Source organism: Epinephelus moara, chromosome 16 (assembly GCF_006386435.1).
Source record: "Epinephelus moara isolate mb chromosome 16, YSFRI_EMoa_1.0, whole genome shotgun sequence".
NCBI lineage: Eukaryota > Metazoa > Chordata > Actinopteri > Perciformes > Serranidae > Epinephelus > Epinephelus moara.
The window spans coordinates 28,748,239-28,819,254 of NC_065521.1; the positions used below are offsets into that span (position 1 = coordinate 28,748,239).

The following is a 71,016-nucleotide window of genomic DNA, read 5'->3' on the forward strand; positions in this document are numbered from 1 at the left end:
TCTGGAAGGGTGTTCCAGAGACGAGGGCCTGAGACACTGAACACAGCATCAAAATACTTTTTAGTTCTGCTCTGGGGGACATTTAGTAGACCAGTGGTGGAAGATCTTAGGGATCTAGAGGGAATGCATTTGCCCAACATGTCAGATAAATAGTCAGGAGCCAGTCCATTAAGAGATTTAAAAACTAAAAGCAGAATTTTAAAATGAACAGGAAGCCGATAAGAGCCTGTAAAACCGGAGTAATGTGTTCTGGATGTTGGTGAGCAGACGTGCTGCTGCATTTTGGATCATCTGCAGTTTGTTTAAAGATTTCTTTGAGAGGTCTGAGAACAAGGTGTTCCAGTAGTCAAGCCTGCTGGAGATAAAAACATGAACAAGTTTTTCTTTGTCTCGCACACGGGCAATGTTTCTCACTTGGGGTTCAAAACACAGGTCACAATCAAAGCCTCTTTACTTCACGCTTTTTGTTCACAGCCAGCTTTTGTAAATGAGTACTAAATTGAAATTGCTTTTCTTTTGAACCAATGATTAGAACCTCAGTTTTGTCCCTGTTGAGCTGCAAAAAAACACTTTGGGACACGTATTAATTTGGTCAATGCGGCATGACAGTTTTTCAATTGGACTTGTAGAAGAGAATGAGATATACAGCAGAGTATCATCAGCATAGGACTGGAAATCAATTTCATGCTCTCTGATGATATCTCCCAGAGGCAACATGTGCAGATTAAAAAGAGTGGATCCAAGATGTTTGGATGTTAGCACTGATTTCTTTGAAAGAAGCCACTGAGGCCGTGATATTTATCATCCATTCTGTACTTGGGGACAAGACACGATCTGTTGTTCTTATTTAAACTCTTTGAGGAAAATGCAGTTTATATTTTCACCTCCTCTTCCTGCTTCTCTCCCACTCGGTGCTGTACTCCATATGAATTCGCTGCATGTGTACATAAGTGTGATAAACTGATGACCAAATGCACCTGTAGTCTCAATTCATCTGTCACCACCAGATAATCAATACCACATAATTATATTTAGTCGGAGCACTGCTGTTGCATGACGGCCTAAACAAACATTTGATGAGACAAACGACACAGTTGGTTACAAGCAAACACACTCTCATATTTCTCTCAGATGGAACCATTTTCTATTTTTATATGAGGTAGTGAAAGCTATTCAACTTGCACCCAAAACTTTCTACAGATGTTAACAGAGGTGGATGTGTGTGCGTGTGTGTGTGTGTGTGTGTGTGTGTGTGTGTGTGTGTGTGTCTGCTCTAACCTTATCTGGACAGCATTCAGACACCGCAGTGCAACCACAAACTACCCTTTGATGTAATATATGGCACCATTAAAGGTCATCTAATGGTCAGATGTTTACGTTCTGAGGGAAAGTGACCACACAAGTCAGAAAACTTTAAAAGATGTAGAGGAGGATGCTCTCTATCACTCAGCTCTTACATTTATTACTGATGACCCATATGGCACCGGTCATTGTGTCAGAAGGTGGGCTGGCCCTCTCTCTGAACTACTACTTTACTATGAAGGACTACTTCAAAAAATGACTGCCTTATTTATTGTCACACCTGTGTCAAAGACTCAGGTGTGGCTTACATTATATGTTCCTGCAGTGAATACTAACCTTGGAAAAACAGGCTTCAGATATTTTAGCTCATTTGCCAAGGATGTTTTAGAATACATTTATTTATCATTAGTAATGCTGTTGTCCACATGTATGCATACTATTTACTTATTTATTATATTTTTATGTCATGACCATTGTCATTATTATCATTTATGAATTTGTTTAATTTTCACTCTGTACTCAGGTCTCATTTAATGTGACTGTCTATAGAATAAAATAAAATAAAATATTGCAAAATATTTTGTATAGCAGCAGTTAAAATTAGATACAAAATTAAAGTTAGGGACCTTTTTTGGACTTTAATTTAGATTGATGAGTGCCTGCTGTTTATATTTTAAGCACAGCCAACAATTTCCTCTGATATGTTAGATTTTTTTCATTGTGGACTGGGCCTCTCATTTCTTTATGGTCATACCTTTTTTTCCTTTTTCTTTTAAATCTGTTTAACTTATTTTTTATTTCTTACACCATGTGTAGTCTTGTGATCTTGTATTGATATGAAAGTTTTCTTGCACCCATGTAGCAACTCTTTCTTTAACACAATAAAAACCTAAAAAAAAATGACAAGTTCTTAATGTGATAGATAGAAAAGAAACAGTGTTTTAAAAAAAATTGAAATTCCAGTAACAACAAAATAGCAGAAAATCCCAGCAAATATCTTCCCCAAATATAAGACAAGTTAAACCTTTATTGATCCCAAGAGGGGAAATTTGGTTGTAAGGTAAAGTGAGAGATGTGGTAAATGGCAACAAAGTCAGTAAGTCTCTGTTAACGGTATCATGGGCGGACTGTGAGAAAGTGGGCCCCTGGGCACAGATGTGCAAAAGGCCCCACCACCTCTCCTACACAGGCGTCCGTGTGGCTGATTTGTGTTTCTTTGTGACTGTTTCGTGTCTCTTTGAGGCCATTTTGTGTCTCTCTTGGGGAACATTTCTGTCTTTTTTGTTTCTTTTTGTGGTCGTTTTGTGTCTTTGTAGTTTCTTTGCATCACTTTGTAGTCATTTTGTGTCTCTTGGGGGTATATTTATGTCTCTTTTTGGTCATGTTGTGGTGCACGGTGAATATGCTTTGGTCTTTCAACACTGGATTGTGTTGTTAATATACTAAATGGCTAACTAGCGTCAAGACGGTCTTCCTGTGTCCCCTTCTGCAGGTGTGAAGAGTTATTTCCTCTCATGGAGGCACAGAACGTACATGCTGGTTGACCATCGGCTGTAGTCTTTGAGATCTGTTCAAGTGCAACTTCTCTGGGAGACACGGCAATGTCAGGCAACACAGCAGGGAGTTTCAGCGCCGCTAGTAAGTCAGTTTGGTGTGTCTTGGTCTGTGTCCTTTGTAGTTCCTTTGAATGTCTTTGTTGTCATGATGTGTCTCTTTAAAAGTCAATTTGTGTCTTTATTTGGCTCGTGTCGTGCCTCTTTGTAGTCGATTTGTGTCTCTTTGTTGCTCCTTTGCATCTGTTTGTGGTCATTTTGAGTGTCTTCAGTTTGTGGTTGATGTGTTTTAATGTGAGTGACATTTCACAAGTGATGGCAAGGCCCCTCGGCCTGAGCCCGGTAGGCCTGTTCAGTGAACTGTACATGGACAGTGTACACCAGGCCGATAGCACCTAATGATTGTCTGTATTAATATAGAGATGTAACATAAATATAACAGACAATATGATGAAACAATTAGAAAAACAGGGTAATATAACACAATATTATATGAGAATTTATGATAGTATGGGATATGAAATATACTAACAGGTGTAAGATATGACTTCTCAGTATGTGAGAACGAGATCTGTTACTTACTAATTTACTGTCGTCAGATCTCTGTCAGGATCACTGTGGGTCAAGGACGGGGTTTGACAATGAAGTGGCGCCACCCACTGGTCACATGGTGAACTGATCTACAGAGAGACTGCTCTGGGACCAACCACAAGAGGGCGGTCTAAGACCAAGAATGATGATGTCATTGAGGTTTTCAGGTCAGTGATCAAAATCAGAAGTCAGACACATCATCATCTTGACCACACACAGCATGTTAGTGAGGGCTGCAAAGATCACACTCACTAGAGTCACTCTGCAGTTACACACCACAGATTGTTTAATCCTAAAGCACAAACACAAACACAGACAGGTGTGAACACTCAGACTGCCATGGGCTAAATTAAAGAGACTAGACACTGAGGAATGTGTGTGTGTGTGTGTGTATTCTGCCGAGCCCTGAAGCTGGAAAAGGTCAACAATGTTTTCTGTAATCCAGCACCATGTGACAGATCCACATCGACCTGTTGTGTTTGATGACCCAGCAATAAACCCTCAGGTTGGACAATACAATATTTACACTAACAATGGCGATGCACGGGAAAGAACCCCATTTGTCTCAGGACAAATACGCCGGCCTGTTTTCTTTCATTTGTTTGTCCTCTTTATACTTTTATGGCCTTTTTGGTAAACCTTACATGCAAATTAGGGAACCTTTTAATGCACATGAAACAGCTTTGACCTTTGACCTGTACAATGTGCATGTTTCTAATCCTCTGGTTAAACATCTTCACTGCTGAATTTGTGCTCTTTATGTGTTGTAAAAAGCAAACTGGGACACATTTTGCACAGACATGCATTGCGTGCTTTCTGCAACGTGACCTGCAGCTAAAGTGCAGCAGGCTGTTGGAGCGTCAGACAGGAGTGACTGATGGTTTCGCCTCCTATTCCGCCTCAGCTTGACACCTGAGCAACGAATATGTGACAATTATGTAAAGGTGGATCATTTAGGTCATAATGTGCAGACTTACAGTATCTCGGTTAAGCAATTACCTGCACCTGAAAGGTACAAGTGAGGGTTTTACCCTGAGAGCGCTCTTGCTTCATGGCAGATAGTGTGTTTTTTCTGTTAGGGGTCAATGTGAGTGTATGAGTGTGTGTGTGTGTGTGTGTGTGTGTGTGTGTGCTGCTCTTAATAACTTTCTACCCAACTCAAAAATGAGCATTGCCTCCAGAGTTTCTGTCAGTCTTTTCATTTCTTCATCCAACAGCAGGCTGAGAAAGTTTTACTCACATGTAGGCTGGGAAAATATATTTTACAAGAACAAAGTCTTGAGTGTTAAACCTTGTAATGGGCCAACCTCCCAGTGATTAATTTTTTCTTGAATAGCATACATAATGGATGTCAAAGGTAAGATCTGACAGACTTGATGTCTTACAGAGTTGACAAAACGTTACACATTTATTAATTTCAGTTGTAGCAGTTGTAGTGAGTAGCCATTTTGTTTGTCAGAGTTGACAGGAGTTCTCTTAATGCTAATCAAAGTACTGATTTGTAATCCATTATTGATTTAGAAGGGCTACAGAGTTGACACGCTATGGTTGGGACACACCTGATAGCAATATTATTTAGCAAATTTATCAAAAAGTAGAAAGCTTACCAGTGCTTGAGCAGCAGTCCCACCTTTTTGGAAATCAGGAAGTGAGACAGGAGACCTCGTGATATAACTAACTCCTGATTAAATGATGTTTTTGCAGAAATCATTCAGTTCATCATCAATCATTCATTCAATCAACATTTTCTCAAAAAATATTTCAAAACAAAGATGATTATATATAAGTACATTAACAATATGATCAGTATGTATTGTTATTTTCAGATTTTGAAGGCTTTTAACAGATTTTTCTGTTTAAGTTGAGAGTTCTTGACAAGGCTGTTTTCTGGCACGGGGCAAGATTAGGAGTTAAAAAAAATGAAAGCAGATTTAAATCATATTTATTTTTTATATATGAATCCCTGTAAAATAATGTTTCACCCCAGAAACTGAATTATTTTGTTGATATGTTATAATTTTGAGGGTTTTTTGTTTGGTTTGGTTTGGTTTTTGTTTTTTTGCTTGTATTTATTTTTTCGGTTTTGTGTTTTTGTTTGTTGTTTTGATTGTTTGTTTTTTTGTTGTTGTTTGGGGTTGTTNTTTGGGTTTTTCTTGTCTTGTTTTTTGTTTGTTCTTTGTTGTTTTGGTTTTTTTTGTTTGTGTGATTGTTTTTGTTTTGGGTTTTTTTGTTTGTTTGTTTTGGGGAGAGGGGTTGTTTTGTTTTGTTTTGTTTTGTTTTGTAGGACATGATTTGTCCCAATTACCAAGACTGGGTGAAAGCACATGTTGTTATATCATGTGAAAGCATCACATGACAAATGGCCAAAAAATCACATGCACCTATGTGTGAATATCTTACATGTGAAAGACTGTTTTGTGCGTGACACATTCACATATTTCACATGCAGTATTGTATTTTGCAATAAATTAACCGACAATAGCGCAAAAAGATGTTTCCCTCTCTGAAATGGCAGTCTGCCCAGCCGTATTACCGGAAATGGAAAATGCGCAGCCTATTTATATAGTGTGATCGGATTTATCGCCACCATTCATTCCAATGTTCAACTGAGACTCTACTAAAAAGTTAAAAGGAGTGGAGATGCCGGGGATTGAACCCGGGGCCTCATACATGCAAAGCATGCGCTCTACCACTGAGCTACATCCCCTACTGGCTTCATAGAGAATATGTAGTTTATATAAAGGTGCAGTTGGCAGTGTCGTACATTTTAAATATGTGACAGGAGATGAAAGTTGAGAAGGATATTTCTATTCTGACTCAGGCCGACTTATGTAACTTCAGGTCGCAATGTATGTTAGCCTGGTTTCAACCCTTGACCCAGTTCTACGTAACTTTACTGTATTTCCTCTGCGCGTGTGTGTGTGTGTGTGTGTGTGTGTGTGTGTGTGTGTGTGTGTGTGTGTGTGTGTGTGTGTGTGTGTACAGCACAAGGCTCTTGGCTGTTTTTAGTAGTAGTTGGTAAACACAAGAACTTGAACTGATGTCTGGGATATTGAATGGAAAAGTTGTATAATTTGTAGCTCAGTTTTCTCTGGTTTTATCATCGCCCTAGAGTCCATGCTATCTTTAGCCTGCAGGTCATGTTTTGGTTTCAGTTAGGGGACACATCTGAGCAAGCGGCTCCTCTTCTTCCCACGCTAACGTGGAAGCACAGGACAAACTGTTGGGGATGAGGACAAACGTCATGAAAGAGTGAACCTACAGCGAAGAATGAGATGAACTCATTCAGACACAAGTGGCCAAAATTCAGTGCTTCCTCATCACCCAAGGTAGCTTAATCCTTCAGGGAATTTAAAATAGCTCCCCTCGTTATGTTTCATAATATCCTCCAGGGGAGCGTGAATGAGGGGCTGTCGTCCCCCTCTGGAGAGCACAGCCTGTCCTCACTCATGCTGTGTTTATCAGCAAACCTTTGCCAAGGACACCACTTCCAGGCCCTGTTTGCTTAAGCCTTGTAGGGACAGACCCATGGGATGCACGCATGGCAAACGGGCTATAGGAGGGCTGAGGAAGGGAATAAGAAGGAAGGGGAGGCAGGGTGATGGACTAACACCTTCCCAGCTTCTTTTCTTCTTAACCAGGGAGAAACACTGGTTGATATCAGATCTGTTGTTGTTGATTTGGGCTGGTGAAACCCACCTTGTTGAGCCTGTGCTGAGTAAGGAATAGTGGACAAGTGTTAAGTATTAGAAGGGGGGTTATCTTGGGACTGTGGAGTGCTGGTGAGGTCAGGATGTACAGACAAGCTGTATGCAATATGAGATGCAGAAAGAAATTCTTTATCAGAGGCAACAGACCTCCAGACGTTACAGTGGTCAGTGCCAAATGGGAACGGCAAGGGTAAAAATAAGCTAGTGAAATAAAGCATATGAGGCGTTTTATAATGCAGACACGAATATCATCAGCAAACGTACTCAAAGTATTCACCTAAAAGTACTCTTCATGCAGAAAAATACTCTCTGTGAGTGATAATTAGACAATCCATTATTAAATTGTTGACAAATTCTCAATCTAAAAGGTATGTAGTAACTGTACCGATCTAACTAGAAAAGTGCACTTAGTAGAGTGCAGGTCATGCCCACTTTTGGCAACTCTTGTAATTCCAGCAGACGCAGTGCCATGAACTGGGTTGCAGCCATGGTAGACAAGCGCCAAGTGAAAATGTCCCTCCCAGCTCCCTTACAATCAAAAAAGGGTGGGGAGCTCGGACATCTGGAGGGAGTTCAGAATAGAGCCGCTGTCAGTTGAAGTAGTTCGGGCATCTGATCAGGATGCCTCCGGGGTGCCTCCCGCTGGAGGTGTTTCAGGCACGTCCCACTGGTAGGAGGCCCCGGGGCCTGGAGGGATTACAAATCTCATCTGGCCTGGGTACACCTTGGGGTCTCCCAGGAGGAGTTGGAAAGCGTTGCTGGGGAGAGGGACGTCTGGGGTGCTTTGCTCGGCCTGCTGCCCCCACGACCTGACTTTGGATAATTGTATGAAAATGGATGGGTGGATTACTGTTACTGCTAAAACGTGATATATTACATGTTACTTTTGTAACATGTTAACCCCAACACTGCTCTCACACACATTGCCTGCAGCATTAAAGGCTCGTCTTTGGCAACAGCTGCAAAATTTGACTATTGAACTTTTACAGATGGTATATTTTCCATATTCCCAGAGTCACCCACACAACAGTTACCAAAGTGCAGATTTGGGAGACGCTGACGTAAATGCAGATAGAGATCTCTTTACCATTGTTTTAAAGAAATAGTTTGAAATTTAGGAAAATTCTCTTATTCACTGTCTTGCTTAGAGTTAGATGATAGCATTGATAGCTTGCATTAACTGCTTATGGAGCAAGAACCACAACTCTGTTAGCTTAGCTTAGCATAAAGACTAGAAACAGTAAGAAACAGCTATCTTGGCTCTCTGTAAAGTTCAAAAGTACACCTACCAATTTTTCTAAAACTTATTAGCATGTTATATCCTGCTTGTTTAACCAGCACACAGGCCAAAATATATGTATGTGTACATGTATGGAACTATTTTTTGGCAGGTTTGACCTATGCTATCTGCTGGGGCTGCTGTCTTATCATCTGCCAGCAGCCAGTGGAGCAGGGGCTCAGACAGGCCTGAGGAGAGAGGCACCAAAAATAAAGACTGCAGAGCACATGAAAAGGAGGTCAGAGAGGTCATTTAGAAAGTTATGTAAAAAAAAAAAAAAAAATAGTTTGGACACAATTTTGAAGTTTGATTTTACAGGATTTGTATATGATTCATTATACTTCTGCTCACCTGCTGCCTCCTCGCTGATATGAACAGGACACAGAACCCAATCACCAGAATAAATATTAGCATTGTATGTTTCTGCAAACCACAATGTGTAACAGTTGCACATTATAATGTAGCTGATATGTTGACACTTTACATTTCAGTATTGCTGTGGTAAACGTTTGGTTATGTACAAAATGATAATGGTTGGTCATGGTTAGGAAAAGAAGTATTTTACTGATGGAAATGTGGTCTTTTCATAAATCTAGGCTGTCTGCGCTATAAAAAAAGACACATATTTTTAAAACTGGTAATTTATAAACAGAGAAAAGAGAGGAAAACGAAAGTGGCAAAATTTTGGCTCAAGAGGTATAAAACCTAGCACTACCAGAATGCACTGTGTCATACCGGACCAAAAAACGCTCCTGCTGGTGTGTGATGTGATGCAAGCTTGGCTGTTTTTCCTTTTGGTGGCTGGCTGGTAACCAACAATCTCAAATTACAGTTAAACAATAAGCTAAAATATGTTCCAGAAAACATTTTAGTTGAGAAATAGGCAATACAGGAACAGAATCTGAGTTTATATTTGATCGGCACTGCTTAGTTTCACTGTTAGATCTGAGTTTGGTCTGCTTTTTAGAAAGAGTGAGAGACAGGGTTGTCTCACTCTCTTGATCCGCTTCTGTACTCTTTGGGTATGTGGTACAAAAATGGAAGGGAAGGGAAGTTCACAGTTCACATACACAAACATCATTATGATACAAAGCTGGTTGAAACTCATCAAAGTGTCCCTATCCCTTGGCTGTCAATTTTGGCGCCACAATCACCACTAGAAATGCAGCAATGTGTTGCAGAAAAAGTCTTGAAAGTCTTGAACGGTGGTCTGTAGCTTGACAGCACTCAACTGACAGCAGTCAGCTCATGAAGGCTACATGTAATCAGAACTACCTGACTTTAGACACGTTGATGTGATACGTATGAAAGGTACGAATGTGACATAGCCGTGGTTTGCAGAAACATACAATGCCAACATTTTATTCTGCCAACTGGGCTGGGACACACCTTTACTATTTACTTTTCCATGTTTTCCCAGTTTCCCTTAATAAAATGCACTCCTTCAGAAAGTTATTCTTGTCTGACTTACATGTTGACACAGAAACTTCAGTCTGCATAATACTGAAAAAAAAACAAAAAAAAAACGTAAGGAGCCTCTGTGAACTTTCAGTGTTTCGCACTGCCTTCACACACACAGTGTCCCCTGGGGATCTGTTTTGTCCCCACTTGAGGAAGGGATGAGTTCCCAAATAAAATGAGTCCTCACAAACAAGTTACTCTACTGTCTGTTTCAAGCATCAACACACACACGCACCAAGCCGGACTTCTGAGTCAACTCATCCATCGCCACACCCTGGTCTTTAACCACAAACAAAACAGCAGTGTTTACAACGCAAGGTTAAAATATGTTTGAAGCCCTCTGCACTTACGCACATGCCTTAGTCAGCTGTGCCAGCAGGGGCAAGGACAGGCATGCTGTTAAACAAGAGCTGCATGTCACATTCATGAACATGAACACGCAGGGATAGAGAGGGAGAGGCATTGTTGTGACCTTTCACCTATTTCTCCAAGCAGCTTGGGAACCAGTGGGAATCCTGTGAAGCCAGGCAACTTCGGTGAAAGCTCTGGCAAGGATAAAGACAAGAAATAAAAAGGAAGACAATGGAAAATGATAACCTCCTCTCTTCTCTCTCTTTGTCCTTTAGCAGCGTATTCAAGCCTGGATTATTTGTGAATGACGTGGTTGTGATCTTATCCATTAAAGGCTAATTACTACACATATCTTGATTCACAGCTACTGACACGAACACAATACATGCTACAAGAACATGCCCAAACAAGTTCCCCCAGGCTTGTGACTTCTTCAGATTAGTTTGAGCGCACAAACATTAACACGGGCACAGATGCACAAACTGTTCTTGCTAAATGTTTGTGTTCACTGTGTTACTGGGGTTTGGATATCATCATCAATGCTGGCCGATTGTGTGTGCTTGTGTGTGTGTATGTGTGTATGTCAGTGAGAGAGTTGCCTAGCACCTGGTAACTGTATAGGCTGAAACCTTATCATCCTGCCTCTGGAGAGCTCATGATGTGCTGGACTCTTGCTATCATCTCTCACCGCTGTGATAGTAATGTGACAAAGTCCACGGCAGAAAAAGTTGCTTACTAAGGAGTCTGTGTGAGAAACATCTGGAGCTACAACCCTGTTAGGTGTGGTTCATTTGTTTTTAATTTGCGCTGATAACATGTAGTGACACAACCAGGCCTGATCACCCCCACGCACATTCATGTATTATAAAATATGACATACTGTAAACTGAGTACAATGCATAGTCCTGAAACAAAAGTAAAGTATGCCGCACAGCCAGAGTCTCTGTTGTCCCACTTACCCTTCTTTAAGGTTAGTGTACAGTAGACTTGTATTCTAAAATCGGCATATAGTAACAACCATGGATGGATTACTGAACGGACCTACCACAAAAATTGGCAAAAGAACCACAGAGAGATAGAAAATGACTACAAAGAGACACAGAAGAACCAAAAAATACACAACATAACCCCAAAGAAACACAAAATGAAAACAGAGAGACACAGAAGGACCAAAGAATACACAAACTGTCCACAAAGAGACACAAAATGACCTCAAAGAGAGACAAAACGATTACAAGGAAACACAAAACCTCAAGGAGACACAAAATGACAATAAAGAGAAACAACATGACCAGAAAAGACACAAAATGACCCCAAAGAAACACAAAACAACCCAACAAAGACACAAAATGACTAAAAAAGGCGCAAAATGACTTCAGAGAGGCACAGAATGACCATTAAATACACAAACTGACCCCAAAGACACACAAAATGACTTTGAAGAGACACAAATTGTTGACAAAGGGACACAAAACAGCCGAAAGAAGACACAAAATTACCTCAAGGAGACACAAAATGACTTTAAAGAGACATAAACTGTTGACAAAGAAACACAAAACAGCCACAAGGAGACACAAAATGACTACAAAAAATCACAAAATGACCAAAAAAAAGGCACAAATTGACTTTAAAGAGACACAAACTGTTGACGGGCACAAACTGGAGTAGGACAAAAAAATACACAACATACCTCCAAAGAGACACAAAATGACCACAGAGAGGCACAAAACAACCAAAAGAAGACACAAAATTACGTCAAGGAGACACAAAATGACTAAAAAAAGGCACAAAATGATTTTAGAGAGACACAGAACGACCAAAAAATACACAGACTGACCCCAAAGACACACAAAACAACCACAAGGAGATATAAAATGGCTACAATGAGGCAAAAAATGAACAAAAAAGACATAAAATGACTTTATAGAGACACAATCCGTTGACCAAGCAACACAAAACAGCCAAAGAAGATACAAAATAACTTAAAGCATACAGAGAACGACCAAAACAGACACAAAATGACCCCAAAGAAAGACAAACTGATCACAAAGAAACACAAAACAACCATGAGGGGATACAAAATGACCTCAAAGAGACACGAAACAACCAAAAGAAGACACAACATTACCCCAAAGATTCGTAAAATTACATCATAGAGGTACAAAATGACCAAAAAAGACACAGAATGACTACAAAGAGAAAATAAAAATGACTACAAAATGACTTTAGAGAGACACAGAACGACCAAAAGAGACACAAACTGACTCCAAAGAGACACAAAATGTTTACAAAGAAACACAAAACAAGCACAAGGACATATAAAATGACTACAAAGAGGCACACAATTACTATAGAGACAAACTGTTGACAAAGAGACACAAAACAGCAAAGAAGACACAAAATAAGCCCAAGCATATGAAGAAAGACCAAAAAAGTCACAAAATGACCCCAAAGAGACACAAACTGATTACAAAAAAACACACAACAACCATGAGGGGATACAAAATGACTATAAAGAGGCACAGAACAACCAAAAGACGACACAAAATTACCTCAAAGAGACACAAAATATTACAGAGAAACAAAATGATGAAAAAAAGACACAAACTGATCCCAAAGAGACACAAAATATTACAAAGAGTCACAAAATGACTGTAAAGAGGCACAAAACAACCAAAAGACGACACAAAATTACCTCAGAGATACACAAAATGTTTACGAAGAGACACTAAATGATTACAGACAAATGCACAACAACCTCAAGGAGACACAAAATGACTTTAGAGAGGCACAAAATGACTAAAAAAAGACACAAAATGACTTTAAAGAGACACAAACTGTTGACAAAGAGACACAAAACAGCCAAAAAATACACAAAATGACTTTAAAGAGACACAAAACAACCATGAGGGGATAAAAAATGTTTACAAAGAGTCACAAAATGACCTCAAAGAGACACGAAACAATCAAAAAAAGACACATTTCTTCAAAGAGACACAAAATGACATCCAAAGTCTATGTGTCTTGCTCCTGTTTTACTGTAAGAAGAGATGGTGGAGCCTTTTCCATATCTGTGCCCAGGGTTGCACTGTCTCATAATCCGCCAGTGGGCATGACAGTATCTTCTTAACAAGTATCTAACTGTTCCTTTGGGCAGGAGGAACAAACAGATTTTTCAGACTACAGTCATAAAGAGACACACTACATACAAATTCTGTCATTAACCAGGTCAAAGTACAGGATTACTCTCACACTTCACAGGGATCCAGTTGTAAAAATCAAATGAGATCAGATAAGTTTCAGTTGGCAGGGAGGACATCCAAAACTCTCGTACAGTAGCCTACAGAGCCTGCGTGACCTGTCCAGGTTTGTACAGACTTGTGTCGAGCCTCGGAGATCTTGAGTGTGCATAATACTCAATAAACTTTATAGGAAGACAACACAGGACAATCTCTCACCTGGAGACACACATACTTGCATAAACACACACAAAGTAATGTCAACAGTCACCAGTTTGCACAATCTGCAATAATAAAAGCTATAGGGTATTCTCAAAGCCTTCACAGACTGCAGAGTGTAAAACTGACCACCAGGGGTTTCCTAAACCTCTCCACACCTCATTGGTTACTCAAATGCTGCATTCAGAAAAGGCACGTCTGATTGGCTGGTGTAGTTTGAGTGGCACGTGGAGGCCCTCCCCACTGAGGCGGAGTGGAAAGATGGATGTTGAGGGGGAGGGGAAAGGGCTCTATTTACAAATGAAAATTTAAAGTCACATCACCAGTGTCACTGGATAAGGAGAGCTAACATTTCTTGTGAAGTGGGACTATTTAATAATGTGGAAAATTAAAGGGCTGCATGAGCATTTTCTCTAAGTTAGAGATCAGCTTTATAACTGTCACAAGAGGAGAACATGCAAAGGAGGATTAGGTTAGTGTGATGCAGCTTAACATTTTTAAATATAAGCACACAGAGTAATATATTGAACACAAAGATAAATCTCCAGTGGTGATTAGTAGCAACAGTCTTATCACTAAATGTATTTCATTAAACACCAAGTTGACACTTTAATCACTTTTCCTGTCAACAGATCTTCATCTTTCCCTGTTTTAGAAGACTTGTATTTGCAGCTATGTGAGCACAGACCCAGGATCAGTTTACCATCCCCCAGCCCTCCATTGAAAGCAGCAGGGATTGGTGAGAGAAGCTGATCCGTGATCAGGTTTTAAGTGAAGTCACGGTTTCCATCTGGATGCAGGTTGACAGCCCCTCTCGCCCAGCCCCCACCCTGTTACCTAGAGGCCCGGCTTGTGGCTTGTGTAATATTCTGATTGGCTGGTTTGGTCGGGGTGGGCGGGCTGAGGGGGCGTGGCCGAGTGTATTGTGATCTCACAATCAGCTGTTTTGTACGCTCTACATTCTGATCCGAGGATCAGCTGGAGGCAGCAATAAACAGAAGGAAAATCTGCAGCGGAAAAAAACAACACACACACAGAGGAGAGGCGGAAAAAGCTGCAGATGTTATGATCTGACAACATCAGTGTAACATTTTTACACGAAGCCCTTCTTCTGAGAAGAAAGCCTTTTATTTTTCTACAATGGTGTTTTAACTACCTCACTTAAAGACTATCTAAAGCTATGCTTTAAGAATTGTTGTCGTTTCTACTGTGTGTGAGATCTCGTTTACAACTTGAATAACATTGCAAAGGCAGGTAAGCCATTCTTCACTTTGCTTTGCATCTGAGACTTTTGTGTGTTTTGTGTCAGGCTCTGTGTGATCTCAGGAGGTATCAAACTACATTTGTCTCTGCCAGTGAGGCGGCTGCATTCCTCCTGTGTTTATCTACAGAAAATATCCATCATGAAATCATAGAAGAGGTGGAATTACATAGCTGTGACTCATTAGGAGGCTATCTTTGACTGCTGTGCGTTATAATAGGTATGACCTATTATTAGGTCACGAATAGGTTTGAAAGCAGCATAGCATAGCCAGCCCAAACTGAACCGCCTAAGCAGGTCGATTCGACGACCTATATCTCAAAAAATGGCTGCATATGTGTGGCATATATATCACAGGACACCAGCGAGCCGTTGTCTGGTAAATTGCACCAAATGCTGATGTGGAGTCAAGTCGATGGCGGATGTTGATGTTTTTCTGGGAGGCGGACCTTGTAGGCTCAGGTTTTCTGCAAATATAACCACTCATTTTACGTGATGTGAAATGACAGTTAGATTGTGTTGTCGCCAGCCTGTGCAGTCGATGTCTTTCGTGCAGTGTCGCTGAGCCACAACTGTCATTGCTTTGACCCTTCAGCTGTAGAGCTTACACGGATAATTCATGTTTAACCTGGATACTCTGCAGAAAGACTTCTCTCGGCCCGTCGGCAACCTGCTGCAATCTGGGGTCGATGTTTTATGTTGCCACATTAATCTGAGGGTATTGTTGTGTATTTGAAATGTAAACATTGTTGCAGTAGGCAGCGTCTTTTTTTTTCCCCCCTCATAACGTCAATGGGTTTCCGCTCCAGACGATGACCGTCGACAAAAGCAGCCATTCACACATCGGTCGTTTTTTATCCCAGTGTGGCAGAATGCACATTAGACATATAGGTCGCATAAATCATAGGAGCTTATGATTTCGCTATGTTTGCTATTCGGATGTCTTCTTTTTTCTTCTCTCCCTCCGGTCGTCAAAGAGGCTGGAGCCTCTCTGTCAGCGTCAGTGACGTGTGCATGACGTCACAGGCGTCTTGTTTTTATTTCACCAGTCCCCGCCCATCCTGCTCTGCTCCTCCTACTGTTAAAAAAAGATCAATGTCAAAAGGAAGATCCATAATTTAATGTCTTTTTTAGGTGTCAGGATGTGCAGTCCTGCAGCTAAATTATAATTTATTGTGTTACATTTGAAAAAATAGGAATAAACAAGGCCTGTCAGTGCTTCTAATGACCACACCAGAATATGACAATAGCTCTGCTGTGCTGTGTATGCCATATCTTGCTGCCTAGGTGTAATCTGGTTGAGGTAATAGATTGCCAAGCTTTTACCTGTCACATTTTAATTTAGTTTTTAATTTAACAGTGAATGCTCGCATATCAACAGGGGAAAACAAGAACTGTAAACAAGAATTAGTCCAGAGGGCTCATTTTCACCTGTTGTGCCTGGACAGATGTTAAGAAAGGCAACCTAAAAATAGCATTATCAATTTATCTTCACAAAATAGTAAATATGCACAAGATAGCGTAGCACACACCCAACATTAATGAACACCAAAGTGTAGATACTGCACTGTAGCTGCAACACATTATATAAGGACAAAAAAAGAGGACTGTTCATTAATTTTCCGTAACCAATTATCCTGTTGGGGGTCATGTGGGGGGGCTGGAGCCTATCCCAGCTGACATTGGGCGAGAGGCGGGGTACACCCTGGACAAGTCACCAGACTATCACAGGGCTGACACATAGAGACAGACAACCATTCACACTCACATTCACACCTACGGGTAATTTAGAGTCATCAGTTAACCTGCATGTCTTTGGACTGTGGGAGAAAACTGGAGTACCACGCTGACGCGGGAGAACATGCAAACTCCACACAGATGGGTGTGTTCGAAACAGGAACCCTCTTGCTGTGAGGCAACAATGCTGACCACTGCACCACCCTGCCACGTTAAAGGAACAGTGTGTAAGATTTAGGGGGACTTAATGGCATGTAGCGGTGATGAATGCAGATTGCAATCATCTGAAACTTCTCCTGGTTAGAATTCCTCTAGTGGTCATTGTTTAGGAGGTTTTTACCATGAGCCAAATTATCCGCAGAGGTCTCCACTTCTCCAAAAAACAAACACACCAGGTGATTAAAACCAGTAAAAACTCAAAATAGCTCAGTTTCAAGTTACAAATCAGTGTTTCTCTGTCGCTGTTCGGCTCATCTGGTCACTAGACCTGCACCTGCGAATGTGTGCTCATCTTTTTTCTCTAAAAACAAGATCCAGACGTTCAGAAGGTTTTTACCAGGAGTAGAATTATCCGCAGAGGTCTCCTCCTCTCCAAAACAAAAGGACTCGGATGTTTAAACCGGTAAAAAATACTGAATGAAGCAGTTTTGTGTTGAAAGACAATCAGTGTTTTTCCACTGTTGTTTGTCAGGGAGGGGCTGCCATCTATGGTGGCCGATGTGAGAACGAGAAAGACCCTATCTAGAGCCAGTGTTCGGTTGTCCATTCTGGGCTACTGTAGAAACATGGTGGTGCAAACACAGACTGTATCAAATAATGGAAATAGCTACCATGATGTCAATCACTGGTTTGTTAACTAGCATTTTGGAACCTCGAATTTGGCATTTCAGTCATCGCCATCTTGGTTTTCCAGAACAAGAAGTGACCATATCTGGATGAGACAGCCTGCCACTCAGGCGGTCCCACCCGTAAATATGCAAAACTTTAAGCCATGAGAAGATGTAAACAGGGAAGCCTAAATAAAAATTCACCCGTATACAGTTGTCATGAATGTTGAAATTAGCAAAGACCAAAACCTTTTATGTACCAAGTTGTAAACATGTTAATTTCAGCTGTCCAGTAGCGACTGACTCGCTTCTGGAGTCAGCCTCAAGTGGCCATTCAAGGAACTGTAGTATACAGCACTTATACATTAGCTTCATTTTTCAGCCTCAGAGGCTGCCGCTTGGATGCAACATGGTGGACTCCATGGACGAGGAATAAATAGCTAATTTTAAGGTAATTAAAATTCTAATTCTAATTGTCAGCTGGTTACTCACCAAAGAAAACATATTAATTCTATTCTATTCTATTTCTGCCATTATATCCCTCTAAATCCTACACACACACACACACACACACACACACACACACACGGAGGCTTTAAAAGAAAAAACAGGACTGACAAAGACTTGAAGACAAAAAAAGGAAGCCAGACTTACATATGACTACACATAAAATGTGATATTACATATACACCTCACCTCCCCTGTCATAGATTTTATTTCAGAGGACATTTATCAGTGTCTACACAACCTATGACATATATCCAGTAACTGTCTGCTCCAGGATACAAGCATATCAGTGGTGGTTATTTATTCTCATTGGCGGTATCAATAGCTATATTTACACTAGTTAGATTAGCTGCTACAGCCACCAAACTGATCAAATTAATTTATCAGGATAATGCTGCAGGAAGTCAGCGTTGAGTATGTGTGTGTGTGTGTGTGTGTGTGTGTGTGTGTGTGTGTGTGTGTGTGTGTGTTGTGGATGCCTACTGCGCCCTATGCAAAGCAACCCTCAGGCCTTGTCACCAAAATTTTGTTTATCTGGATTTGTCATGGTCTCATGACTTAAGTTTCTATTTGCTCGGGAATGCATTAAAGCAATCTCAGGGCAAAGGAGGGACTGCAGCACCTCACTTCAGACTCAGTTCGTGGTATCTTTTTGGTTTTCCCTTGCAACAGGCCCAAAATATAACAACCACGGGCCTTTTTGTTTAATTGACTGGGTAGGATTTTCAACACATGACCTAGAAAGTGAGTCAGAATGAACCCATACAACCCCGAGAATTTAAAAAAAAAATACAGCTGAGAGCTTAGTTTTTTTGGTGGCAACAGGCTTCTCCCACTTTTGTCTCTCACTTGCTCTTGTTATTTCAAGCATACACCCATACACGCCGTCTCCTTGACGGTGTCTATATTTCCTGAAATAACTCTTGTGCATCTGACATAAGAAATCTCAGGAGCATGTACTTCATGGTTGCAAAGATGTGTCTTCCCTTGGTGTTTCTGGTGGTGTCCATGGTGATTCTCCAAATAAGGACAAAAAGTGTCAGCTTCCCAACAAGCATCCATGCATGTCTCCTTCTGTGTCTCTTTGCTCTGCATATTAATCTCTATCACACGCACTTTGTTTCACCTTTTAATCTGCGTATTAATACCAACCTCTGCCGTGTCTTTATCCATTCATGTAGTAGGTGAAAGAGTTGAAAGCGAGGAACACATATTTCCATAAGAAGTTAAAGACAGACAAACAGATTTAAACCTCTTTAACATTCAAATCAATACAAGTAAAGCCTTATAAATAAAAGCATACGGGGAGGAAAGCAGTTTGATCTAAAATTCAGAGTGTGCGCAAGTATTGACAGAGGTTTGCTCTCTGTGATCTCCTTAGTCATTCCTTCCTCTGCACTCACTCAGTTAAAGTAAATAAAACTCAGCCTTTGAGCATGTAGGGGTTTGTCTTAAGCTATGGTTGTTCAAACATCTGCTCAGCATTACATCATGGCGTTCACATTTAGGTCCTTTGCTTCCACACCTTCTGTCGTAACGTCTCTGTCTATCTTTGCATTTTAACATTGTGCACACTCACTTTGTTTGACTTTTGTGAGAGGGCCGAGTCTTTGTATCACCTCCTCCTCCCCCTCTTCTCCTCTGGCCTGTCCATCTGTCCTGAGACTGTGCTGATTGGTTATCTAAACTTCACGGGGGAGGGGAGTGTAGCCGTCGATCACCAGCTTCCTGCTTGCTGACTTTATTGATGTCATTCTGCCAAAGCAAGTCAGTGAAAGTGTCATGATCATTTTCTCATGGGTTAAAAAAACAGTCTTGAAGCCTTGAAGCTGCTATAATCAATACTTTAATATTAACAACGGATCAAATGATTTAAGCCTGTGTGAAATGTGTCACTGGCAGTGACAAACCCACATATGATTATCACCAGACACTGTGGTTTCCCTCAGCTCTACAGAGTGCCTTTTAGGTCATTGCTTTGCTGTTTTGGTTCATTCTCACAGCTCTCATCGACATTGTTTGTGGGCAAAGCAGGCAGCTGTGTTCAAAAGAGTATGAACCATCTTTTAAGCTACCTGCTTAGCACAAAGGAGGTTAAAAAGAAGAGAAGTTACATGCCTGGTAATATGTGATCGGCACTTACTGAAAGGCTAAATAGCTGGCGCACTGTCATAGAACATGGGGATGCTGTAACCATGTGCCTGTGTCATACCCCATAGTTCCCATGTGGTCACAGAGCATGTCCTAGCCTTCATTTAAAAGCCTTGCTCAGCACTAAACCACAGACAAAGTTATTGACCAGCTGGTGGACATAGTGGAGCATTTCACAGCTAGAGAGTCAGGTATTTCCCTGAGGAGCAGGTGGAGAACAGAAACTTGATCTTAAGATTCCCGCCTATTCAAATGTGCAATCTATCAGTGTTAGAGTGGAAACTTAACAGCTTCACTGTTTTATAGCACATTGTTTGTATCAGCCTGTCATTACAATACAGGTCAAAGTGCTTTAAAGTTTGAGGGTTCCTGAGGAAACATAAGTCCAACTTCTTGTAATGTGTCTTTAAACAGCCCTGAGAATGCTCATACCATACATAGTGCTCATTGTGCTTATCTATTGTACCCACACTAAGCAGTGGGAAATGAACCAAATAAGTGACTTCTGTTTTTTAAGATGTCTTTTTAAAGACAAGCACCCATCTCCTGATTACCACTAACCACCCTTTACTTTCTATCTCTCTTGTTCTCTCTCTCTACAGGCCTTTGCTCCAAACCAAGTGAAACCTTACATTTGCACTACAGAAGCCTGTCCACTCCTGTTTGTCCAAACCGAGATCCAGCAAAGGGCTTCAAGTGAAAAAAAAAAAGAGAGTCAAAAATATCTGACAAAGAATTGCTTAAAACGGCAAAAAAGCGATAAACACAAATAAGAAATTCAATAAGGCAGCTACAGCTTTTTCTTTGTGGACGACAAAAAGCACCTGAGTCATCAACACTTGACAACACAAGCAAGTCATGTTTCAGCGTCTGAGCAACCTGTTGTTTGGGGAGGTAGAGGAGGTGGCAGCTGAGCTGAAGGGACCCAACCCCTGCGTGACGGAGGCCGACGAGGAGGGATGGATGCTCGTCAACCTGCCTGGTGAGTCTCAGCAGAGGGAGTGCAGTGGAGGCTTGAATAGGTTGGCGTGGCCTTTAAGAGCCACATAAAACTGGGGAAAATTCGATTTGTGTTTTATGTTCAAAGATTGAGATGGCTGAGAAACACTGCTGTTCCCTCTTGCATGTCTGTAATACTGACTAACATCTGAAGTGTAGAAGTAAACATGGGGATGAAGGGGTGAGGTGAAGAATCAGTCGGGGCGTGGCGCAGCTACACCGGTGCTCACCCATATGGCTGCCATACCAAAAGTGTTGTCCGTCAGTTGATGGAAACACATAATTCTCTGTGAACATACATCTCCTTCCTCTTTGTTTATGATCTCAATCATGACAAAGGAAATTACTTAGTATGAGAATTTGCTTTGGTGCCTGTTCAGAAGCCAACCAAACATCAAAAGCAACATAAAAGTACCTCTCAGGAGAGTCAAGACAAACATTATGTCACTGACATAATCACAACCTTAGAGGGTCAACACAACTAATGATGTGACTCTTTTATGTTTTGTGTTTCCTTACCCCCTCTTCTCCCCCTCCTCTAATTTTTTTAAACACCCTTACATTCCCCACACTGGTATGTGTGCGCGTGCGTATGTGATCCCCTAAAAATGGCCCCCTTCAACCCGCATGGCTTTTTGAAAATCCATCATTTTTGCAACATCCCCCCTCCCACCTTAAACATCTGTCTTTATTGGCCGTCTCATCCCCGATCTCATCGCTGCCATGTGCTCAGAAGAATCTGACTGCATGATGCAGGCCGAGGATGAGAAGGGAGCCCAGCTGATTGCACAATCATTCCCAGATAGTACCCAATCAAATCATCAAGTCACACATACAAGGACTGAATGCCCGGCCCCCATTCCCCACCCGCCTCACAAGCGCCGTAGGACACATAAAGGTCGGGCTCGAGGTGCAGTAGCACCATCAGTTCCCCTGTCTTGTCCGAGCGCTAGCCCGTCAGACTTGGGTGCCATTACACCCGTGACCCTTCCGAGACGGGCCAGACTGTCCACGCCCTCCTCCACATCGTCGTTGTCCCCCGGCTCTGGAAGTGAGTGTGGGAGCAGTGGGGGTAGCAGTAGGGCAGGCCCAGAGAGAGGCTGCATGGATGAGAGCTGGTTTGTCACCCCTCCCCCCTGTTTCACTGCAGAGGGAGCCACGGCGGAGGCCAGCCCGATGGAGGACCTGCTCATCGAGCACCCCAGCATGTCTGTGTACGTCTCCCCGAGCAACTTCTCTATGGTCTCCAACGGCAACCTGTCTGTAGTGGGAGAGGAGAGCATTGTCAGCCTGGCGAGCAGTGTGAGGTGAGAAATAGCACTCTTTTATGCCGGCTACACTTGACCTCCACCTGCTTTTTAAGCATCAGCAGCAATCACACCTTTGATTTATTTTTTCTCTCCCTTTGCAGCAGAGTGGCAGAACCAGCTGCTGCCCCCGCCACCCGCAGCACTATGCCCACCAGGGTGAGCCGTGGAGCAGCTGCCCAGGCTGGAGCTCTGGCCAAGGTCACCCAGGTGGCCAGGGTCCAGCGTAGCAAAGCACGCATCGAGCGACGCCATCTGGGCCGCAACCGCATCCAACGCCAAAACCGCACTAGGGAGCAGGTCCCTCGCCACGCAGCCCACGCCAGAAACACCTTCCTTCACCAGCCCAGCAAGCGCAACTTCTGCCACTAACTCCCCGGCAACCTGGGGGCATTGTTTACTCTGAGGGCATTAGTAGTGCATAGTCACCTCCAAGACACATGAGATTAAATGTATTCCCCCCACTGCATATGTGCTTTCATTTCTGCACATTATATCATATTACACTCAGATACCAGTAGACCAGTAGCTCTTTTGTTGTGGTTTAGTCGCAAACTGACTCCACCTGGTAGTTTTATGCCCCATTGAACCAAGCCCTCTGAGTAGATCTGTGTAGACCTTTATTATACTTGTTGTCCATTGCAGTATCCAAACAACTAAAAAAAAAAAGTCTTCAAAAATATTTAAACAGGTTATACTTAGTAACAATAATGTCTGAAAAACAACAAAAAATCTATTTTTTTCTCCTATCTTAGTAAAATATTCTCTTTGCTTTCACTCTTCCTCAAGGCATGTTTTGTTTTTGATTAATTCAGCCATTAAATCCTTAAAATACTTTAAATTTGGAGATAACAACTTGAAATTTGAAAAAACCAAGTGTACTTTGAGGCTTCTCTGGTGGAAACCATGCAAGACAGAGACAAGTTCAGTCTTTGTATCTTCGCAGAGAAAACAACTCATCATGTCTTCGAAGCTTTAAATTACAGGTGATTATTTTTATTCAGGAAAAGTGGAAGGATATACCGTGGGTGACGGGTGTGAGAGGGAAATCACTTGACATTTGTTTCTCTCCAGTCTGGTCTTTCGACAAAGTAAAAAGACCAAGGCAAGGAGACACGGGGCAACCCATTTCATCATGGGAAACAAATGCCGTGATGTTTCTCTCTTCTCACTTTGTGGAGGGTGAGAGCAAGTAGAAGATGGTGAGAGTGTGAGCAAAACAGACTAAAGAGTACAAGGAATGACGTGATGAATTAGAATTATTATTAAAAGGGATGTGGTAAATATGAAACAGTCAAAGGAAAGTGTTATGTAACCCTCTGAGCAGCCTGTGAGCGTTTAGAAAATGACCCTTGTTTTGAATATTTAATCAGTGTTACTCTGGATATTGGATGAGGCACCTTCTTTCTGCGAGCATGAACATTAGTGTTATGGGCGCCCATAATAAATATATAAATAGATTTACTGATAAGGAATAAGAGTTGTTTAGATGCCAATACTGGTATCGGAAATGCCCCTGATAATGCCTAAAATGCTGGATCGGGTTCCAGTGAGTACAGGAGTCTATGCACCTGTCTGATACGAGTTATTTTATATATCAACTATAAAGCAGTCTCACATAAATAAATATAATATAGTAAAACAAAGTTCTATGGCATGTGTGTGTACTTAGCAGCGAAAACATTACAACCAATGACAGGTGAAGTGAGTAACACTGATCATCTTGGTGCCATGTTGTGAAACCTGGTGTTCATGTGGATGCCACTTGACACACCACCCACCCAAACACCACTGTGGACCAAGTACCCCGCCTCATGGCAATGGCACTCCCCGATAGCAGTGGCCCCCTAGTAGGATAATGCACCATGCCACACCCCCCAAAAAAAAGCTCAGGAGTGACAAGCAGCTCAAGGTGTCAACCTGGCCTCCCAATTTCCCCAGATCCCAATCAGATTAAGTATTTGTGAGATGTGCCTCTACCCCAGAGGTACCCCCCATCCAAAAGGGGGGACCTTCTTGGATCAGTCTCTGACCTGTCGAGGCATGGACACGGGACCTCTGGGAGTGTCCTGTGGTGTCTGGCACCAGGGTGTTGGCAGCGGATCTTTTGGGTCTTGTGGGTTGCATAGATGCTCAGTCAGATTGGGATCCAGGGAATTTGGAGGCCAGGTTGACACCTTGAGCTGTTTGGCACATTCTTTGGGCCACTCTTGACGCGTTTTTGAGGTGTGGCATGGTGGCGATATGCAATGTCAGGTAGGCATTGGTATCACTAAGGAAAAATGGTATCAGAACATGAGGTGAAACGACACAGGGCTTGCCTCTGGGTTACAGGGTATGGCAGGTGATAGTAAGTGCAGAGCGGTATCGATGGCAACTCTTTATTTTGTTTTGTGACATTGTTTTCTGCTCATTTTGTCTCGTGAATCGTAACATTTATTTTACAGTCTCTCTCTTCATGGTTCCACCAAAGAAAGAAATCCAAGCTTGTTCCTGTTAGACAAAGGAGAAAGTACACTGTTAATCGCTCCCTGTCGATCACACACAGCATGATGATCATTAAATGTGTGGTTCGCATACTTAAGTAATGTGCCCGGCACACATCGGCCATTTCCATCCACAGTGTGTGCTGTGTTCTTTTGTTACTCATGTGAACACCAAAAAGAAAAGTACAACCTATTTATTTCAGTCCTTTTCAATGAGAAGTCACTGACTGCCCAGGAGGCACCTGTTAGGAGGAAGGGGAAGAAACGTCTCTTTAAAGCCTAACAACATTGATCTATCTTCCCTCTTCAACGCATTCAAAACTATCATCTTGCATATGGTCGTGCAACCCATCGCTCTCTAAGATCTACTCCATGACTGTCCTGTCCTTGTTAGCACATCCAGCTCTAGCAATTTCCACTTAAAGATCTAGCTTACTGATATGTATTCAACAACAATAGTAAACAATGGTGCTGAAGTGTATACTAATGTTTGTAAATTATTTGAGACATGGATGTAAGTTTGCACTGTCATACATTTTGTGAGTCAAAGTTTTAGCAGTGTGCTGTGTGCTTGTTGGGTTTTTTTCTTTTGTGATTTTTTTTTCTTTTTGTTCTGATTCAAATTGTGTGTGAGAAGGTGTACTGACACGTTAAATGCTAGAAACTCTTAAAAAAAACATGAATAATTGTCATTTATTTCTCTTGTAAATATTACAAAACAATTTATAACGCTCTGTTAGATGTCAAAGCCTCTCAGGACTTGAGTCCACAACGTTATGTCCGATGGGACTAATGAGAATCCTCTCTCTGCCTCACCTCTGTGCTCATTATCAAACCAAGAGGGCATTTCAGTGGCCAAAAGTGGTGTCTTTGCCCCAACTTCTGTCTCATCTCTTTGAGATGCACCATAGAAAAACAGCACGAGACTCAGAGTTGATGTGCCATAGGCAAACACTGCCCTCCAGAGGGTCCACTTAGCATAGCATTAGCTGTATGGATGCTGGTGAGGATACATTACGATGACATGTCAGATTGTTTGAAAAAATGGAAATGTCTTGCCTGGTTTAGATCGCAAGTAAAAAAAAACATGATTTCCCTTGAACCACAAACCACAACTTTTTCATTTCTGCCAATAATCCTATAAATGATTGTTTTATTTAGACTCTGTTAATATCTGCTAATTTATGATAATTTAATTCTGTTTAAAGATAACTATTATGTTTCCTGTTGATTCCTCTGAATTGTGGAGTCCAACACACACACACACACACACACACATCCACACACACACACACACACACACAGTGATCTCTATTTAAGGCTTCCTCACTCCCTAGAGGCTTACTCTTCTAACTGACTGTGTGTGCCCAAGGTTGAGGTGTATTTGCCTGTTATAAAATAGGAGAGAAAAGAGGGTAATAATGACAGATCATGGGTGAATGTGTGTGTGTGTTTGTGCATACTAAATGTTAAGACCACCACAGACACCCCCTCTGTCACCACAAACCTGTCCTGTTTGCCTCAGTTTTACTTCTTCCTTTCTCACCTGTGTCATGTACAAAGGAAATGTGTTTTCAGTATGTCGTGTGTGATTATTGAAATGTGTGATTTTAGAGTGAAAGTCATCCAATAATGGGGAGAGGAAGTGGTCACCAGGTGTGTTAAGCCTATATGATGTGGACAGGGAAAGGATGAGGCAGGAGATAGTTTATATATTATAAAAAAAATTCTAATAATTAAATGTATCATAAAACTACAATAGAATCTGCTTGTATTTTCCCATGTAGTTATTATAACAGCTGTTCACCAATAGGACATTTTAAATAAGAGGCGTTGAATGTCTGGGGAGTTTCATATGTTTTATGTTGTGCCCTGAAATGATGGCAGCTTAAAAACACTCGGGGCTCTCGCCCATGTTACATCTCAACTAGTACATCCATCCCCTCATAAAAATGAAATATATAGACATATAAAATTTGGTGTATCTGATATCTACAGTATGGTGATTGTGCCTTTCACTATTTCTGCATGGTTTTTGTGATATACTGATTTTTTCCATCCCCAAAGTGGACGGTCGTCCACTGACAGGCAAGACCTATGCAAAAATCCAAAATCAACGGATGGGTTTTCCAGCATCCATTCAGAAAACACAGGTACCCGCCAAAAAAAAAAAAAAAAAAAACCTACAACAACAATAAATACTCAGGTTAACACCTGAATCTTGTGTCATTATTTTCATATGGGAGAGCAGGAGGGACTGGGATTTAAAGAAGTATTCAGATCATTGCCATGCCATGTTGTACTTAAGTAAAAGTATTATCAGGAAAATATGATTATGAAAATATTATTAAAATATTGATGATTGAAGTATTGACAGTTATGCAGCAAAATGGCCCCTGTCAGTGTTGTATTTAAATGTATTATATTATTTGATAATTATTACTGCTAAAGTAAAGGGCCAGTGTGTAGGATTTAGGGGCATCTTTTGGCAGAAATGGTATATAACATTCATAATTATGTTTTTTATTAGTTTATAATCACCTGAAAATAAGAATCACTGTATTTTCATTACCCGGTATATTTACAGTGGCATGCATAAGTTTGGGCACCCCTGGTCAAACTTTTGTTCACTGTGAATAGTTGAGTAAGTAGAAGATGAACTGATCTCCAAAGGGCATGAAGTTAAAGATTAAACATGCTTTTCAGCATTTTAAGCAAGATCAGTGTTTTACTTTTATATTGTACAATTTTGAAAAAAAAAAAAAGTGGAAAAAAATGAAAGGAGCACCATACAAAAATTTGGGCACCCCAAAATTTGAGCTCTCAGACAGCTTTTAACAGGGTCTCAGACCTTATTTAGCTTGTTAGGGCCTTGGCTTGTTCACAGTCATCATTAGGAAAGGCCAGGAAATGCAAATTTCAAAGCTTTATATGTATTCTGACTCCTGAAACATTGTCCCAACAATCAGCAGCCATGGGCCTAGCACTCTGAAAACTTAAATAACTGATGCCCACAAAGCAAACTGTTTTCAGGTAGCTGTTTCCTCAGTTTGTAATGTAATTGAGAAATGGCAGTTAACAGAAACTGTGGAGGTCAAGTTGAGGTCTGGAAGACCGAGAAAACTTTCTAAGAGAGCTGCTTGTAGGACTGCTAGAGAGGCAAATCAAAACCCCTGCTTGACTGCAAAACACCTGGTGGTGCACTGCTCTACTTGCAGCGACACCTGTATGACCTTCATGAGTCTTAATGAGAGTCATCAGAGGGAAACCTTTCCTCCGTCCTCAACCCACAATTCAGCATCAGAGGTTTCCAAAGGAACATCTAAACAAGCCAAGTCCTGTGGACTGATGAAGCTGAAATCGAACTTTTTGGATGCAATGAGCAAAGGTATGTTTGGAGGGAAAAGGGTGCTGAATTTCACGAAAAGAGCACCTGTCCAACTGTTAAACACGGGGTTGGGTTGATGTTTTGGGCTTGTGTTGGAGCCAGTGGCTTGGGGAACATTTAACAGGTAGAGGGAAGACTGGATTCAATTAAATTCCAGCAAATTCTGGAAGCAACCATCACACCCTTTGTAAAAAAGCTGAAGATGAAGAGAGGGCGGCTTCTCGGCCAGGGCAATGATCCTAAACACACCTCAGAATCCACAATGGACTACCTCAAGAGGCGCAGGCTGAAGGTTTTGCCACGGCCCTCACAGTCCCCCTACCTAAACATCATTAAGAATCTGTGGATAGACCTCAAAGGAGCAGCACATGTAAGATGGCCCCATGTAAGGGGCTGCTTTGCACACTGGAGAAGTTTCAGTTCTGCAAACTCACCACTAGATGTCACTACAGGGCAAATTTGATCCTACACACTAGTTTACATACCATAAAACCCCCTAGTCCCAATTAGACGCCCAGTCCCTTTTACTAGCCTGGTGTGGCTACATATTTTGACAAATAAAGGCCTGTCTCAATGAGACGCCTGGTCTGGTTGCCAAGCTGTTCATTTTTATATAAGTTCTTTGGATGTATAAAACCAGGTTGTTGACTGCTCACTTGACCTTATGTTAGTCAGCTGCTTAGATTAATTATAAATATAAGTGTTTAAACGTTTGTCAGTATAGAGATGCTACATATTGTTAGCTCCGTTCATTTTAATAATTATTAATTATTAATTAATTTTTATACACAAGTAATATTCATACTGATTCAAATTAACAATTTGATCGTATTTCCCATCTTTGCTGAGGAACAGTTTTGTGTGAAAGGAATTAAATGCCTGTCCTATATCCCTCTGAGACCCTGTGTCCTCATATGAGGGCATCACATTTTGGGTTTACTTGACATTATACTTCATTCTTATTACCTAAGACCTGTCCTCATTCGTGGACTTGTTTTTTGTGCCATCTAATGGTAGCAAGAGCACAACACACTAATCCAGGTAAAAACAAGATGGCAGCCATCTCTGCCAAGTCAGTCTGGCAACAAATTTGACTAATTTTAGCAACAGTAATGCTGACTACATTTTGACTTTATTATTGTCTCATTTGAGGACACTGGGACTTAATTATCATCTTATTTGAGGACATTTTGACTTTATCATCATCTCATTTGAGGATATTAGGACTTTATTATTGTCTCATTTGAGGACATTTTGACTTTATTATCGTCTCATTTTAGGACGCTGGGACTTTATTATCGTCTCATTACAGGACACTGGGACTTTATCATCATCTCATCTCATTTGAGGACACTGGGACTTTATTATCATCTCATTACAGGACACTGGGACTTTATCATCATCTCATCTCAGGACACTGGGACTTTATCATCATCTCATCTCATTTGAGGACACTGGGACTTTATTATTGTCTCATTTGAGGACACTGGGACTTTATCATCATCTCATCTCATTTGAGGACACTGGGACTTTATTATCGTCTCATTTGAAGACATTGTGACTTTAATATCGTCTCATTTGAGGACACTGGGACTTTATTGTTGTCTCATTTCAGGACACTGGGACTTTATTATCGTCTCATCTCATTTGATGACATTGGGACTTTATTATTGTCCATTTGAGGACACTGGGACTTTATTATCGTCTCATTTGAGGACACTGGGACTTTATTGTCGTCTCATTTGAGGACACTGGGACTTTATTATCATCTCATCTCATCTGATGACATTGGGACTTTATTATTGTCTCATTTGAGGACACTGGGACTTTATTATCGTCTCATTTGAGGACACTGGGACTTTATTGTCGTCTCATTTGAGGACACCGGGACTTTATTATCATCTCATCTCATTTGAGGACACTGGGACTTTATTATCATCTCATCTCATTTGATGACATTGGGACTTTATTATTGTCTCATTTGAGGACACTGAGACTTTATTATTGTCTCATTTGAAGACGTTGGGACTTTATCATCATCTCATTTGAGAATATTAGGACTTTATTATTGTCTCGTTTGAGGACCTTGTGACTTTATTGTCGTCTCATTTGAGGACACTGGGTCTTTATTATTATTGACAATGTTTATTTTGATATACTTATTGGGTCCTGTTGATCCCAAATAGCTATAAGAAATATATAAAATGCATACCAAACTAAAGTTCAAGTCTCGGGAGGATATAGACGCCTGTCCCAAATATAAGCCTGTTGAGTTCATTGATTGAGATTTTACGGTACATTTGGTTAGTTAAATTTTAAACAGGAAATGATAGTTTATAAACTGGCCAAAGTGCCTACAGCTGTCAAATAGTGGGGTCAAAAATACAATATTAGGTCAAGTAAAATACAAAGTAAGCTGGAGTAAAGTAGAAGTTTCAGAAAATGGTAACACTTAAGTAAAGTGCATGTATTGTGCAGTCCACCTTGCATATGAAGGTGTAAAAACAGCATTTTTTTACAGTAGGCCCATGCAAAAAAGGGAAGAGGTGTACAGAGGGGTGTGGTGATGGAAAGTAAACAGCAGCCCCTGTAGACTAAGCAAGGGCGGGGTGCTATCACAGGCATATGTCAGTTGAGACTGTTAATAATATGCAGGTGAAATTAGGAGGAAAGAAAATACTTTGTGGGAGGGACAGGACGTTTATAACTGCTGCAGGTGTTCTGCAGACTCGCTTTAAGCTGTCTATCCGTTTCTACAGTAATAAAAGACTCAGCAGAGAGCGCTGGAAGGCTTCTGGGATGGTGTTCTCATCATGTACTGTCATAATAAATGGGTTGAAGCACCTGTGCAGCAGAGGTCAGGTCATCAGCTGGGATGACATGCAGTGTGTGCACAACGCCTTCTATTGTGAAGTTAGTCTGATATTGGTGCAGCCAACAGCCAACATCTTCTTTGTAAATACGTGCAATTTAAGAATATTTCCAAGTGAGTTATGGATTTAAATTAACCCCAGCTGCTACTGTCCTCAGGCCACAGCAAAACTATGTGCTTAAACACCAGTTGGACAATTCCCCTGACGAGTCGTACCGGTTTTTCCAAGACCTGGTAACGTGAAGCCAACTTCCGTGCCGATTGGTGTCGTGATTCAGGAGCTCCAGTAGTCTTGGTGACGGGGAACCATACTCATCTCGCCCTCACCTGCCATCTTCAAAATAATAAGAAGTAAAATAACACCGCTAAGGATGCTTTTTATGTGACTACACCTATTTCCCGACAACGGTAAGTAACGCTGACGTCACTTTTAGCCGTTTGTAGCCGAGGCGGAATTAACGGGGAGATGTTAGCTTGTGTCAGCGCTTGCTCGTGAGCAAACGGCAAACGCAGGTTAGCGCTTCGGGGTGGTTGGCTTTGTGTTTGTGTTGTAAACCGTATCAATTCTGTCGTTTTTAAAACGTAAAATATTTTAATTGTATGTATTTTCTGCGCCAAAGACAGACAGACAGACAGACGCAGACATATTGTCTCACGTTTGTGTTTGCGGTTGGCTGTGTTGACACAGTGCAGTGACCGTGCAAGTTTAACACCTGAAGGACGCAACCTCTCATACGGCTCAGACAAATATGCTTCTCGAAGGAAATTACCTGGCAAGAATTTGTTGACCTACATGTTTATCATCTTCTGCAGGTGGCAGCCTGCATGACTGGAAAAATGCATCATCATCGGAGCAACACACCCGTGTCTTGGCCTATCAGAAACATTCCCTAAGAAGTGGGAGTGTGTCTTGTGTGTTCATATCATACCCTTCCTACAAATCCCTGTGCTGGGATTGTGATATACTGGGATATTAAAGATCCTATCAAGAAGATGAAGTAATTCTTCAGCACCACAGCAACACTAGTGGTCCATAAAGGCATATTACAGGGATTTTTTCATCTGGATGACAGTAGCAGGTGTGCAAGGAACCATCCCAGACAAGGAACAAATGTGAAATATGAATATCCTGCCCTGACTCCTTCACACACCATAGAGATAAAGGTAGGTTAACTGTAGGATCAACAGCAGCCATGCACAGCCCTGCTCCGGAAATTGTGGCAGGGTACCCAAGTGGGTGTGTGGTGGATAAAGATGTCAACCCGGAGACGACCCTGGGGAGTGCCTACTCTCCAGTGGACTACATGAGCATCACCAGCTTCCCCAGGCTGCCAGAAGACGACGCGCTGTCAGGGGAAAACACCCTGAAATCTCGCAAAGATGAGGACAACGTCCTGAGTGAGCAAGACACAGGTAAGTCAGCCAGGTCGGACACAGTTTTACTGCAAGATCTACCTTCCAGAGAGTTCAGTGTGTTTAGGTTTCCAGATGTGGATTCAGGAAGCGGCGTTGTCTTTTTAGTCACTGCTCATCATTCCTAAAGGTTTAATCTGAACAAGGACTTCAACTATTAATTATTTTTGATCAATTACTTGCCAGATTATTCCTTCGATAAATCGTTTAGTCTGTTAAATGTCAAGAAATAGCGAAAAATGTCAGCTTCCCAAGGCCCAAGGTCATATCCCTGAATGTCGTGTTTTGTTTAATATTAAATTTAAATTTAATATCGTATATGAAACATGAAGCTATTCCATCCTTTTTGTATACAAATTATTGAAATGTTTATATGTTTAAATAGTGGTTGCATGCATGCAGAATCCAGACATGTTTCCTTATGTTTCCCAGTAAGCACGGCCACTTTAAACTGACTCAATTTACAATAGCGTTAGGTGTGAGGGAACAGAACATATTGCTCCTTCCTGTTCAGTCCAAGCCTTTTGGTTTGTGTTTTTTGTCCCAGACCCAGATCTGTTTCTGAAGTCGGCTCGCCTCCAGCGTCTCCCCTCCTCAGCTTCCGACCTGGCCAGCCACGATGTGGCGTCCCTGCGGGAGACGACCAGAGACCCCTTTACCGAAGAATGTGCCTGTCAGCGAGACGGACTGACGGTCATCATCACAGCTTGTCTCACCTTCGCCACAGGAGTCACTGTAGCTCTCATCATGCAGATCTACTTTGGAGACCCACAGGTATGTGTGTGACCTGCAGTTGTACTTTTGTAGCCATGTTGGATTAGTGTTGCTTTGCTCATATAATTACTCATGATTACGGGATCATGAGTTCATACTCCACCAGGTATCCTTCCACACAGACTCAAGTCAGTTCAAAGGCATATTGACGAATCGTATCTTCCTGCTTTGTTCTCGTGTTTCTTGCAAGGTCTTTAACCAAGGGGCAGTGGTGACAGATGTGGCACAGTGTACATCTCTTGGCTTTGACGTTTTGGGGAAGCACGGGTCCAGTGTTGACGCTGCCATCACCGCTGTCCTCTGTTTGGGGATTGTTCACCCTCACACGTCTGGTATTGGAGGGTGAGTGGTAGAAAGATATTAATCTCACTAACCTCTGACATCCTTGGACTCAGTTGAACGCAGAACCTTAAGATACTTTATGCTCTGTTGGTGTTCAGCGGTGGAGTTATGTTGGTGCACGACATTCGTAAAAACGAGACGAGGGTCATCGACTTCAGAGAGACGGCACCATCTGCCATCCATGAGGATATGCTGCAGCCGAATCTTGATCTAAATGTAAGCGAGATGTTGAGTATAAGAGCAGAACACAATCGTATTGCTATTGTTTTATAATGTGGTTAATGTGTGCACCCTGTTCTTGCTTTTGCACGTCAGCCTGGCCTGCTGGTGGCAGTACCAGGCATGCTCAGTGGCATGCATCAGGCACACCAGCTCTACGGCAGGTACGGTACTCATTATGTATTACTATTTTTATTTCTTTAATCATTCCACATGCCATGCCATGTAGTCACTGTCCTCGTGCTGATTTTCTACATTCCTTCCTTTGATATTGTTTCATTTTATGGCACTCCCATGTTTCAAACGCCTACTATAAATATAACCTCATCTATTATTTTCCTCCATTTTGACAAGTTATTTCAAGACAAGAATCGCAAAGGCTTATATTTACATCAGCTCTGAGAGCTAAAGATGTAGGCTCTCCATAGTGAAAGCATCACCAGCTGCGTTAAAAGAAAAGACATTGTTTGGGGGTTGTGTTGGGCTGCTATTACTCTGATGCTGTGTAATTATCATGATGCCGCAGCTGGTAGGAGGATGTTACAGAGCTGACTAACATGCCCTAGCGTGTCAAGCGAAAATTCTGTGGATTATTACTATGGCATACTATTATTACTATGTGTTCATAAATTTACATACCCCTGGGGCTCACTTACAATATGCCAAACAGCACCTAAACAAGCCTCAAAACCTCTGGAACAAAATCATTTGGAGGGATGAGACCAAAAATTAACCTTTTGTTCACGACCACAGATCCTATGTTAGAGGAGACAACAAGGTCAATGAAGAAAAGTGTACCAACCCCACTGGGGGGTGGTAGTCAAACTTAATTCCAGAGTAAATGAAGCAGAAAAAAATGGGGAAGAATATGCATTTATAAGTCTGGAAGCTGCACATGGGACGCACTTGGACCTTCCAAAATGACAGTGATCACAACACAAGGCGAGGTATACCGTATCATATCGTATCGTATCGTATCGTATCGTAAGTCGACCTTTCAGTGGCTACAGCAGCAAAAAGTGAAGGTCTCCTGACCTCAGTCCCATTGAGCCACTTTGGGAAGATCTCAAACTTACAGTTCATCCAAGAATTCCCAATAGTTTATGGGACCTAGAGGCTTTTTGGCCAGAAGAATGGGCAGCTTAACCACCTGAGAAAATACAGGGCCTTTTCCACAACTGTTACAAAAGACCGCAAGTAGGGATGTCCCGATCACATTTTTTTTTGCATCCGATCCGATACCGAGTCCTTTATTTTGAAACCAAGTCTGATACCAAGTCCAATCCGATACTTTGTAAAGCATTAAGAAAGAAAAGAAAAGAATGCATCCAAGTTGTCCCATAAGGTTTGTTTTTTATTTAAATAGTATCCAAAAAGCTTATCGGTGGTTCAGCAGCACAAAATGTAAACAAATTCTGAATTGTAAACAAGTTGTCCCTCCAGAGTTGCCGTAGGGCTGTGGTAGGCGAGGTTCTGCCATTAGGTGTGGCTGTGTTGCTCGGAATAAAGAGAGAAGCGGTGGCCGCTGAACCTGTTCTCTCGACTCCTGTCCATTTATTGCTCATTAGCTGCACTCAGTTAGGCAAACCCAGGACACTCGGTTACAATACATCGGAAAGCGGAGGCAACAATGAACAACGTAGATGAAAAACCTGGCCATTTATGTTGTTTTGTTTCCTCCGATCTTTTATTACCGATTCCGATTTTGTAAAAATAATGTGAACGGTGCCGATACATCCCTAACCGCAAGCTGTCGTTGATGCTAAACCAGCAATACATACTATTAAGAACTAAGAGTATGCAAACATTTGAACCATCTCAGTATTTTCTTTAATGCTGTGTTTTGTTACTGTGCCATTTTGTGATGTCTTATACTTTTAATTTGAATCCCATTAAGTGTAAAAGAAATTTGTTTCCCCTGATCACTCATCCTTTATGAGCAGAACTGTATATGAGTTTTAAACATCTTCAAACTAAGCCAATCTGTCATGACTTTTGAATTCCCCCAGAATGCCATGGAAGGATGTGGTTACCATGGCAGCAGACGTGGCCAGAAACGGATTCAATGTGACTCATGACCTAGGTGCGTATAGCGTCACATTGCGAAGTCACCGTCACTAGTGATGCCGCGATTAAAAGACGGCAGAATTCTCTCACAACATGAGGTGAGGTAATATGAACAGTGGTTGTGATCTCATCCGCCGCCTTTCCTCTCTCTCTTCATATCTCTCTCCATAGCCGAAGCTCTGGCTAAAGTTAAGGACCAAAATGTGTCGGATGCATTTCGAGATTTGTTCCTCCCCAACGGCCAGGCTCCCCTCTCCGGGCAGTTCACCAGGCGTCTTGATTTAGCAGCCATCTTAGATGCTGTCGCAGTAAAGGGGATATCGGAGTTCTACAGTGGAAACCTGACGCAGGAAATGGCAGCAGCAGTAAGGAAGAATGGTTTTTTTTTCCTCACGCTGTCTCTGATTATATAAGTAGTCATGAATTCTGCATAGATCCACGGGGAGCCACTTTTAGTCCCTGTTATACAAAAATCGTTAAAATGAAGCCAGATTTGGTTTTATATAATCATTAGTTCTTCGCATTGCTCTTATTATTTTAATGATTGATCAAATATTTCAGATGTTCAGGTTTCAGATGGCAGAATTGTCTTTATGTCTTTGTGTCTGTGATTCCAAAATATGGGTTAAAAACATAGATTCCAAATATTTATCAGTCAGAATTAATGACTGCATTTTACTGTATCATGTATTACATACTCAGTGGCCGCTTTATTAGGTACACCTGTACAGACGATTATACTGACAGGTGTGTCTAATATTCTGCCCCCCTCATATATGTAAATAGGAAGGACCAAAGCTTCGAAACAACTCACAGTGTAATGTACTCCGGTACAACACCACCTTTAAACTTAGAATATGGATTTGTTTGCTGCTATGGGGTTTCTGAATCGAAATGACAACAAAGATGGTGCAATGCCAGTCATTACCCCCCCATTAGGAATGCTTCAGTGCTCAGGAGGTTTTTACTGGCAGCTGCATTATCTGCACAGGTGTCTTCCTCTCTGTAACAAACAAACCAGGTGACTTTAACTGGTAAAAACACAGAATGAAACAGTTTCACGTAACAAATCAGTGTTTCTCCAGGTTGGCTGCTAGCCCAGATCCTGCCAATGTATGCCACCTCTTTTCTCTTACAACTAAACATCCACATGCTCAGGGTATTTTTTACATGGAGCTGAATTATCTCCAGAGGTCCCCTCCTCTCCACAGCAAATGGACTCAGTGATTTGCTGGTAAAAGCCCCGAATAAAGCAGTTTCACATTAAAAATCAGTGTTTCTCCGACACTGTTCGACACGGCAGGAGCTGGAGCTGCATTGCTGCTAACATTTGCTCAGCTTGTTTCTCCAATAACTTCAGATTCAGACGTCTAATAACTGAAATACTTCATACAGTTAAAACGACCAAAATCTAAAAAGTGTATTGTAAAACATCTGGCTTATGACTGGATAAAAAGTCAATTTATGGCAGCTTCTGGCAAACAACATTAAGGGGATATGACTCCACTGACAGGCGACGGTGACCACATGACAGGGACTGTGTCCTCGATTAAAAGTACACATTTCAGGGCGACCTCTAGCTCACCTTCTAGAGTGTGCGCCCCATTTAGACTTAAACTTTTGCAGCAGCCCAGATTTGATTTGGACTCGCTGCCCTTTGCTGCATGTCATCCCCTCTCTCTCTCTGTTTATCTACGCCTGTCCTGTCATTAAAGGCAAAATTCGCCTGAAAATAATCTTTAAAAAAGAAATACAGATTTCTCTGGGTATTGTCAAAAATGTTTGGAATAATGTAAGTACCCAACTCAACAAAACATATGAAATAAGTCTTTTTAGACATTTTAATGCAGAAAAGTAACATATTATATCTTTAAGTATGACCTTAGTAGTAAACATAAAAAATGAATTTCCACATTTCTGACCATGTCAACAAAATTGGAACATCAGAAACTTTATAAATGTAGAATTTATGGCAGAGCTGCTGTATTGAATTTCACTATATTGTACTGGTGTACCTAATGCAGAAGGTCACTGTGTGTATGTCGTTGTGTCTCCTCTTAGAGTGTTAATATTCTTACTACTGCTGAGTATTAGTGCTTAGTAAAACAAGAATACGGTATAAAAATACAGCGAGTGTAATGTGTAAGTAAAGAGAGAAAGACATTACAACAGGTCACCTTGTGATGTCACGCAAATGGATTGTAATCTTCTTAATCTCTTAATATTCTGAGACATACTGTGAATTTCAGTCTCCATCTTTTAATGTGAAGGATCTTTGTCCTTTATTTTGAGACTCAACAACCAACTGAATCATCCATACTTTCAGGACATACGGGGGCAGTATAATATACTGGCAAATTAATTTTCTTCTATTTGCAGATCCCATGTACGTCATGTGCTTATGGAATCCCCTGGGGGCAAGAATAACCGTTGCATCAATTACATAGTTAGTACTCGAGTGTGGACACACAAGGTGTGGTCTTTGGCCTTTTTCCAATTTATGGGGAAAAAAAAATATCATTTAATTACATAGGTATTAGTTTGGTCAGAGTCTGGTCCAAATCATCAGATGATACATTATAATTTTGTTTTGAGAACTTAGTGCACAGCTCACAAATTATTTCTGATGAAAACCCAGACAATCCCCAAATTGCATGCTCTGCCCTCAGGGAGTTTCTGGCACAGTTTTGCTTATTGTATGGGAATATCCAAAAGTTTTTAGATTTTGGGACGGTAGCTGTGTCTCAATTCAGGGGCTGCAGCCTTCGCAGTCTATGTCACCCTCGTCCTTTGAAGACCGCATCAGCCAAACCGAATGGTCGCCAAAAAAGGACGGTCTGGTCTGTGGAGGATTACCTGCTTGCATCACCAGTTGTTCTCGCCCTAACCCGTTGGCATTCCTATTACCTAGCAGGCAGTTGCGCTTGACAGAAGAAGGAGTAAGCTAATAAGATAGTTAGCCCTAAATCGTAGACCCAGCAATTGTTATTATATATATATCTTTTTTTTATTCAGTATTTGAGGAGATGATTCACCTCTGGAGACGCCGCCGTTTGATATATTTCAGGCTCATGGAGGATTCTTTTCAGGTAAACTTATTAAATTAAGGTTGTTTAAGCTGTGTGCTTTAGCTAATAGTAATGTTAACAACATTAACTTAATATATAATCGTCACCTGCACGCAAGGTATCTTGGGATAGGCTGGGCCACGAAGGATTCATCTGTTGCATCTGCCAAATTCTTGGAAAGACGGCTGCATTTCTTGGCCGCATTTGAAGGAAACTTCGGAATGGGACAGCCTCGGTCACACCGATGTGACGCAGTCGGTCTTCAGATGCAGCCTTCGAAGGCTGCAGCCCCTGAATTGAGACACAGCTAGTGATTATGGAATGCTCTGTACCATGCACGCCATCGGACTTAGTGTTTAATGATTACAATTTACACCTCAGCATTGTTTGACTATGAATAAATTTGTGACCTAGAAGGTAAAGTCATAGAATATAATCAGGTATCCATCGAAGGTCAGATGACTGAAATATTTTTGACAATGAAATTACCCTGTGAGTGATGACAGAACACAGGACAAAAATTACCCACCACCTTTACACTAACGATGCATTTTCAATAGGTGCAAGCAAGAGGCGGAGTGCTCACAGAGGACGACTTTGCAAACTACAGCACAGTCTTACAGCAACCAGCAGAGGTCACCTATCAAGGTCAGTCTTTGTTGTACTATTTACATCAGCGAAAAACGGACTAGTCTGAATTATTGATAAAAAAGAAAATATTTTCAGGGGTATTTCCCTCATTCAAATGAATGGACTGCCTGTTCAGAGGTAGAGTGGATGAGGTCGCACTTGACTCAGCAGCTGCTCCTGAGTGTTCTAACAGCCAACAAGCGTCCTACTATCATGTCACATTGCATACGACGGAGCTGTATGTCCATGTGTTAAATATGCACTTCTCTTAAGTCATATAAACAACCCTTGTGAGGCAGACCTAAATATTAGCTGTGCGCTGGAGATCAGTCTGGGAGCTTAACCACTTAAAAGATAGGTGAGCAGCTTCCTGGCTATTTTCCTACATTGGTAAATTTACTTTTTAGACAGAAAACACATTTTATATTGTTATACTTACTGGAAATGACACAAAATATTGTCAGGAGCAAGTAGGATGTTTTTAGCAATGGTCATTTACCTCATAATAGAAGATTTTAGTTCCTTGACGATCTTCCTCCAGCCACCTGTCACCTTATGTTGGTTTTTGTATCATTGGTAATTCCTCAGTTCAGCTTCACGAATCAGCCGTTCCTTACCCATTGTGGCGTTAAAAGCATGTGACAAATATAAATAGAAACACAATGTCCAACAAAGTTAAGCTCAAAACGCCAGCGCTGCATCTCTAGCAGTTATTTAGGACACTTCTGTCATCCACTTCAAATCCAAATTGTTGTCATATTAGTTTTTGTGAGGGACCCACCCAACTCCTCATTTAAACCTTAACACCGTAACTCACTTCACCACCTTTTATTGCTTATACTTAATTTTGCCCCGTTTATCCCCTTTATCCAACACATTGCACCACTTCATCTGCTCCCTACAAAGATAAGTCAGCGATACAGGTCAGCTCCCAGCTCATATATGATATATGAATATGTCAGATATGTCCACTGTCACAGGCTGAAATGAGGGAATGGTGTACACCTTCACATCTGAATACTTTGTATTTTACATAAGCATGGGCTGTTGTTGACCCAGGAGTGCAAACATAGCAGACGTGACCCCCATCCTGTTTATGTGTATAATTGAATTTCCTTATTCCTCACATTGTTCCATTTATATAATGGATATACTATACCCATATTTTTAACCGTCTGATTTGTTGATGTTCCTGAAGGACACCAAGTGATGGCAGCCCCAGCGCCACATGCAGGTGTTGCCTTGATCACTGCTCTTAACATTCTGGAAGGCTACAACATTACCAGCCAGGTGCCCAGGAACAGCACCTACCACTGGATCGCAGAGGTAGTACATGCTAACTGCTTCACCGCTATACAGCGTAACAGTGTGCAAAGTGCAGTAGGAGTTTTACTTAAGTGTTAATTTTGCATTTCTCTCTCAGGCTGTAAAGATAGCTCTTGGCCTGGCTAGTGGGCTGGGAGACCCCATGTATGACACTTCTGTCACAGAGATTGTCGACAAGATGCAGAGGTAGACATCCCTGTATCGTCTTTAAACACTTAATGTATATATTCATTTTAATACAATAAGGCATTTTTCCTTAACTCTGCCTTTTGTTGTTCCCATCTCCAAGTAAGCCACAGGCTTCCCTACTCCGCCAGATGATCAACGAATCTCAGGCCTTCCCTATCAGCCATTACACTCCATCATATACCCTGGAGAAGGGTGCAGCAGCCGCCCAAGTCATGGTCATGGGCCCAGACGACCACATTGTGTCAGTCATGAGGTATGTCATGCTTTAATTGAGCTAATTGAACTATTGCACATTGTTTGAGCACATCCTAGTGACAATTAAGAGTGGATTCACAACACTGGAAAACTAAAATTTTCTTTTTACTGCTGTTTTAGCTCTCTAAACAAACCATTTGGCAGCGGGATAGTGACTCCTTCAGGAATCCTCTTGAACAGCCAGATCCTGGACTTCTCCTGGCCTAATAAAACACAGGGTTCATCACATAACCCGGTAACTGTGCATACTTTCCTGTGTATAATTGATTGCGGTATTAATTGATGCCTTATTGAAAGAGTTCTTCTAGCTGCTCTCAGCCCTCATGGTTTTTGTTTTCTGTTGCTGTAGCATAACAGCCTCCAGCCTGGGAAGAGGCCCATGTCCTTCCTGATGCCTACAGCTGTCAGGCCTGCCGTGGGGTTATGTGGCACATATGTAGCTGTTGGATCTTCCAATGGAGAGAAAGCTCTCAGTGGCATCACACAGGTTATTTCATCATTGGAGGAATTTATTAAAAACAACATTGATAATTCGATTTTATTCCAGCAATGTCGATTTTTTTTTTCTTTCTGTATTATTCTATGTATCTTATTGTTTTCCGATCCTTCACAGGTGCTGATGAATGTTCTGTCTTCACGTAAAAACATGAGCGACAGCCTAGCCTACGGAAGACTCCACCCGCAGCTGCAGCCCAACACCCTCCTGGTTGACTGTGAGTTTTTACTACTGTGTAGTTTGCTCCCAGATTGGTTTTTCACTTCATTTCCAATATGCAACAGGATTTGCATTGTTATCAAATCACATTTTTGTGTACACAATGCAAAGTAGATAAGAAGCTGGGAGGGTAGCAAGTGCCTCTATTGTGGTCAGAGACAAAGGTGGCTGGTGTTGGGTTTCCATGGCACAGTGAAATACTCTCTTGACTTCCTGTGCAGTGGAAGGAACACTCTTCTGCAATATTAGTGGGAAGTAGCAAAAATCATGAGGATATGTTTGTAAATGCTGTGAACCCCATACTGCATACGTCACAGTTCTTACTTGATTTTAAGTTTATTACTGAAAAACCTATTTGACTGTTAAGTTACTTATGTAGGTAACTTAAACCTGTTATACTTTCTTAACATTCATCAGTTGTTTTTACAAGCAATTTTAGAGTCATAATATTGATTGAAACACTAAATGTCAAATGTTTCGCTTGGCCCCACGTGCAGGAGTATTTGAAGAAGCATAAAGGAAGCATTTTATTAAACATAATTAGGCATCTACACCTGTGTACAAATCATAGACTGTGCAAATAATGGGCATAGCTACCATGACGTCACCCATCGGTTTGTGGACTCCCGTTGTGAAGCCTGAAGTTTGACATTTTGGCCATCGCCATCTTGTTTTTTTTGGAGCCAGAAGTGACCATATTTGGGCAAAAGGCTGGCGCTGGAGAGGAGCGAGGGGACAGACAGCCTGTCACTCAATGCGACCTGCCCTTAATTATGCATAATTTTAAGCTTCAATAAAATGTAAATGGTTGAGTTATATAGAAATTCACCCCCACACAGTAGTCATGAAGGAGGAAATTAGCTGTAGCGACCAAAACTGTTTTTTGTACCAGGCTATGAACATGTTTATTTCTGCCGTCAAGTTGGGCATTTTAACGTGGGATTGACTCACTTCTGGAGCCAGCCTCAAGTGGCCATTAGTGGAACTGCAGTTTTTTGCACTTACCGTGATGGCTTCATTTTTCAGCCCCAGAGGTTGTCGCTTGGTATAAATATGCGTTCAAAGCCTTTCTCTTGTCAGCGGGTGCGTTAAATATCTCATGGTGGTGCAAATAAAACTCATGGACTTCAGCAGCGCTGCTGGAAAAAAATCCTTTGGGAAACACTGTACATATAATCTGATGTTCTTCTCTCTGATGTGGATGTGGGCTTGGTTTTAAACACAATATACTGTGAACTGCATGAATGAGAATCTCATAGACATACTAGCGGAACACAACGTGATTGCTACACCGGCTGCGTGAACTCAATTTGAGTGTTATTTTCTTTTCCTGGATAAACATAACAACCACTCTTCTGGCTAACCTCAGATCATCCCCCTCTTTCTCTCCTACAGCCGAGTTTCTGGATGAAGATGTGGAGCTGCTGCAGGCTAAAGGTCACAAGGTAGAGAGAAGAGACGTTCTCTCGTTGGTGGAGGGCACCCGAAGAACCAATGACCTCATCATAGGGGTGAAAGACCCCCGTAGTGCTGATGCCTCCGCCCTCACTATGTCCAACATGCCGTAGTGCACCCCCTTGCCCCATACTAACACTGTATGATTGATGGATAGTGAGGAAGTAAGGAGGCTGCCTATCACCTAACACACTAAGCATAAGTTAATGGCAAAGTACAGGTGTCTGACAGAAAAAAACAGTCAACATAAAGACATGCAGCTTTGTCTGAGATGATTTTGTAGGAATCTGCTATAGATCCTTAGATAGATTTTCTTAGCTGACGTACAGAACCTACAAAGGATCACCATCTCACATACCGATGTTGGTATGCTCTCACAGAACCTCTTGTAACGCTCAGTTGCGGTATAGATAGTGTTTGAAATGCATTTCCATCCCTTAATGGCATCAGTTAAAGTCTGCAGCCGCTATTACACAGAGCAGGACATAAAGATGTGAGGAGTATTCATAAATGCAGATCTGATGCATCCCAGGTCCACTTAAAGAAAGCAATACAGTCAAGATATTTGGAGTGGATTTACTTAGTGGATGTTAGAAATAAATAGAAAAGTGTAATGGCTTTAAAGCTATTTTCACAATGTTGAGTGAGAACCAGGTTTTGGCCTGTGAGGTACTGAGCGGGACATCAATGATGAACAATTTTACTCTTTGCAAGAATGGGCAGAACTGAAAAAGTAATGATGCCACACCATTAAGCTACCATTTGCACCACGTGCATGTTCCTCAGTGCACCAGACCCACCTTTCTGCTTTTGAACTCCTCCACTGCATTTGATGCGGAATGGTGAAAGTCATAATATTTAAACCGGTGACTAAGCCTTGCATTGTCACACCTGAATTAGACTGTCCTGATCTGAACACCGAGGCTAAACTACTCACTACCCTGCTGTTTATATCGTGTTAAACTGTGATTAGATGTTGTTTCGTACAGCTGCTGAAGTTTTAACTGTCGCGAACAATCAATGGCTCCTTGGGACCATGTTAAGACTTCATTATTATTAACACAGAATACACCATTCCAAATTATTCGTTGATTTCCTTAAATAAAGACTTACTTCAGTTTCAAAGGTGTTAAATATTGCTAATGATAGAATATGCATTTTTAAAGATATAATTTATGAAATTTCAGTTGTTGCATGATTTGTTCTAATTTAAGTTTGTGGCCTACATTTTTAATATAGAGCGGGATATTAGTTTGTAGAATGGGAATAATCTGATTCTTGATAGATGGACTGAATGTATCTGTCTAATTTTATATGAACATTTGTTGGGCTGTACGCATTCATTCGTCTGTTTTTAGGAAAGGTTATGTTTACTTTTTGTGTACTTGTGTAATTATTTTATGTAGTATATTTGAATTAAGAACCAACAGGTTTTGTAAAGCATTGCGTTCTAAAAGTGGTCGAATTTAATTCCAGAATGGTCAATGTTGGCTGATCAAACTTGTCCTTAACCTTACTGTCTCTGTTGTCAGGCATTAGTGCAGTATGGCTGTTGATGCTTGTTTCCTGTACTGTAGAGTACCATGCCTTAAGGCACGCATTTGCACAACACCTGATGTTTGATTCCATGTGCATTTTTATCTGATGTTAATAAAAATCAGCACTGTCCAAACCCAAGAAATAAAATGTTTGCACACATCCTGATGCTGAAGAATGTTTGCCCTTTTGTTCCTCCATACATGTACATTTGGTGCATCTGACCTACTGTAGAATAATTGTGATAATACTACTAATACAAGGCTGAGTTTTTAAACTGAGCTGCTATATTTTACAAACTTCACACAGCCTATTTATTTTCTGTTATTAATAACAAATGTCAATGTCCAATGAATGTGTACACCAATTAAGATTTTGACGCATACATTTATATAGAGACTTTAAAGCAATAAACCTGTGTGTGTATTTTAGTTGCATCCATGGCTCCTAATAACAGGAAACTATAAACTTTGAATTCATCTCAGAAAAATGAAAACAAGTCACTGGGTAGAACAAAAATGCTCATGATATGATTTAAGGACCCAAAAACTTTGGATCTAAATGGAAATATTAAAAACGGCTTTGATTTCGCAAAGGTGGCACTTGATGACTGGATTTGTTTGTTAACTACTAAATGTTAATTTTTAATTTTTCAATTTTATAATTCTACCACAGTATTTCGTTTTACGCCAAAGGAAGTGACGTAACTTTGCTTCTTCAGGGATTTTATTTGACAGGCAAAACCGGAAACAGTATTTTGTCCTTCCGCTAGCTTGACGTCTTTTTTTGTGGTTCATGTTTTGTTAGCTAATCTGGCTAGCAGATGTCGACTGGTCAAACTTATTTTCAGATGAATATATGCGGTAAGGTTTTTGCTTTTCTCACGCGGAATTTATTGCCGGTGATATTCAACACGTTAAAGCTAACGAACCGGAAAGCTAATAAGTTGTGATTCGATTAATTTATGAGGAATTAACCGCAATGCTACCCAGCTAACCTAGCTAACGTTTGCTAACTGGAGCTGTCGGAGAAGCCAGCAGGAGCCGCCTTGACATTAACATTTATCCTCTTTTATGCTGTTGTGACTGCTTGAAATGTATAAATTTGAATGGTATGTGATGTTCATATCGGCACTAAAATGCACAAAGACGTGGGATAAGGGGAATTTGTTTTCACCCTACTGAGTGTGATACATCGTTACGTTAGCTTACATTTGCGCTAAGGCCCGTGCTGCTGCTGCTGGGCCGATCACGTTAACCAAGCTGCCCTCCGATTATGGCAATGGATTAATATAGTATAACATGATTTGGCATTAATGTAAATCGCACAGCGTTTCAGATATCCCAACTACTTGTAGTCCACTTTGTAGGTGTTTGACATGTGCGCTGATGTGAGTTTAGCATCACCGGTTGCAGTGATGTCGCGAACGTAGTGGTGTGTTAGCTTTAACGTTACTGTGATAACGTCATCTATTTACTTGACGTGTATTGACAAAAAAAAGAAAACATGTTTTGTTTGACCCTTTCTTACCTGAAGCTATAACTGAAACCTTGCTACCCATCCACCCCAGCATCTAATACACTGTCCAAGTGTTAGTCGCTGCTCCACTGTTGTTTGTATACATTTTATTGTCATCTCTCGCGTGTCTTGTCTGTTATACTTGTGGTGTGGGATGGATGAGTGATCGTGTCTCTCTCGTGTGCAATTTCAGCATAAAACGGTTCAAACGCCACTCCTAGTAAGAGGAGAGGATGGCGCATCGACGTACCCCACCTCAGCTGTCCCAGAGGACAGAGTACCTGGAGCATGATAATGATTCCGACAGGGACTCTGGTGTTGGGGAGGATGCAGGGGAGGATGCTGACAGTTGCCATGGAGGCACCGTAACAGAAGAGGAGACAGTCAACAAACAAGATGGCAGGGGAGAAAACAGCGGGGAGGGGGAAGATTTTACGGTTTTTGTTGCATTTCAAGGGAATATGGAAGATGAGGACTTCACTCACAAACTTGACACTATCCTCAGTGGGATACCAAACATGCTTGATATGGGTTAGTTTAATTTTTAACTTTTATTTATATTGGGGGAAAACAGTACAGGTGTTTTTTTAACTTCACTGTTTGTATGTCAGCATATAATCACAAACCGCCTGTATGTTTGGGAATATGTTAAAAGACTCCAGTCCCCTCTGCTTCATCTCTTGGGTGTAATTAGGTCAATGAGAAATTACACTGTAAAGTCAAAATGTGCACATGTAGTCAAGAGCTGGATGCTTATTTTAGTTATTTAGTGTTTCATATTTGAAACATGCCACAATTTCTGTGTGCTATTGTATATTACAACAGCAGTTTTATTTTCCCATCCTTTCCTTTTCTGTCTCTAACCAGTAGTCTCTAAAAAAAATCCATTTTGTATACACTGTAGTTGCAACTTGTATCCATCCATTGTCCAACTTTTAGGCTCTGAGAGGCTACAGCCACAACATGTGGAGCCGTGGAACAGTGTGCGGGTTACCTTCAACATTCCTCGGGATGCTGCGGAGCGACTCAGACTGTTGGCCCAGAACAACCAGCAGCAGCTCAGAGACCTGGGGATCCTCTCTGTGCAGATCGAAGGTAACAGCCTATCCTTTTTACTCCTTCTCACTTCAAAACAGGATGCAAAAGACAGTGGTTTTTTCTTCTTCTTTTTCTTTTAACGTCTGTGGCACTTAAGAATAAATCATACAAACCAGACCGCTTGTTGTAAATATTTGTTATAGATGTTCCCTCTCTTGATTTTTAGGGGAAGGGGCCATCAATGTGGCTGTGGGACCAAATAGAGGACAAGAAGTCCGAGTGAATGGACCAATTGGAGCACCTGGCCAGATGAGAATGGAGGTTGGCTTTCCAGGTCAGCCTGGTCCAGGTATTAGTCTAATGACTTGATTACACATGGTTTTTATATATCAACTAGACTGAAGCTTCGCTTGAATATTGGGCGGTAGGCTTTTAGTAGTAGTAGTAGTAGTAGTAGCAGCAGCAGTATTTGTATTTTGTTTGCATTAGTTTGTGATTATTGATCTGTTATTTTTTTATTCAGTGTTTACTCACTTGATAAATATGTCATTAGTCTGTTATTTAATATGCACATATTTGATAAGGAGGAGTAAGGATGCCTAATCCGGCAATGGTTCCCCCGGGGCCTGGCATGGCAGGTCAGGCTATGGTACCAGGCAGCAGTGGACAGATGCACCCTCGTGTTCCAAGACCATCTTCACAGACAGGTTCAGGTCTTTACTTCTTGTACGTCAAATGATGCATGTTGTAATTTTGAGTATCTTTCAACTTGGACAATACAAAAATAAAAAAACTGCAACATCCATCTCCCACAGATGTGATGGATCCAATGATGCCAGGTATGTCAGTTCAGCAGCAACAGCAACTTCAGCACCAACAGGCTGGTCCCCATGCCTCAGGCCCAATGCCTCCTCAGGCTGCTCATCACATGCAGGCTCTGCAGGGTGGGAGACCACTCAACCCTGCTGCTCTGCAGCAGCTACAACAACAACATCACCAACAGCAACAAGCCCAGCAGCAAGCTCAGCTCTCCCAGCTCGGACCTAGACCTCCATTCAATCCAACGGGCCAGATGGCTGTGCCTCCTGGCTGGAACCAGTTGCCCTCTGGGGTCCTCCAGCCACCAGCGGCACAAGGAGGCCCTGCCTGGAGAAAGCCCCCACCCCAAGCCCAAATGGTTCAACGTCCACCCTCCCTTGCAACAGTTCAGACTCCCAGCCACCCTCCGCCCCCTTACCCATTTGGCAGCCAGCAGGCTGGGCAGGTATTCAGTGCCATGGGTCAGGGACAATTACAGCAACAGCAGCAGACAGGAGTGGGTCAGTTTGCTGCCCCCCAGCCTAAAGGCCCTCAGGCTGGCCCTGGTGGTGTCGCAGGACCACCCAGACCCCCTCCGCCCCTTCCACCAACTTCTGGTCCGCAGGGCAACCTCACTGCCAAGTCCCCTGGTTCGTCTTCGTCTCCTTTTCAGCAGGGTTCACCAGGGACTCCTCCCATGATGGCTCAGAGACCTACAACACCACAGGGTTTCCCCCAGGGCGTTGGATCACCAGGAAGAGCAGCCCTCGGCCAACAGGGTAACATGCAACAAGGATTCATGGGAATGCCCCAGCATGGACAGCCTGGGGCCCAAGTTCACCCTGGTGGGTTTCTGTCGCTAACCGTGTCTTGTTAGACTTAAAAGTGCACGTCAAAAAAATAGTTTTGCCCCTTGTAATACAGTATGTTATGTTTAAGTCCTCTGATGTCCAAAATAACAAAATCAATGAATACTGATTACAGGCATGCCAAAGCGTCCCATGGGCTTTCCGAACCCAAACTTTGTCCAAGGTCAGGTGAGTGCCAGCGCTCCAGGAACCCCTGGTGGAGGAGCCAGTCAGCAGCTACAGAGCAGCCAAGCGATGACTCACACAGGTAAAAGATTAGCTGTTCACGCAATCATAAGCATTTTTGGCAAAGATCCCCTTTTACATGTACCGGTGCAAGATATTTACATTTGAAAAATAAACTCTCTTGTTTAATGATATGCTCTTTAACTGATGAAAACTGAGTAATATATACTACTGCATGTCCTCTATGATGTTAGCAAACTACAAACTAGTAACTAGTAAAATACATAATTACTGTATTTAGGTTTTTCAAACAGAAAACAGTGTTAAATAACCATGTTTACAACTAATTTAAAAGTTATGGTGATACAGTAATGGCAAAATGAATAGTTGTAGGCCTGAAGTTTGAGATCAGCAAATATTGTCGTCAACAGCACAGAGGATTGGTGATGCTACAGCCAGTAGTCTATAATGGCTGGCCTAGTTAACATTAATGACCTTCATTGGGTTGTCTGTTTACTGGCCATATGAACGACCAACTTTCGGGCCCTTTATCGCAGCTTAATCTAGTATTTTAAAGATGAGCAATGTTTTCATTTCACCATAGACTTGTTGAGATTAAGTAGCTTAAGACAAACTTTACAGTGATCCTATCATATTGTAAATTATGTTGTCTTCATTTAGAATGTCACTGTAATGTTTTAAAACACTACTCATGCTGTTGAGTATTAAAGGAAGTAATTGCACTAGGTCATAAGCCACCAAGTGCATCAGTTTATTACATATATAAAACTAGTAATATTTAATACTCATCTCATTAAGTTCCAGCTGTGCAGTCTGTTGGTTATTGACATTTAGGCTCGATGAACTGCTTTGATGTGCCTAATTTGACAGGTCATGTCTCAACAAAGTTAGCAGAAGGCATAAGAGCTTAGTGCATGTTGTGATTTCCCTTTTAGTGATTTTTTTTCCTCTCTGTTTTACTTCAGGAGCTCCGCCATCAGCCTCCACACCTAACTCAATGCAGGGTCCACCCCATGCCCAATCCAATGTTATGGGTGTACAAAGTAGCATGGCTGGTCTGCCACCTGGTACAACTGCTGGGCCTAGTATGGGCCAGCAACAACCTGGCCTCCAGACCCAGATGATGGGCCTCCAGCATCAGGCCCAGCCCGTGTCCTCCTCCCCCAGCCAGAAGGTTCAAGGCCAAGGTGGAGGTCAGACTGTCCTCTCAAGGCCCCTCAGTCAAGGGCAGAGAGGAGGGATGACCCCACCCAAGCAAATGATGCCTCAGCAAGGCCAGGGGGTGATGCATGGGCAGGGTCAGATGGTTGGAGGCCAAGGGCATCAGGCCATGCTCCTGCAACAACAGCAGCAGCAGCAACAACAGCAACAGCAGAACTCCATGATGGAGCAAATGGTTGCCAACCAGATGCAAGGCAACAAGCAGGCATTTGGAGGCAAGATTCCAGCTGGGGTCATGCCTGGCCAGATGATGCGTGGCCCTGCTCCAAATGTTCAAGGTAACATGGCTCAATTCCAGGGCCAAGTTGGCCCTCAGCAGCTGACTCCACAACAGCAGCAGCAAATGGCTCAACTTCAACAACAGCAGTTACAACAGCAGCAACAGCACCAGCTGCAACAGCAGCAGTTACAGCAGCAACAACAACAACAGCAACACCAGCAGATGAACCAGCAACAGCCCCAGCAGGTTCCTATCGCTGGCAATCCTAATCAAGCCATGGGCATGCATGGGCAACAAATGAGGCTCCCCGCTGGTCATCCTCTTATCCAACAACAGTTGCAACAGCAGCAGTTACAGCAGCAGAAACAACAGCAACAGGCCATGTTGCAGCAGCAGCAGCAACAACAACAACAACAACAACAGGCAGCTCAACAACAACAGGCAGCTCAACAACACCCACATCCTTTGGGAGATCCTAATAGTGGCACAGGGGACTTGGGGGTCCAACAGATGGTCCCTGATATGCAGGCACAGCAGCAAGGCATGATGGGAGGCCCTCAGCACATGCAGATGGGAAATGGCCACTTTGCAGGTCATGGCATGAACTTTAACTCACAGTTCCCAGGTCAGATGCAGATGGGGGGACCCTGTGTACAGCCAGGGGGCTTTCCCGTCAGCAAGGATGTAACACTGACTAGCCCACTGCTGGTCAACCTGCTGCAGAGTGATATCTCAGCCAGCCAGTTTGGGCCTGGAGGAAAACAGGGAGCAGGCGGGGCCAATCAAGCCAAACCCAAAAAGAAGAAACCTGCACGAAAGAAGAAGCCCAAAGAGGGAGATGGACAACAGCAAGTAGAGGGACTTGGGTAATAATTTGTCTTTCTTACAGGTTTGTTTTTGCCATGGTGGACAGTTGAATTAAGTTATATCACTGTTACAAAAATGTATTTATACAGCCTCATCTATTTTTTTTCACAGTGGTCTTGATGTGGCTGCTGGCATGGAGGATTCTGAACTGCCAAATCTGGGTGGTGAACAGAGTTTGGGCTTAGACAACTCAAGCCAGAAACTCCCAGATTTTGCCAACAGGCCTGCAGGTAAATTATTTAGAAAGAGCTAGTTCTTAAGTTCTAGCAACATTACAGTATGCTTTATTTTTCAACATTTATACTGTGCACTAATTTGTGCACGTATGCCTCTCTGCATTTTACCTAGGCTTTCCTGGCCAACCTGGAGACCAGAGAGTGTTGCAGCAGGTACCCATGCAGTTTATGCAGCAACAACAACAACAACAACAACAACAGCAGCAGCAGCAGCAGCAGCAACAACAGGTGAGAATGAATAAGGGGGCGCTGCTCATCTGGTGACATGTCACTTGACATGCTGCTGTTTTGTACTATGATCTATTTAAGTGCTGGAAGTTGTTATTTACGTGACAACGCCTGAACGCAACACAGGCTCCGCTCCAGCTGAGTGTGCGTACAGTGCCGTGCTGTGCGAGCAGCGTGTTTCTCTGTGCATAACAGCAGTCTTTTGATGGTCATTTACATACTGTCCATAACAGTAACTATGTCAGATAACAAACTCCGCTGGGCTTAGGTCGGGTTTGGTCAGGAGTGTGTGTATGTGTATGTGTGTGTGTGTGTGTGTGTGTGTAAAGAAGAAAAGCGACTAGAAGCGGTGCGTCTGATGATTGACAATCGAGCCCACCGTCTTGCTCTACTAGCACAAGGTTAATCTCTTTTGAGTATAGGATGAATGTTATGTAGGTGTCCATTGGCAGGTCTGTTGCATAATGTATCTTTTTGATGATTGCTGGAGGGTGATCTTGTAGATGTGTTTAATGTTCTTCTGCCGATTGTTCAGAGCATGTTGATGCAAGACAAATTACCATGTGAGCAGACAATAACATTTTATCTCATCTCAACAGCAGCAGCAACAACAACAGCAACAACAAATGCAGCACATGCAACAGCAGCAGATACAACAACAACAACAACAACAACAAATGCAGCAGCAGCAGCAGATACAACAACAAATGCAACAGCAACAAATGCAACAGCAACAGCAACAGCAGCAACAATTACAACAACAACAGCAGCAGCAACAGCAGATGCAGCAACAGCAGCAGATGCAACAGATGCAGATGCAGGGTCTCCAGAATGCTCCAGGGCAGCAGGGGATGACAGGGCCGCAAACACCAGGTCAAGGCCAGCCTCAGATGCACCCGCATCAGCTGCAGCAGCAGCAAACTCAACAGCCACACCTGCAGCAGCAGGTATTGTTTTTATCAAGTACCTCAGTGACAGTGTTTGGTATCAACACAGTGGTTAATGGTTTATGTATGCATAATTAATGGTGATGACTACTTTGCATTTTAGCAACAACAGCAGATGATGATGATGCTGAAGATACAGCAGGAGCAGGCAAAGAATCGCATGTCCATACCTCCAGGAGGGCAGCTTCCTCCTCGGGGCATGGGCAATCCGCCTGAGGTGCAGAGGCTTCCAGTGTCACAACAAGGCAACATGCCTGTAATGATCAGCCTTCAGGGGCATGGAGGGGTACCGCCGTCACCTGACAAAGCCAGAGGGATGCCCCTGATGGTGAACCCACAGGTAAGGGGCCATGTGCTGCAGCATGTGTAAACATGAAATTGACAGTTGTATCTCTTGATTTGAATTTTATTTGTGAGTGCACTTCTTTTTTTTTCTGGGGAGTAAACTCTTCATGTTTATATTTGTTCTTCTTTCTAGCTTGCAGGTGCTGCACGAAGAATGTCCCACCCTGATGTAGGGCAGGGCCCTCAAGGCACTGGATCTGAGGAGGCCTCTGCCGGGGCCCACTTGAAGCAGGACAGACCTGGTGGCCCAGAAACTGGGGTGCAGCCTGGTAATGGGACCCAACAGATGATGGCTAACCAGGGCACCAACACTCATATGATGAAGCAAGGTCCTGGTCCATCACCAATGCCCCAACACACCGGAGCCAGTCCCCAGCAACAGTTACCTAGTCAGCCTCAGCAAGGAGGCCCCATGCCTGGCCTTCATTTCCCCAATGTCCCCACAACCTCACAGAGCTCCAGGCCCAAAACCCCCAACAGAGCCAGCCCCAGGCCGTACCACCATCCCCTCACCCCAACTAATCGTCCACCCAGTACTGAGCCCTCCGAAATCAACCTCTCACCTGAGAGGCTAAATGCCTCCATTGCAGGGCTGTTTCCTCCTAAAATCAACATTCCTTTACCTCCCAGGCAGCCTAACCTAAACAGGGGATTTGATCAGCAAGGTCTTAACCCAACAACTCTGAAAGCCATTGGGCAGGCCCCTCCTAGCTTAACTTTACCAGGCAGCAACAACAATGGCAGTGTGGGTGGAAGTAACACTAACAACAGTCAACAGCCTTTCCCTACAGGAGCAGGAGGAGCAGGCGCTAAACAAGACAAGCAGCCTGGAGGGCAGGGTAAGAGGGCAAGTCCTAGCAATAGTCGGAGGTCAAGTCCAGCCTCTAGCCGCAAGTCAGCCACCCCAAGTCCAGGGAGACAAAAGGGGACAAAGATGGCCATCAGCTGCCCTCCCCCCCAGCAGCAGTTGGTCAACCCTCAAGGGCAAACCATGATGCTAAGCCCCACATCAGTACCGCCAAGTCCAGTATCTATGCCTTCACAAGTAAGTGTGGGCATGGAGACACAGCAGACCCAGTGCCCCTTCCACGGGATGCAAGGTAACCCTACTGAGGGAGTCAGGGAAAGTCAGGGAATAATGACAGCAGAGCAGCGACAGATGCCTCAGCCTCAACCCCAACCACAGCCATTGAGGGAGTTATCAGCTCCCAGAATGGCAAGTCCTCGTTTTCCTGTGCCTCAGCAGCCCAAACCTGAATTGGAATTGCAGGCCAGCACAGTTGATAGGCACCCAGCACACACAACAGCTATGCAGGACTCCGAGGCATCGCCTTCTCTCAGGGCAGCTCCAACCTCCCTCAACCAGTTACTGGATAACTCTGGTATCCCTAACATGCCTCATCGGCCCATACAGAGTAATACTGGTAGGGATGTCATGGGAAAGGACAGCCCCAAGTCTGCTTTGGAGCCAGAGAGAGCACTCCACAGTAATCCCCAGAGTACAGACATGTCTGCTGCTGTTGCTACCACTGCCACTATAAATGAATCGGAAGCTAAACCCAAACCTGCTGTCCCAATCCCTACCAGCAGTCCTAATTTGCAGCCTGTGTCAATTTCCAGCTCACACCCTAGCACTAACTTGACCTCTAATATTATCCCCAACCTTAGCCAGAATCCTGTCGCCAGTCCTGACAAATCCCGTGTCAGTCCCAGTCCGAATGTAAACCCAACACCTTCCCTCTGCCCCACTCTCAGTACTAACACTAATGCCACCACAAGTGTAAGCCCCAACCAAGTCACTTCCAGTCAAAGCAGTCCTGTTTCAGTTGTTAGTACCAGTTCTAACTCCAGCTCTGCTCTAAACCCTGCCACCTCTTCCCTAAAACCAAGCCCCAGTCCTAAACCTGTGACAAGTGTTCACTCAGTTATACAGATCCCTGCCTCTTCTAGCACAATTTCCCCCAACCAGATCACTGTATTTGTCACCTCTAACCCCATCACCTCTGCCCCTACTCCTCAGGCACCCACATCTATGGTATCCACCATGGTGGCTGTCCCTAACAAGAACATTAGACCTCAGGACATCCGGCAGCAGGCCCCAGTCCCCCGACCTCCTCAGTTTCTCACCACCCCTGTATTTATCAACCCAATTTTCCAGGTCCCAGGTGCATCTGTGACTCCCAATACCACTATGGTATCACAGTCAGTCACCATGGTTGGGCCTATACAAGTGTCCACTACAAACATCCAACTTTCTCCTGCCCCAAGCTCCACCCAGTCCTCAGGGACTAACATGACCAGTGCTCAGCCTGTCAGAAGTGCTGTTGGACAGATCCAGCTTGCCACTAGCGTGTCCTCATCAGTCCCAGTTGGAACTCCCCCAGTTCCTCAGCAAATTAACCCAGGGGCTCCCAAAACAGAAAATCTAGGTGAGACCAGTTCTGCTCAGAAACCTAGTCCCCCAGTCCAGCAGCCATCTCCCCATCCAAGCCCTGCAACATCATCTCCCTTTCAGCCACCCCTAGCTTCACCTCCTCTCTGCTCTAGCCCTGGAGCCGCTAACACCATTCGAAAGAGTCCCATGTCTCCATCTCCCACTGCCCAAGTGAAAAGTAAATCCGCGCAGCCTGCTGCAGTTGTTTCTGGTCCAACTGATTCCCAGCAGAGTCCTGTAGAAAGGCCTACGCAGGGGCCCACTGGGGCTGTGCCTCAACAGGTCTTTCATCCTCCTGCTAATCCTGCCATTCAGATTGACGCACTAGCTCCCCATACTACTACTGCTACTGCTGCTTCAAAAAACATCACTTCACCTGCTGCCTCCTCTCCAATCCCAGTCCCTGGCCAAGTGGCTGTTCCTACTCAGATTGTTACTCAGGCTCCAGTGCCTGCACCAGTTGCAGTCTCTAGCCAGGCCCAGGCTGTAACCTCTCAAACTCCTGTTGTCACTGTAGTTGGTGCTGCCACTGGTGTCTCCTCTGCTACTTTGCCCTCTACGGTTGCTCCTGTACAAAGTCCTGTACCGTCCATTGTTTCAATTGTTGCTGGATCTGGATCTGCTCTGGAGGTTACCCCAACCACATCCTCTCCTGTTGCTAACCCCAACGGAGTTCCACAAGTTCAGTCGGACCCCCCGGCTACGGAGAACCCCATGCCACCAACTGCTGCATCTGCTGAAACCACTCAGACCACCCCAGGTAAACGCATAACCTATCAAGTAAACAGAATAATGACCATATTGAAGCCATGTTCCTTGGTCTGTTCAAGCAAGTATCAGGCAACGTGAAGTTTAAATCTTTCCTTGGTTTATACATTTACATAAAACATTTGGTATTCTTGATATTTCTTGTTTAAAAAGGAAAAAAAACATTGCTAACTGGTGGTGATAATAGAGGACTGACAGTTGCACAAGCCTTCTGCATCACACCTTATATACAGTAATATAACCACCATCTGTGTGGTTTTAGTTTAGCAATCAGTGACTACGTTTACATGCACAAAATATTACATTCTTGTCCTTACTCCAAAAAAGTCAATATTACTACTAAGCTGTTTACCATGGGAACAACACCACCTTCCTCTTTCATTCCTTCAACCACCATGTCTTGAAAAGATCGGCTTTGCGGTTGTAGCACATCCAAAAACTTGTTGGTGTCCAAAAAAGTAGGCATGTCTCTCCTTCTGACCAGAAATGTGAGCTTTTCTTTTGAGAATGCATCTTTACCAGAGCCTTGCAAACTTATGGTTAGTTTGTTTTTGTACAAAACACGAGAGGCCGTGTGTCACAAACTGCAGTAAAAACCCCAATTGAGACGCACCGTTCCAGTGCACTCTTTACATGTCCAAAGAACGCTCTTAAAACCTGAATCAGCAATTCAGCATATCCACGTCTTTATCGGAAAATGCTTCATTCCAAAAAAAAAAAAAAAAGCCCTTATTCGGACTGTGCTGTGCATTTAAACGTAGTCAGTGATACATATTCCTAACTAAAAATTTGTTGCACATATTCAAATGCGAGAGTTGAACTATATAATCCTTTGTCCCTAGCACCTATTCAACAAGAAGTCCCACAGTCCCAGGAACCTGCTGCCAGTGAGAAGACAGGTAAGTGTGGTCATTTTTGTTTTAAGAAGTTAAAAATACTTGTGTTTCAAAGAACAATTCCATATGCCACTTGGAACTAGGTGGCACAGAAATAACTTATTTCCTGTCCCGTTCAGGTGAAGAGGTCTCGACAGGTTCCGAGCAAGGGTAAGACTCCTTATAACATTTGTGTTCTTTCGACAGCTGTATTGTTGATTAGCTGGGTGATGCTTTGTGTGCTGGGGTCTCTTAAGGTGTCCCTTACTATTGATCTCTGAAAAGTTGGCCTAGTCTTAAGACCTGCACTCTGGAAGGAGAAATGCTTAGATATTTCTAACTCTACTGAAACTCAGGGAATTCATTTGGTTGGCCAAGGAGGTACATGGCGAAAACAATGAGCCACGTGGCCTCAGCACTTGGTATGTATGATTGGCATGCAACAATATAAATATACTAATGCATGTCAGAAGTTTAAACAAAGAAGAGCCTATCACCAAGCAAATTTGCACCACTCCACTGACCCTTATAGCCACATTTTTTTCTCTCCTGGGGTTTGTAATTATATGATGGGGAAGTGAAGCCATGTTTGTTCAGCACAGTTTATAGTTTACCGCTGTTTTTCCACTTCTATCACAGATGGGCAAAGAAAAGAAAGACGCCCATCAACTTAGTCCCAAGGTATGTATTTTAATGTTTGCACTGCAAAGACACAAGCAGTGATCATGTCGACGTAGTGGATGCTGTCGGGATGAAGACGGACAGTATCTGTGGTAGACGAGGAAAAACAGCAAGAGTCCAGCGTGGTATTATATCCTTCTCTGAGTAGAGCAGAGTTAACTCATGCCCTTGCGTCTTTAGTAACACATCTTTTGTGTCGTCCTTCCCTCCTTGCTGTTTGTTTTTCTATCTGGTCCTCTCAGGGCGGCTGTGGAGAAGCCCAAGGGACCGAGCAGACGCAGCTCCCGGGCAGAGAAGGAGGTGGAGGAGGAGCCAGTAGCAGACAGCGGCATTAGGAAGAGATCAGCAAGGCCTGGAACCAGTGCTGCTGTGAAAGGTAACTTAAAAACATACGCAGCTTTAAAGGTCCAGTGTGTAAGATTTAATAGGATATCTTGGCAGAAATTGAACATAATATAATGTTTTCTAGTGTTAAATCAACTTACAATAAGATTTGTCTTAAGTAACCCTTAAAATAAGCCATTTAAATCTACTTAGGGAGCAGGTCCTTTTCCACTGAGTCCACCGTATTGTTCTGCCATGTTTCTACAGTATCCCAGATCGGACAAACGGTACATTGACTGTAGATAGGGCCACTCACATTTTCGCATCAGCCACCGTATTTGGCAGCACCTCTGTGACAAAAGCGTTGTTGAAACATTAATTAGTGTTTCACTGGTTTATATCACCAGTCCATTTGTTTTGGAGAGGTAGAGACCGCTACGGATAACTTGGCTCCCGATAAAAACCTCCAGAACATGCCAAGTGCTGGAGACAGTGTGGGTTTCAGGAGGCCAGTCACTGGCATGTGTTCTGGGAGTGTCCAGTGATCAGACCTTTCTGGACAGAACTTCATAAAGCACTTACAAAGATACTCAACACTGATCTTCCTTTGCAATTTTCTACATTATATTTAGGATGTATGGATTTTAAGGCAAAGCGTTCTGACAAATATGTTTGGTATTTAGATATCTGCTTGCAAGAAAGCCCTCACAAGGCGCTGGTTGCTTCCTGAACCCCCCACATTTGAGGAGTGGATAGATATATTTTAAATTATTTCTATGATATGGAAAAGATTACTTTTTCTCGTACGCAAGACCCTTACGACCTGATTTCGTGGAGGTACAAAAGACTATTGTAGTTTATTTTATGTTTTGCTTTGTAAACTGCTGTCAAAAAACAACAACATCAGAACATCTGGATCTTAAGTTGTCAGAGCAAAACAAAAGGTGAGCAAACATTAGTAGGTGCTGGGCTAATGGCCTGTCAGCGGCGTGCCAAACTGCATCGGAGAAACACTGATTTGTAATATGAAACTGCTTTATTCAGTGATTTTGCTGCCAAGTCCCCAGCTCTGTTTGTTTTTGAGAGAAAGAGACCGGTGCAGATAATTTGGCCCACCGTAAAAAACCTCAACAATTGACACTTAAGGAATCTTGAGCGGGAGTTTTCTTTATGCACACTGGAGAAGTTTCAGCTGGTTGCAGTCTGCAGTCTTCCTCACTAGATGCGACTTACTCCTATGAATCTTACACACTGCTTCTTTATAAGACAGAACATCAATCACTGTGCCTATCATGTCAATACTACCTTATTCCTCATACACTTCTACACTCCTTTTAACAGAAACTGGAGCCAGCCCCACCCAGGCCAAACGAAGGAAGTCTAAATAGGCACAGCTGCAGTTATGGCAACCTGTGAACTGTACTGTAAATGTTTTTGTTTCCCGCTGTGAATCAATTGATATCGGTTTCTCTGTCCCAGACTATGACTTTTCAGTGGAGGAAGAAACCATGTACAGATTGTTTTAAAAAGAATCATGCTATTGTTTTGTCCATGCTATTATGTGAGATTGTAGTTAGAATGTGTGCAATACAGTATGTGTTTGTGTGAATGTGCTTTTTATATTAAATGCTGGATTAATCATGTGAAGACTGATAATGGAGCTTGTCACGATTGTATAATTATGTTGTAAAACTGAATTAAATTTTCTACTGCTTTTTGTTCTGTGAAACAGTGTAACATGATTCAAGTTTTGTCCCAAGGTTGTTGATCAGTCTCAGCTTGCTAGTTCAGATCTTTTGAAGTGGGGTTGTATGAGTAACTTATCCATTGTAAAACAGAAGTTAAATCGGTCAGCAACATAGCGTTTGTTAAGCCACCTAAAAAGAGTCACACTTAAAACAATCAAGTTTAAAGTGTACACTATATTGAGGGTATTTTCACTGCTTTACATTGCTATCGGAAAGTGATTTCCACAAGGAACTGAAGCTATTACATCACTCTCTTTATAACCACTTGAGGAAAAACTGATTTTACATCTCTGAACACAGGAGCTGTTGGTCTACCGCTGCCTCCATCTGTTATTTTGTTCTTGTCATTGTGCGACATTGGCTTTTAAAGGGGTTAGTTTGTATTTTCCAAAGTCACACAATAAAACTGACCCACCAGCTGATTGAGGCAGCAGTAGACCAGCAGCCCCCCGGTGTTCAGCGAGACAAAATTACTGTTGTTGTCAATGGAGTCTGGTAGCTTCGATGAGAGCATAGATAGGGAACTGAAGCTGGCGTCCCCTGTTGGAACAGGTTGTCTGACGGAAAGATAAAGCTCAAGACACGATCAACCAAAACATTAAAACCACGAACATTTGTAACATTGATTATTTTGTTACAGTGCAATGTTCTTTCGAGGAATCTTGGCTCCTGCCATTCATGCATGTGCCACTTGACACGCTACACCCACCCAAACGACATGACAGACCAATACAACCCCCCCATGGCAACGGCACTCCCTGATGGCAGTGCCCCCCGCCAGACAGGACAATGCACCATGCCACACCACAAAAAGTACTTAGGAATGGCGCGGCGGACGTGACTAAGAGCTCAAAGTGTCAACCTGGCCTCCAAATTCCCCAGATCCCAATTCGATTGAACATCCATTGGGTATGCCGGTACCTTACCTCACAACTCACAGGGCTCAAAGGATCCGTCAACAACGCCTTGGTGCCAGAAAACACAAGGCACCCCCAGAGGTCCTGTCTCCATGCCCGATAGGCCAGAGGCCCCATTATAGATCGGACTTGCCTCTGACCTGTCGAGGCCTGAACAAAGGACTTCCGGGGCACCGGTTTGTCGCATAGGTGCTCGATCAGATTGGGATCTGGGGAATTAGAAAGCTAGATCGATGCCTTGAGGTCTTTGTCACGTTCCTTGGACCATTCCTGAGCAGTGTTTGCATTTGGGCAGGGTGCACTGCCTTGCTGGGAGGCTACTATCATCAGGGGTACTGTTGCAATAAATGGGGGTACTTGGTCTATAACAATGTTTAGGTGGTTGGAGTGCATAAAGGGGCTACCACATGAATGCCAGGACCAAAGGGTTCCCAGCAGAACATTGCGTTGTAATGAAACAATCAGTGTTACTCACTTCACCTGCCAGTGGTTTTAATGTTTTGGCTGATTGGTGTATGTACTGTATGTAATTCAATGACTATAAATACCCCATGCAACCCCACTTCAAAAAAATCTGAACTGTCCCTTTAAAGCACTGTATTATTGATAAGCACTTGTAGGAGGTGGAGTGTGATGTAAACAGTCAGGACTCCATTTAGGAGCAGAGGAGTCAAACACTGACAGAATATGATGCTCCAGGTCATGTCATAAAATAATAATGAGTGTAATTTGAAAGGTTAAAGCGTCCGCGTTGACGTAACCGACTTGACATTTTGATACTGGCTCAGGTAGTGACCACGCAGAGTATTTTCTCGGCTCTCAGGTCGGTGTGCGCATGCGCAGTCGGCAAACACTGGGACTCCATTCCAGTGTGTCAGTGAGGGTTCCCTGAGCCTCGCATCCTGAACAGCTGCCTGCTGTGGCAACTTCACCTGCTTTATAAACACAAACAACTTGACCATGAGCGGAGATCATGGACATGGAGACTCACAGGTACCTCTTGGACAACATTCATGTTTTTTTTCGGGGGTCAGCTCGTGCAAATTATTAATAACTGACATAACTGACGAGTATTAATCATCATGATATGAAATAACGGTTAAGAAACCTAATAAGTTGCGCTGTTGTCTGCTTTCCCATTTTAGCGATAACTTTGAAATCATGTGCAGTGTTTGCGTGTTATTGTAGCAACATACTTGTATTTCTAGGATGTATTTGTATGCAAATTGAAACTTGAATAACCGAGCTACCGGCATTTGCAAAATTGAAATATTGAAATCATATTTTTTCACATTTTCTAGGTCAATTCCGGATCTAAAGGAAGCGGTAGGTCCTCTGATGGGGATTTTTATTCATACTGACTCTGATTAACAGTCGGAATCGTGATCTGTCTACTGTTAGTTTTTAAAGGACAGAAATGGCGTCCCAGAGACTAAGTCCCTTCTCCTCCACTCTCTTGCGGCTATTGTTCAAAAAGAGGGTCTCTAATGAACACTTGCCACCCTTGTTTTTCTAATCTGCTGGGGTTTTCCGAGAGGGCCTGGCATTGTGTTTATTTTGCATGCTTCAGGTTGATAATACGGACGTGCAATTGCAGCGAATTTTGGAGCCGAAAGTGGCAGAATTGGGGCTGAGGACTTAGTCTCTGCGCCATTTTCTTTTTCTGTATGTAGCAGCCAGGGCGCCGATGATAGAGCCAACTGTCTGCCGTGATATGGAGGCGAGAGCTGGGAGCTTATCGCCTCTCCCCGCCCGTATCTCTCCACCAGCTGCACTCAGCCTCCATCTCTGTGCTGGAGACATTTATCTGCACTGCCAACAGGGAATGCTTGCACATGAAGTTTAAAACTTTAAGTCACAGAGAAGAAAGTTGTAATACATTATTAAAAGCATATATGCCTTAAGCAATCTTTTTTTTTTTTTGCACAAATTATTAGTCTCCACACGCATCTGTTACTGCAAAGTTGCAAGCACTTTTCTTTTTTCTTGGAGGCTTTAATTTGCTGGCTGATGTGATGGAGAGCAAAGCAGTCTGTGGGAATTGCTACGGTTTATAATTGGGATGTGTGTTACTGTTTCATATGGCAGATAATACTCGTTATTAAACTGCCATGACAACAGGGCGCCACGAGGTGATGATCAAGCCAAACCAGATCTACCTCGGGAGGGATTTCACTCGGCAGGAAACATTTTAATATGAAGACTCATGTAAAAATAATTGTTACAGCCTAATCATTAGACTAGCTGCACTGAGAGTATGAAAATCATCCTTCCTCTCAAGTCCAATTTCATATTTTCTATTTAAAGAACAATGTCAAAAGTTGCATAAAAGCCTGCTGATAAAACTGGAGGCCCTGAATGAGAAAATGATCTTATAGCAAATACTAACCTCCTGAGACCCCACCGATTAGTAGGACCTGACAAGTATAAAAAAAAAATCATTATCTTTGAACAGGAAGTAGTTTTTGAAAAAAAGGACAATGGGTTTATTTTTAATAGTCACAAGTGTACAATGAAGTATTAACAGTTTATTTAAATGCCTGAACGTTGTTGTGCAAAAACAAAACTGAAAACAATGCGACATTTTGTTCAAGTCTAAGGACGCATTCACACTGGCGCTATTTGGTCCGCTTTAAACGAACCCTGGTCTGCTTCCACAGATAGGTTGTTTCGTTTGGAGTGGTGTGAACGCTCATTCTAACTCTGGTGCGGACAAACGAGCAAACCCTGGTCCGCTTGAAAACTGGGGTTCTCAGATCACTTGCAAGTGAACCCTGGCGCAGTATGCTTATAGTGGGAAATGCAAATGGACTATCCAGCGAACCAAAGAGAGGATGTGATGTAGAGCGCAGTGCATTTTGGTGTTTTTGTGGTGACAAAGCCAGCTGAAGGGGATGGCTTTCTGTTTTCGGTCCTGGCCAATTGATGAGCTGGGTTTTCTTCTTCCTCGTGCTTTTCTTTCTTCCTGGTCAGTGGTCGTTTCTGGCAATACCTCCCCCAGACGAGCAGCTGTTGTAACTGCGTGACTTTGTCCAGGCGGTTTGGTCCGCTTTAAAAAGTGCAGTGTGAAAGTGAACCGAACCAAATGAAGGTGCGAAATTTTCCGGCATTCCCCGCCCAATCGAACCGAGTCCCCCAGACTATCCTGGTGTGAATGCGCCCTGAAACTGTTCATTTAATTGCCTGAACACAGGTGTGCAAAACAAATTGGTTTTTTAGGGGTATTTTGCCTTTAATGGACAGGACAGGTAAGTGTGAAAGGGAGAGAGAGAAGGGGGGATGACATGCAGCAAAGGGCCACAGGCCGGACTCGAACCCGGGCCGCCGCGGCAACAGCCCTGCACACGGGGCGCCCGCTCCACCACCAAGCCACCGCATCCCCTGGTGTGCAAAACAAAATTGCAAATAATTTTGTAGCTCTGAATGAATTTTTTCTTGCTCCACACTCCAAGCTCGGGATGGGTTTTTTTTTGACTGTAGGAACAGTCTGTCACACCAGACTGGCCGATATAAAATGCTGTGATAATACAGTAATAAAGTCCAAATATCCTCAAACGAGTACATTTTAATTAACAGCGTCCTGGCTTTTTAGTATTGCTAAAATTGGTCAAATTTGTATGCACTATAAAACTACAAATGTTATCAAGCACAACTAAACAAGATTTCAACCAGAAAATTTTATTGATTTTGTACCTTGTCCACTTTTGTGTCAGGATCGGCTGCAGACTGAGCATAAAAGTGTCCACAAACGAGGACAACAGGTCCAAGTTAAGCATATTAAAGTATAAGGTGCAGCAAACCCAAAATGTCAAGCCCCTTGTCTTTTGTGGGGGGGGGGTAGTATCTCCAACATCGCCATACAGGTGTAGCCTGGAGGATGAGCCTCAGGGGGATTATGGGTCAGCTACAGCAAGTGTGCGTTGGGTGTGATGCAGGTCACTGAGGGCTAATTGCAGTGTGGATTTCAACAGGGTGTCTGCAGGTCCTTAAAATGTCTTTAATGTCATAAATTCAATTTTATAAATGGTGGTTCTTTAAAGTCTTTTTTTAGTCTTAAATTAGAATTTGTGAGCTCTGAATTGCCACAAATATTTTTATCTAATTGTATTCATTTTTGTCAAAATTAGTTAGCTCTTCTGTGTGACAGTCAAAATTCTTTAAACCTACCGTTGAACCTAATGCTTTCCTTTTACTTTATACTTGCAGTTACCTACTGCAATCTCCATGGCAAAATGTCGATTAACCTAACTCACTCTCACATATTAATACGTAAAAAACATGTCCAAAAACATGTCTTAAATTTGGTTTTAAAATATATCGAAAGGGTCTTTAAAAAGTTTTAAATTTAAGTGTCTGATGCCTGTAGACATAGAAATAGAAGAAGTAGAAATATTTTTTAAAAATAAACACAAAGGACATCTGAATCGATTCTCAGATACAGATATTCACATTTGGCAAAAATATTGTTTTATCCTGATTTAATTTTTAATGCTTCTAAACAAGCTGACCTCTGGTTTGTATCACAGACACCCACAAACATAAAGACAAGCACAAAGACAAGGAACACAGACACAAAGACCACAAGAAGGACAAGGAGCGAGAGAAATTCAAGCACGGCAACAGGTAGTATATCTGCGTATTCGTCTCATTTCTTTGGTGAAATATGTTTTTGCTTATGAATTGTAGCTCTCTTCACCCCATCTTCCAGTGTTACTTTCACCTCCCAACATCATCCAGTATAAATTTGTGTTATAAATTGGTGGTTTTAGCTGTCACATCTTTAGTGAGGGGGATGATGGCAAAGTCCTTGCATTTAAATAAAGATTCTTTCAGTGTGAAACATAAAAAAAGGCAGCTTTTATATAAGAACATGAAAGAATCGCCCGGGGTTCTGCTGATTTGATTGAAACTAATAGAACCCTGCCTTGTTAAATCAGCAAGCATACGTCACAAGGGCTCAATGAAATCCATTTTTATGAATGACATCTGCGGAGCATTTGTAATCTGAACCCTTGTGGGATAGCGGTTATGTGTTCTCTTTGTCTGGTTGAAATACTAGAGGGCTGCAGGATGTTAGGGGAGTCACGACTTTGGCCGCTGTCACTGGCAGTTGTCCACGACACTGTCATTGTTGGTTAAAAACGGTGAAGTTTTTATTGCTTGTGGTCGGTGCTTTGTCGATGACATCTTTTGTGTCTGCTAATCTGACCCTTTTGCACTTGATCTCTGACCTCTGTGGCTTCTACGTTCCAGCGAACATAAGGACCACTCTGAGAAGAAACACAGAGACAAAGACAAAGAGAAGCCGAAGCACAGCGACGGCAGCTCAGACAAGCACAGGGAAAAACACAAAGACAAAGACAAAGACAAAGAGAGGAGGAGAGAAGAGAAGGTTTGTTAATGGGCAGTCGGTCTGTACGGGCCTTTAGTGTGAATACTACGCTTCTCATCATTGACATTTTGTGGCATTAACCTTAAAAGCTTTGTTTTCTCACCATCACAAAACAACTAAATATTAAACTAATGTCAACACAGATGTCCCCTTTAACCTTCCATGAACTCTGACTGTAAGTAAAGGTTTAGATGGAACATTGTTTAAAGGTCCAATGTGTAGGATCAAGAGGCATTTATTGGCAGAATTTTACATAATAATCATAGGGCTGCCCCTGACTAAGAATTATCCTAGCCGACCAATAGTCGTCATTTAGCGCCATTAGTCGACTAGTCGTCTGCATGTTTAAGATATTAATTTAATTATTAAATGATATATTTTGGGCGGGGCAACACAATGGTTTTAGTTGAAGGTGTGAGAAACAATAGTATCAGTAACATTGTTAACACTGTGCTACATTACAGAGAAATACAAAACCGTACTAATGAGCCTTCATTAATATAGGCCTATATTTTATCTACAAATGCACGTCACACACTGAGCGAGCCACCTGTTAACGACGCTGTCAGCAAAGCAGTAATGATTGTGCTAAGTGGCTAATGGGCATGTAGCTACTTCCATGTTTCAGATGATACGTCATGTTTGTAGTCGACCAGTGAAGATGAGTTTACATATCACCTTGGGTTCGTCCTTCACCTTCTCAAAATGATCCCACACTTTGGATTTCCTGCCTGACAGAGAGACTCTCACTGCAGGCTGTTTCATTTTGTTCTGAAAATGTTGGCGTGTAAGTCCGTTCTTTGGACGATAAACAAGGTGCAGACTTCCCTCTGTGTCACCAGTAATAAAGAAATACAGTGAGTGCTGGACAGAGCAGTGAGTGACAATAACTCCACCCACATTTAAGAGTACTGTTTGCAATAGAAACGCTAGGGTCTAGGTACCATGTCTGTTACTTTTGGCTCCAAAGGTACCATACCGAAAGTGTTTGGTGGAAACGGGGCTTTTAGATCCCCTACATGCTTGGCACATGGGAGAAGTTGAAGTTCTGCAACCTCACCACTAGATGCCCCTAAATCCTGCACACTGGACCTTTAAAACGGTGAAAGTGGTTAAAGTCCATTTTACTTATCAAATGACAGAAAGAGATAGGCTCATATATTTGTCTCTGTTTCTCACAGATCAAATCATCCCATGTAGACAAGCCTAAAAAGGAGAAAGAAAATGGATATGTAAGGTAAACATGTCAAATCTAATGTGAAGCAGCTCTGGCCATAAATCATTTTTAGCCATTGATACGTTGTGATCAATGGGATATTGCTTTACTAATATGCAGTTCAATATGTGACTTAGAGATACAAGTCCTGCTGCCATTAAGAGCGAGCCTGAGGAAGACAACGGCTTCTACCCCTCTCCCCAACACAACAAGACCTCCAAACGAGAGTATAATGATGAAGAGTAGGTATCATACAAATTAAGCCAGGTCTTTACTTTATGCTTCATGATCTGTCACCGTCTGTTCTGTAATCTGAGATACAATTAGATTATCAATACATTTATTTCTGTCTGTTTGCTAGATTTGAATACAAGCCCAAAAAAGTCAAGACAGAGCATGACAAAAAGGCCAAGAAGAGGAAACACGAGTATGAAGAGGACGAGGAGGATGAGGTTCATTACAGTTTGTTTTTTTATTCATTATTTTGTAGAATGTATTTCCATGTCTGTCTGTTGTTTGTGTTCACCGGAGTTGCTCTGCTGTCTTTGTTTGTTTTAGGATGTCAAGCCCAAAAAGAAGACAAAAGACAAAAAGGTAACGGAGGGAAAGAAATCCAAAAAAGAAGAAGAGGAGAGGTGGAAATGGTAAGATCATTTTGGGGACAAATTGTTCTTTTCGTCAGGAAGTTGCACAACCAGAGCAGTCAGCTGATGTAAACGGCTGCTGGGGAGCAGATACCATATTTGTCTTTTCTCCCATGGGCTGTGTTTTGTTGTTGTTTTGTGGTGATTAGGTGGGAGGAGGAAAGATCTACTGATGGCTCCAAATGGCGCTTCCTTGAGCACAAGGGTCCAGTGTTTGCACCTCCGTATGAACCCATGCCTGACAAAGTCAAATTTTACTATGATGGTTAGTTTGCAAAAGAGTTACATTTATTCTTAAGTATTTTTAGGCAAGACTACAATGTGGTATTCCTGTAATTGTAGGTAAGCCTATGAAACTTAATGCTGCTGCTGAGGAGGTCGCTACATTTTTTGCCAAGATGTTGGATCATGAGTACACCACTAAGGACATCTTTAGGAAGAACTTCTATAAGGACTGGAGGAAGGTGAGGACATCAGACGTATTCAGTTGTCTTCAGCCAGAGTCTGCAGATGGTGTGAAGTTCAAGTATTTAAGTCGGCATGCTTCAGATGTCCTCTCTTTTATTTTAGGAAATGACATCAGAGGAAAAGTCTAAGATCACCGACCTGAACAAGTGTGACTTCAGTGAGATGAGTGACTACTTCAAGGCCCAATCAGAGGCTAGGAAACAGATGTCAAAAGAGGAGAAACAGGTACGCCTGCATTCACGCAAACGAATTTTGAAAACCTCACAAAACGTCTCTGATGTATTTTCATGTTGTCGTACACACAACAGAAAATCAAAGAGGAGAATGAGAGACTCCTCCAGGAGTACGGCTTCTGCATCATGGACAACCACAAGGAGAGGATCGGAAACTTCCGCATCGAGCCGCCAGGTCTGTTCCGTGGACGAGGCGATCATCCGAAGATGGGCATGCTGAAACGACGCATCAGACCTGAAGACATCATTATTAACTGTAGCAAGTGGGTAATCTCGCCGCCACTGTTAATCACCATCCTCACTGTCATGCATCTTTATGCCTCTGTGCCTGTAATAGCCGTGGACGTATTATGTTTTCAGATTGTCCGTCCATCCCATTCTCGTGAACATGATATCTGAAGAACGCCTTGAGTGAGGGCATTTTTTCAAATTTGGCACAGACGTCCATTTGGACTCAAAGGTGAACTGATTAGAAATTGCTGGTCAAAGATCAAGGTAACTGTGACCTCATCTGCCTTATTCTTGTGAATGCATACCTCAAGAAAGTCTTAAGGGAATTCCCTCAAATTTGGCACAAACATCCACTTGGACTCAGGGGTGAACTGATTAGAATTTGGTGAACTCATTCTTGTGAATGCAATACCTCAAACAAGCCTTGAGGAAATTCCCTCAAATTTGGCACAAACGTTCACTTACTCTCAAGGATGAACTCATTAGAATTTGGTGGTCAAAGGTCAAGGTAACTGCGACCTCATCTGTCTCATTCTTGTGAATTCAATAACTCAAGAAAGCCTTGAAGAAATTCCCTCAAATTTGGCACAAACATCCACTTGGACTCAAGGGTGAAGTGATTAGAATTTGGTGGTCAAAGGTCAAGGTAACTGTGACCTCATCTGTCTCATTCTTTTGAATGCAATACCTTAAGAAAGCCTTGTGTGAGGGAATTCTCTCAAATTTGGCACAAAGGTCCTCTTGGACTCAAGGGTGAACTGATAAGAATTTGGTGGTCAAAGGTCAGGGTAACTGTGACCTCATCTGTCTTATTCTTGTGAATGCAATACATCACGAAAGCCTTAAAGAAATTCAGTCACATTTGGCACAAACATCCACTTGGACTCAAGAGTGAACTGATTAGAATTTGGTGGTCAAGGTAACTGTGACCTCACTCGTCTCATCCCTGTGAATGCAATACCTCAAGAAAGCCTTGTGGAAATTCCCTCAAAATTGGCACAAACGTCCACTTGTACTCAATGTTGAACTGATTAGAATTTGGTGGTCAAAAGTCAAAGGTAACTTTAACCTCACAAAGGGCCATATTTAAGAATTCATACAGCAATTCACACAAATATCTAAAAGAATAAACTGATGAAGTGATGACATTTTCTATCCAAAAGGTCAAAGGTCAACTTTACAGTGACAACATAACATTTTCTGGCCGTTATTCAACATCATAACTCAGCAACAGAAGGGGGGACATTTGATCGGCATTATGATAGATCTTCGGGTTGAAGATGTGTTTGAAGCATCCAGGTTTTAGAACATGTAGTGTCTTCACAGCAGCGTCCATATTTGAAGCACTGTAAACTGTCATGGCTACATGTGATTCTGGACTGA

At 42.4% G+C, this 71,016-nt stretch overlaps 4 protein-coding genes and 1 non-coding gene across 10 annotated transcripts in view; 4 read left to right on the forward strand and 1 right to left on the reverse strand.

Moving 5' to 3' along the window:
- Positions 1-6,081: 6,081 nt before the first annotated feature.
- trnaa-ugc (transfer RNA alanine (anticodon UGC)) lies at positions 6,082-6,153 on the reverse strand. The gene has a single exon. It is a non-coding gene; the product is annotated as a tRNA-Ala (tRNA).
- Positions 6,154-14,650: 8,497 nt separating this feature from the next.
- Positions 14,651-27,191, forward strand: LOC126403547 (tumor protein p53-inducible nuclear protein 2). Of its 3 annotated transcripts, none has more exons than XM_050066279.1 (4): positions 14,651-14,959; positions 20,791-21,170; positions 21,921-22,494; positions 22,599-27,191. In XM_050066279.1, the coding sequence occupies exons 2-4, from the start codon at positions 21,047-21,049 to the stop codon at positions 22,864-22,866; spliced, it is 966 nt and encodes a 321-aa protein (XP_049922236.1). In that variant the 5' UTR covers positions 14,651-14,959; positions 20,791-21,046; the 3' UTR covers positions 22,867-27,191. The 3 variants fall into 3 exon arrangements, with proteins under 3 accessions (XP_049922236.1, XP_049922237.1, XP_049922238.1); XM_050066280.1 differs by having other exon boundaries at positions 21,924-22,494; XM_050066281.1 differs by having other exon boundaries at positions 22,338-22,494.
- Positions 27,192-31,467: 4,276 nt separating this feature from the next.
- Positions 31,468-45,391, forward strand: LOC126403546 (glutathione hydrolase 7). The gene is made up of 16 exons (XM_050066278.1): positions 31,468-31,648; positions 32,054-32,653; positions 33,201-33,427; positions 33,618-33,769; positions 33,868-33,985; positions 34,085-34,152; positions 35,998-36,071; positions 36,227-36,420; positions 39,684-39,771; positions 40,952-41,079; positions 41,177-41,265; positions 41,369-41,521; positions 41,644-41,758; positions 41,873-42,010; positions 42,137-42,236; positions 43,634-45,391. Exons 2-16 carry the CDS (start codon positions 32,434-32,436, stop codon positions 43,804-43,806), a joined length of 2,037 nt encoding a protein of 678 aa, XP_049922235.1. The 5' UTR covers positions 31,468-31,648; positions 32,054-32,433; the 3' UTR covers positions 43,807-45,391.
- A 594-nt stretch (positions 45,392-45,985) lies between these two features.
- On the forward strand, positions 45,986-60,513 carry ncoa6 (nuclear receptor coactivator 6). Of its 3 annotated transcripts, none has more exons than XM_050064035.1 (18): positions 45,986-46,092; positions 46,941-47,278; positions 47,687-47,842; positions 48,012-48,134; positions 48,370-48,498; positions 48,601-49,428; positions 49,568-49,699; positions 50,604-51,945; positions 52,058-52,176; positions 52,295-52,410; positions 53,010-53,357; positions 53,461-53,697; positions 53,836-56,896; positions 57,747-57,803; positions 57,920-57,950; positions 58,419-58,460; positions 58,703-58,836; positions 60,126-60,513. In XM_050064035.1, exons 2-18 carry the CDS (start codon positions 46,981-46,983, stop codon positions 60,170-60,172), a joined length of 7,200 nt encoding a protein of 2,399 aa, XP_049919992.1. In that variant the 5' UTR covers positions 45,986-46,092; positions 46,941-46,980; the 3' UTR covers positions 60,173-60,513. The 3 variants fall into 3 exon arrangements, with proteins under 3 accessions (XP_049919992.1, XP_049919993.1, XP_049919995.1); XM_050064036.1 differs by having other exon boundaries at positions 48,370-48,492; XM_050064038.1 differs by lacking the exon at positions 58,419-58,460.
- Positions 60,514-62,288: 1,775 nt separating this feature from the next.
- Positions 62,289-71,016, forward strand: part of top1b (DNA topoisomerase Ib) — a 20,278-nt gene continuing 11,550 nt past the window's right edge. Inside the window, exons 1-12 of one of the 2 annotated variants that reach the window (XM_050065684.1) lie at positions 62,289-62,442; positions 62,751-62,775; positions 65,976-66,072; positions 66,703-66,841; positions 68,023-68,078; positions 68,195-68,299; positions 68,419-68,509; positions 68,616-68,701; positions 68,851-68,966; positions 69,044-69,165; positions 69,272-69,394; positions 69,478-69,665. In XM_050065684.1, coding sequence (XP_049921641.1) covers positions 62,410-62,442; positions 62,751-62,775; positions 65,976-66,072; positions 66,703-66,841; positions 68,023-68,078; positions 68,195-68,299; positions 68,419-68,509; positions 68,616-68,701; positions 68,851-68,966; positions 69,044-69,165; positions 69,272-69,394; positions 69,478-69,665 — 1,181 coding nt within the window. In that variant the 5' untranslated portion in view covers positions 62,289-62,409. The other variant, XM_050065685.1, reaches the window with a different exon arrangement.

Bases quoted from the DNA above. Each gene is read 5' to 3' on its own strand.
- LOC126403546 (XM_050066278.1), top strand. From the start codon at position 32,434: ATGCACAGCCCTGCTCCGGAAATTGTGGCAGGGTACCCAAGTGGGTGT. The intron at 33,770-33,867 runs GTGAGTGGTAGA...GTTGGTGTTCAG, and splicing joins CACACGTCTGGTATTGGAGG to CGGTGGAGTTATGTTGGTGC. The intron at 42,011-42,136 runs GTTATTTCATCA...GATCCTTCACAG, and splicing joins CTCTCAGTGGCATCACACAG to GTGCTGATGAATGTTCTGTC.
- LOC126403547 (XM_050066279.1), top strand. From the start codon at position 21,047: ATGTTTCAGCGTCTGAGCAACCTGTTGTTTGGGGAGGTAGAGGAGGTG. The intron at 21,171-21,920 runs GTGAGTCTCAGC...CCATGTGCTCAG, and splicing joins GATGCTCGTCAACCTGCCTG to AAGAATCTGACTGCATGATG. The intron at 22,495-22,598 runs GTGAGAAATAGC...CTCCCTTTGCAG, and splicing joins AGCCTGGCGAGCAGTGTGAG to CAGAGTGGCAGAACCAGCTG.
- ncoa6 (XM_050064035.1), top strand. From the start codon at position 46,981: ATGGCGCATCGACGTACCCCACCTCAGCTGTCCCAGAGGACAGAGTAC. The intron at 47,843-48,011 runs GTAACAGCCTAT...CTTGATTTTTAG, and splicing joins CCTCTCTGTGCAGATCGAAG to GGGAAGGGGCCATCAATGTG. The intron at 51,946-52,057 runs GTAATAATTTGT...TTTTTTTCACAG, and splicing joins CAGCAAGTAGAGGGACTTGG to TGGTCTTGATGTGGCTGCTG.